Source organism: Crinia signifera, chromosome 8 (genome assembly GCF_055691185.1).
Source record: "Crinia signifera chromosome 8, ASM5569118v1, whole genome shotgun sequence".
Taxonomy (NCBI): Eukaryota; Metazoa; Chordata; class Amphibia; order Anura; family Myobatrachidae; genus Crinia; species Crinia signifera.
The window spans coordinates 17,034,837-17,106,758 of record NC_139224.1 but is presented as its reverse complement, the minus strand read 5'-3'; the positions used below and the strand labels follow the sequence as shown (position 1 = coordinate 17,106,758).

The following is a 71,922-nucleotide window of genomic DNA, read 5'->3' as shown; positions in this document are numbered from 1 at the left end:
ATTGAACCCTATGGGAAATCGCGGTGATCGCGGGCATCGCGTCGCGGCCGTTAATGTACTGCCCGCGATCACCGCCCTTCTAGGTAAAGAGTACCTAGTGATAATACCATCATACTTAAAAGCATACCAAAAAGAGAGACAACAAAGAGTTCAAGGGTCTATTGTCACAAACAATACCTACCAAAGGATGCCATATCTGAAAAACAATTGTATATAGTGTAACCTCCATTGTTTTTATTTTTATCCCAAAATTGTACATTATCCTTCGTCACCCTGAGTAGATTGTTCGATAAATGCGGCCCATCGTTTATCCATGATCCTGGATCGGCCAAAGAGCAGATGGTTTACTCCCCTTATATGTTCAATTCATGGATCCCAATTTCTCTGTTAGGATTATGAATTTCTGTATTGTAATGTAAAATGTTTGTATTGTAACAGTTTTAGATTTACTGTTAAAGGGTGGACTGTTAAAGTCGAGTTGTACACACGCCATTTTAGGATAGTATGGCCGCCATTTTGGTTCGCGGAGTTGCGCTAATAAAGTTTCCATACCCGAGTCTGTGTGACAAAGTGGACCAGAAGCGTAGCCATACTATTACACATAAATTCATAAGAACATACTGACACTAAATAAAATATAGTTAAAGGTTTAGAACGCCACACATCGCTTAGTTAGCATTTTGCATACATCTGTCTGTATAGTGTTTAGTACCGTTCCGTTCCGTTTCTTATGCGCAGAATTCCGGTCATTGCGAATATTTCGCAATACACACGGCCCGATAGTTATAGACATAATCCATATTCCCAAGACCGTTTCTGTTGAAAAGTATATAACAAAGGAACCTACTAAAACCGGTTTTGACTGCTATTTACAACTCCTGACGACGATACCGACAAACAAAGGACTCCTAAAGTCACTCCCCTGCACCTATTCAAACCAGGTGCATCACCTAACCCCCCAATCACAGTGGACCTGACATACGATCTCTGACTAATAGGAATGGCCTTTGACCTCCCCCTTCTGACCCTATAAGATAGGTGACCCAGGGCGGCCTCGGTCACTTCGGCACATCTTCCTTTCCCTGACCATTGACCGGACTATGTTCAAGCCTGAACATAGTGAGCTCCGACCGGACTGCGCTGCGCTATTTCCCCTGAAGGTAACATTCGTATTCCCCTTTTATGTGATGTGGCTGATTATGATTGTATCCTGTATCTGTTTTTCTTCCCCTAGTAGAGCCTGTTTATTATACTCATTGTTAGACTATTGTATCACTTGTTATACCTGTATTTTCTATTTCTGTAACCCCCTTTTGTCCATTAGGGACTTAAATACATCTTTTTACGGAGTTCTTATCTCCTTACTTTAATACAGTGGTTGTGTCTGTTTATTCGTACATAGCGACAAGGTATATTACGGACACTGTCCTTGAAGGTATATTCGCAGATTAGAGTCAGATTACTGCGAAAGGATCTCTTATTAAGGTATTAGTTCTTTGGTGTAAAATACACAATAAAGGTACGCTACGCTGCACTACGTTTTGTTCGCACGTAGCTAGGTATAAAGGGTACGCAGGTTACGGACATATTACGTAAACTGCACTTTTCACTTATTGTTTCTTTGGTCATATTTAATAGCCTTTTACAGTACTTTATTTTGGTAGTGTCTGGTAGGCTTACTTAGTTTTAGTAGGGAATTTCTGACAGATGGCAATTTGCTGCTTACTCATTCTGAACGTTGAGTCTGAAGTACACTTTCAAATATCACAACTATACAAATGTGCTCCTATATCTCCTGGTATCTGGGTTGTCTGGATGGCGCCTTTGGGCAACCATGCTATATTCATATATAAGGAAGGAGTCAGTACTGTTTACTTTATTTGATGCAACCTTAGTACTCTGTGTATATGCATATTATTGCCTGTGATCATATGTTATACACTCATTTTGCCTATGTCAGAACCCTAATGTTGGATGTTTTTTTATTTTTATGTTTGGAAAAATCAATAAAAATTACTCAATAAAAAAAAAAACTGATGCCGCATCTTGCTATATAAATAACCGGAGACCCCATACTCCAAATGCCATTTATATGGACAGATGATATCTAGAGAAATTATTGTTATCTACTTATTTTTATTTGTTTGTCTAATTGTTTTTTATATGTGATCTAATTTTAATGCTATAAAGTTGTTATAATCTAAAGCAGTGTGTCCGATTTCATCTTTGTTCAGCAGATATATTCAGCAATTTATTTATCCAGCAGCGCAAAGCATCATAAACTTTGTACTTTTCTGGATATCCAGGATGCCTACCTTCATGTTCCCATTCCCCCAGACCATCAGAGGTTCATGCGCTTTGCACTACTGGGCGAGCACTTTCAGTTTGTGGCACTGCCTTTTGGTCTTTCGACTGCACCTCGTGTTCACGAAAATCATGGTGGTCATGGCAGCAGATCTTAGGCGTCAGGGGATCAGGATCCTTCCCTACCTTCATCCTATATGCTGCCCACAAGCCGGGTTGGCCGGCGTCTAAACAGACGCCTCATTTCTGTTTGGGAGAAATCTACCCCACAGGATCGCCAGTTTGTGGAAATTTGTTCGATCCCCAGAAATTTACCAGTTTACATGGGTCAGAATTATGATGGGTTTTAAAGTGAGCGGACACTGTATGGTTTAACATACCCTTTTTAATATATGTGTGCTCTGCGAGCCGGATTTTCAACTGTCGTGATGTCTTGCCGACATAAATCAATCCGCACTCGCATTGCAACACATAGATAACGTTCTTAGAATGACAGGTAATAAACTGTTTTATTTAATAAGTTTTATCATTTATTACAAATTCAGTGAATTTCCTGCTAGTGTTTAACAGTTTTACACATAGTGCAAGTTCTACAACGGTGGAAACCGATTGTTCTTATACTTTTTCGTGTCATTAATTCAGAAGAACTTTTAACCAAGTGGTTGCGGAGAGAAGGTGACCTTCTGTGAATGAATTTGGGCTCAATTGGCAATAAATTGCCGATCACTGGGTCTTTTACAAGGAGTTTCCAGTTTGACCGGAAGACCCCTTTTATTTCCTTATGTCTTGAATTAAATTTGCTGATGAAAGCCCATTTTAGGTCATTATTTTCAGATGTTTTTATTTTTAAGAGGTCATTTCTGTGAATAACCTTTGGCACTCAGACGTTCTGTTAATTCATCTAATTGGGCATCGCAAACTTCATTGTCTGTGCAATTCCGCTTGATACGAGAAAATTGGCCAAACGGAATTGCATTCAACCAATTATGATGGTGCTCACTTGTAACATCGATAAAGCGGTTTGAATCCGTTGTTTTACGGTAAGTTTTTGTTTTCAAAGTGTTATTTTGAACATAGATTACTAAATGCAAAAATGAAACTGATGATATACTCCAACAAAAACTAAGTTTAATTGAAAGTAAATTAATGTTTAAATCAGTGGTAAATTAACTCAAATCAAATTCACTCCCACGCCAAATAATAAAAATATCATCGATAAATCAATGCCAGGACACCAGGTTCGCCGCCAGCCGTCCCTCAGGCCAGATCTTATGTTCCCTCCCAGTACGCCATGAAAAGATTGGCGTAGCTGGGGGCGAACCTGGTGCCCATAGCGGTGCCGACACACTGTAAATAATAATCCCCTTCGTGATAAAAGAAATTATTTATTAAAATAAATGAAATACTGGATAGAATGAACTCTTTCAGTTGTTTACTTAAATCACTCTTATTTAAGAAATAGGACACTGCTTCAAGTCCATTTTCCTTGGTGATAACCGTGTAGAGTACTAACGTCTGCTGTACACAATATATCTGTACTTTGCCATGTAGCCTCTGACAATTTCCTTAAAATGTCAGCCGTATCTTTTAGATACGCTCTAGTTTGATGAACGGGGGGTTGTAGAAAATAATCGACCATGGCTGACAGATTACTTGTGATACTGTTACACCCCGGAATAATCGGGCGACCCGGTGGATTTAACGAGTCCTTGTGAATTTTTGGTAGCACATATATACAAGGAGTGGATGGATTTTGAATATTAAGGAAACTGTGTTCTTTTTCATTAATAACCTTGTTTTTTAATGCTTCTTTAGTTAAATCAAGTAATGCTTTTTTTACTTTTGTTGAGGGATCAGTTTTTAATTTCCTGTAGGTGTTACCAGTACTAAGTTGTTTATTTATTTCACCTAGGTAAGCGTCTCTTGTCATAATTACAACCCCCCCCCCCTTTATCCGCAGGTTTTATGACCAGCGAAGTGTCTTCCTTTAACGTTTTAAGAGCTAAGAATTCTTTTTTATTTAAATTCAATCTTTTTTTATTATGAGTATTACTTTTTTCAAAAAAAAAATCTCTCTTCACATACTACTTTATTGAAGACATCTAGGTGTAACCTGAGGGGTCTGGAGGATATAAAAACTCGTCCTTGGACCTATGGAATTATACACTCCTGAAGAAGGTATTCGAAACGCGTTGAGTGTTTATGAGGACTCCCCAGGAAGAAGAGGCTGATCGGCGATCCTGTCTGACATACAACTGCAGACTCCATTCCCTAGTTCCGGACTGGTATATGGACCTGTACTGTGTGTGCCTTATCCCTCTGATTGCATAGCAGCTTTGCCTTGGGGTTGTTATCTCATGCTGTTTTAAAAGTCTACTTTTTGTAAGTGTTGACAAATATTAAATTCTCGTTTTATCAAAAGATAATTTGCACTATATTGTTCCTTCTATTCCACACACTCACATGAATTGTGAGATTTGGTGGATATCATTTCAGGTCACCAAGTCTGCCTGTTGAATTCTTCAATTAAGAGATCAGTTGGAAATAAATGGTGATCTGTTTTGATTTATTCCACTGCTTTGTGAGGTTATACACTGAGCGCTGTATGTTAAACACCTTCTTTTGTATCAGTTGCTGAAGAGTAGGCAGGGCATCTACCATGTTGATTTACTGCAAGTTTTGCGGAGTAAAAATAATATGTGGACAGCTGGACCAGGGGGATTTGTGCCCTGCATGCAAAGCTGTTCCTAGTGAGGCTCAGGTACAGAGAGCACAGCATTCTTAACCTGCGTGGGCAGCATCCCTGGGCAGATCTGTAGCAGACAGTGCAGGCTCTGAATAGACAGATGGATGACCTTAGCAGTTCTCATAGGCCCTGGATGGCTAACCTTGACACTCCAGCTGTTGTTAAACTACACATCCCAGATTTAGCATGTCCAAATAGCAAAAGTGAAGCAGAGCATGCTGGGATGTGTAGTTCAACAACAGATGGAGTGTCAAGGTATGCCATCAAGGTAAGGGGGGGGGGGGGGGAGGGGGGGACATTTAAGGACCCAGTCGATAAAAAGATAGAGAGCTGCCTAAAAGCCACCTTTGAAGGGGTGGGGTTGGTCTTACAACCCATAATTGCTTCTACCTGGGTCTGAAAGGCAATGATTGTATGGGCGGATGCATTGTGTGCCAGATACAATAAATTGTTTGGCTTGACTGAGAAATTGAAATGTGCGGCAGAATATATATGTGAGGCAGGACAGGAAGGAGCAATAATGGCGTCCAAAGTGTCAGCCACCACTGTCGCTACTAGAAGATCATAAGGGCTCAGGGCTGGGGAGGCAGATAATGAATCTAAGAAGTCACTGGAGGTCTTAGCTTTTAAAGGTGAATTTCTTTTTGGCCAAAGTTGGAGTCTCTGACTAAACAGGCTACGGGAGGGAAAACAAAAAGTACCTTCCTTCCTGTACTAGTGGCGAAGCAAGGTCCTTTAAAGCAGGGATGGGGAACCACCAGCACTCCAGCATGCTTTGCAACATATTTAGCATGGCAAATAGCAAAACTGTAGCAGGGCATTCTGGGATGTGTAGTTCAACAACATGTGGAGGACCAAAGATTCCCCATTCTTGCTTTAAAATATAGGGCCATTCGTTCCTCCTTTCGGGTGGGGGGGGGGGGGGGGTGTCTAGGCAAATTTCTCTCTGGAAGAAAAAAAATATCAGATTCTTACCTGATAATATGTTTTCCTCTACTCCACCATGGCAGCCGTTACATATGGGTTCTTCCCTGATTGGGTAGCTTTGAAAAGAAAAAAAAAGACTCCTCCTGCATAAAAGGCTCCTCCTCCTTCCTTCTTGTGTCTTTGTTTCTAGCTCTCAAACACAAACAGTTAATTGCATACATAACACAGGGTTGGGAACTATGCTGCCATGGTGGAGTAGAGGAAAACATTATCAGGTAAGAATCTGATATTTCCTCTACCTCCCCCATGGCAGCCGTTACATTATATGGGTAATACCCTAGCAGTTAATATCACTGGGTCGGGCCAAATCATAACGCAATTACCTTTTTTTTTACATGCATATATACATAAAAAAAAAAATTAACTTTTTTTTTCTTTTTTAACGTACATATATATCAATATACCTTTTTTTTTTTTATATACCAATGCAGACAATACCTTACGTCCAAACTTGGCGTCTGCTGAAGCCATAACATACAACCTGTAATGTTTGGCGAAGGTGTGTACCGAGGCCCATCCTGCGGCCTTGCATAACTCCAATATAGAAGCCTCACCCTTTTCTGCCCAGGAAGTTGCCATCGCCCTGGTCGAATGCGCCTTCAACCCTTTTGGCGGTTCTTGCTTACTTGCTTTATAGGCCTCTATAATACAACTCCTTATCCATCGAGCAATAGTTATCTTTGATGCCTTCTGCCCTTTGTTCTTGCCCTCTGTAAGTATAAACAAGTTCTTAGCTTTCCTCAGCTCTAAGGTCCTTTGCTTATAAATGCTGAGTGCTCTAACCACATCCAATGTGTTCAATCGTGCCTCTTTACTATTCTTAGGACTAGCACAGAACGATGGTAGAATAATTTCCTGATTCACATGGAAATTCGACACTACTTTGGGCAAAAACTGTGGGTTCGTACGCATTACCACTTTATCCTCAAATATATTCATAAAGGGTTCTTCCGACCATAATGCTTGCATTTCCGATACCCTTCGGGCTGACGTTATCGCCACCAGAAAAGATACTTTCCAGGTAAGTATTTTGAGCGGAACTTCCTGCAGTGGTTCGAACGGCCCTTCAGTAAGTGCATTCAGCACCAAATTCAAGTCCCAAGGCACCAATGGCTGGTGAAACCTGGGCCTTATATTTTTTAACTGCTTGAAAGAATCTCTTAATGTAGCGATTATCGGTACTTATGTAGTATCTGGGCGTCCGATTTAGAAATCGTATCGCATCGCATCGCATGCGACCAAATCGTATGCGATGCGATGGTCAAGATTTTTCCATAGGATTCAATGTTAAAATGGTCTGAGTCCATTTTAACATAGAATTCAATGGGAAAAAGGGGTCCTTTTCCTTTCCCCACTATCCAAGTGGGCATGGAGTTGGATATAAACCTGTGGCGAGCGTAGCGAGCCACCGAGCCCGAAGCGTGGCGAGCGTAGCGAGCCCCGCGAGGGGACACAGAATACTTTTTAAGAAATATGCGTCCGCTCGCCACGCTTCGGGCTCGGTGGCTCGCTGCGCTCGCCACGCTATATAAAATCAACTCTATGCCCACTTGGATAGTGGGGAAATGAACAGGACCTTCTTAACATTGAATCCTATGCAAAATCGCATCGAATCGCATCGCATCTGATTGTATGCCTTAAGGTAAGGCATACAATCACAAAATCGGCAGCCCAGATACTACATAAGTACCCGATTATCTGCTATATCCTTATCTAGCATGGCCGCCAGCGCCGACACCTGAACCTTCAAAGTACTGACTACCAGCCTTCTATCCAGACCCCCCTGCAAGAAGTCCAATATTACTGATATTTGTTCGGGTCTTCGGTTCTTTTCTTTGCACCATGACTTTAACCAGACCTTATAATATGTTTTTGACGTATTAGGTTTCCTCGCCTTAAGCAATGTATCTATTACTTGACTAGAAAAAAAAACTTTATTTAGGAGTGTCCTGGTTTCAATAGCCACGCCATTAGATTCCAGGCTAACGGCTGAGGTTGTTGCACTTTGCCTTGTATCAGTAGGTCCGGTCTCTCCGGAAGTTTCCACGGTCCCTCTACTGTCATGTAAAGTAGCTGGGGAAACCAAGGCCTTCTCGGCCAACACGGTAAAATTGCAATCACTGTCGCCTTTTCTCGTCGCACCTTCCTTAAGAACCTCGGAATTATCGGGAACGGCGGGAATGCATAAAGCAGTTGTCTTGGCCAAACTGCTGTTAACGCGTCCCACTGTTCGGCCTGAGGATCTTGGAACCTTGAAAAGTACCTTTGTATTTTACTGTTTTGTCTTGATGCCATGAGATCCACATGAGGGCTGCCCCATTTCTTTGTCAGCTCTGTGAACACTTCCTTGTTCAGCCCTTATTCGCCCGGCACGCACAAGGTCCTGCTCAGACCGTCCGCCACACAGTTCTCCTTGCCTGCCAAGTATACAGCTTTCAGGCCTTGCACTTGTCCTTCTGCCCAGATAAACAGACTTTCGGTTTCCTGCATCATACTTATGCTTTGCGTGCCTCCTTGTTTGTTTATGTATGAAACAACGGCCTGATTGTCTGACCTGATTATCAGCTCCTTGCTTTTTACTTTTTTCCTGAAAGACTCTGCATGCATACACCACCGCCCTCATCTCCTTGAGGTTCGAATGCATTCTCTTTTCTTGTTCTGACTAGATCCCCTGGGTTGTTTGATCCTTGCACACTGCCCCCCAACCGGCTCCGCTGGCATCTGCGGTGACTACCACCTGCTCTACTGGGGCGAACGACCTTCCTGCTTGCAACCTGATTTTGTTCGACCACTATTTCAGGTCCTCCTTGGCCCTTTGCTTCAGCTTAATTTTTTGCGTCAGATCCTTGTTGTTGCCATTCCATTGGGTCAAGAAGCACCTTTGCAGTTTCCTTGTATGAAACCTCGCCCACTGCAATGTCTCTAGTGCCGAGGCCATGAGCCCCAACACTCTCATACACATCTCTGCTGACACCACCGACTTCTCTAGCAAGGATCTTATCGACTGAATTATCTTTGCTTGTCTCTCCGGTGTCAGGACGACTCTTAGACCCTGAGTGTCTAATATAACCCCTAGGTACTTTACCCTGGTCGAGGGTTCTAGCTGACTCTTTTTCCTGTTTATCAGCCAGCCGTGCATCGCCAGATATTGTAAGACCTCCTCGGTGTGTTTTGTTGCCAGCTCTCTGGTCTCTGCCATAATTAGTAAATCGTCTAAGTACGGCCATATCACTATTCCCTTTTGCCTTAATTTTGCGACTATAACGACCAGCACCTTGGTGAAAGTTCTTGGTGATGTCGCTAGGCCGAACGGAAGTGCTGTAAATTGGTAACTTACTCCTTGAAGCGAGAACCTCAGCTATTTTTGGTAACTGGAACATATGTGTACGTGAAGATAGGCATCCTTGAGGTCTATAGAGGTCATGTAGGCATTTTCTTTGAGATCTGGTAATATGCTTCTTACCGACTCCATCCTGAACGATTTTACTTCGACCAACTGATTCAACTTTCGAAGGTCTAGTATCGTCCTGAATCCCCCCGATGGTTTTTGGAGCACGAAAAACGGCGAATACCATCCGTCTCCTATTTGTAACTGTGGTGTCTACACCACTACTTTTTGTTGTATCATTTCTTTCAGACTGGATAGTAACGCTTCCTTCTCTACTGGGACCCTTGGTATCGGAGACTCTGTGAAAAATGCCCCTGGACGCCTTTTGAACTCTATTTTGTAACTGTGTCGTATGATCTCTAGCACCCACCTGTCTGAGGTGGATACTTCCCAGGCGCTCCGGAATTTCAGCAGCCTGGCCCCGACCGCCTGGGGTTCGGCGTCATTGCGGATTCTGCTTTGTGGTGAATTTGTTCTCTCTACCCCTTTGGGTCCGAAAATTCACCCTTGACAACCAGGTACCTCTTCTGTATCCCCTACCTGGCCTATAACTTCTTGCCTCTCTGAATTCTTGAGACTGAAATTTGAAGTTTCTATTTCCTGACACTTTCCTGTTCTGTTTCTCTTGAGGCAACCACACGGAATTGCCTCCTGAAATCTTCATTATAATCTGGTCCAGCTGGGTGCCAAACAAGTAATCCCCCTGAAAAGGAAGGGTTAATAACTTGTTTTTTGATTGTACATCAGCCGCCCACGGTTTCAGTCGCACCGGCTCTAGCCGCCAGCCTCATGGCATCTAACGAAGCCTCGCACAGAAATTCGATAGCCAACTGTACATTCTGCACTGTCTTCAGCAAGTCGGACCTCCTTATGCCATCCAGCATATCCGCCTCTAGCTGGTTGCACCACTCTCTCGTCACCCTTGATGTGATGGCCATAGCTGCCGCCGGCCTCAATGCTGCTCCCGTTATCAGGTGCTGTTTTCTTAAACCTAGCTCGATTCGGCGCTCCATTGGGTCCTTAAAATTATTTGCGTCCTCCAATGGGAGGGTTGTCTTTTTTGAAAGTCTAGCAATTGCTGCGTCTACTTTCGGCAGCTCATCCCATGTGGATATCAGATCCTTCTGGAACGGATACATCTTCCCCATCTTTACTGGGACTACCGTCCTCTTATCCGGATATTTCCACTCATCCAGAACCATATCCTTCAACCACTGTGATAAGGGAAATGTTTTACTTCTCTTCTTTTTGTCTCTAAATAGCAACTCTATTTTAACTCCTCCGGCGCATCCTCTATGTTAAGTGCCTTGTGTATCAAGGCTAGCAAATTCTCAACCATATCCGTGCTGAATTCACTCCTCTGGTTCATCCATGGCCTCTGCCGTAGAAACTCCAGCCTCATCTCCAGACTCTGCTGACCCTTCGCTCATCCTGGAGCGGCTTCTTTTCCCCGTTGCCTTTACCAGGTCCTCTGTCACAAAAGTGCCAGTGAGGGCCGTTTTAAGCATGTCCACCAATCCAGACATTTGTGACAACGGTATCCGTGGGACTCTACAGGCATCACAGACGCTGCCCACATGTTTGTCTGGCAAAGCCTTGTTACACATTAAGCAACATGCTGCTTCTTATGCTTGGCTTTTCCTTCTCCTTTATCCTTACTGTTGTCAGACCTGCATAATACATATGTATTTTTGTTTCACTATTCCATCCAACAGTATCAAATAACAAACTTATCTTCATGGTGGCTTACCCTGACTTTTGCGAGGCCTGCCTCTTTTCCTTCTTCATCTTTGGTACTTAAAGTCTAAAAAGACATGATACCTTAGTGCCAGACATAACAACCATAACCCTAAGTAACCAGTGGTAACCAGCGCTGCTTCCAGACAAAAATGGATCTGCAGCTTTCCGGCAATCCTGCCCTCACAGCCTGGGAGCAATATAAGTCCTCCTCCGTTGGTGGCATAGTGCACACTGCAGCTGTCTTCATATACCCGCGCGCCGGCCACCCTCCAAATCGTGGCCGGCCGCGTCACGTGCACGCGCCCTCCACAGCAGACGCTGCTGCGCCTGACGTCATCCTCCGGCGCCGCGCGTGCACGCCACCTCACTAGTGGCTCCAGCTTCCTTGCCGCGAGTGTAGACGCCCGCCCGGCTTCACCTGCTGATGCACCCGGGCAGATGGCCGCTCCCGCCAGCCACCTAGGACGCCACCGCCTGTAGCCGCCCACACCTGAGGACGGCATGCGGCCTGTAGAGGCTAGTACTGGGACCCAGCACCTTGTCTTCCCCCTGGAACCCCGGAAGGTAAGGGGGAAGAACGGCCAACACTTCACAGGGTAAGCCACCACCTCTCTGCTACCCGTTTTAGGGAAAGGAAAAAAAGACACAAGAAGGAAGGCGGAGGAGCCTTTTATACAGGAGGAGTCTTTTTTTCCTTTCCAAAGCTACCCAATCAGGGAAGAACCCATATGCAACGGCTGCCATGGGGGAGGTAGAGGAAATTGGGGTTTTCACTAAGAAGCCCTCCTCAAAGGCCAAGGATAAATCCTCAGCATGACAGAGTGGTATCAGACTCCTGCAATCCAGTCGACTCCTGCAATTTCAGACCAGCTGGTTACAGTCGACGCAGGATCCTTGGGTGCAGAATGCAATTTCTGAAGGTTACAGAATAAATCTCAGGGGTGGCCTCCCTGAGGCGTTTTCTTTTTTTTTTTCCAAATTATTTTTATTCAGGATTGAGCATTATAGTATTACAATCAAATACAATTAAATTTGTTACAACAAAAAGAAAGAATATGACAAATTCAGATTACAATAGAATACGATATAATTTCCGTTCTCGCTTTACCTTACCAACAGATATCAAAGATTCGGACGGATACGGCCCGAAGGCCACAAAAACTTTACAACAATCATTGGCATGTCGAAAGATCTATAGGAGCATCTCCCAAGAGATTTCTAGTTTCGTACCATTGTGTGGATCTAAAACATTTATCAATCTGTATTTTGAGATCACTTGATAGAGAATCAATAAAACCCTCCCATATTTGAAGAATTTCTCCGTGCGGTCTTCCTTCTGGAGGGATGTCTCTAACCATACCATACGAAAGATATGGAATAGTTATGCCCTGAATAATTGAATGGATGGAGGGTCCGCATGAATCCACTGATGCAAAACACATTTGCGGGCCGCTGCCTAGATTATAAGCATAATTTTTTTACTATCAGGTAATATCGGTGTGTTGAGGCACACCCAGCAAAGCCCACTCCGCCGTTAGGGGAAGGCTATATAATAGATAAGTTACAGAGAATCCCTGCACCTGTTTCCAAAAACGAAACATGAGAGGACAATCCCACATCCAGTCTTTGACTGTTGCACCCTAGCAACCACATTTTGGGCAAGTATCAGTGTCGGAGATGCCCATAACACAGCGTCTATGTGGGGAAAGATAACATATATATATATATAGAAGAAGGCAATGTCTTCCAGGAGTAGTGGAACGAGCGTAGCAAGTGTTTTATTGAATATTGAGGAAAAATTTGCAGCCACGTAGTATAGTGCCTAGGGCAATTGGGGTATGTAATATTTGATAGTAGGTTGAAATGGCTCTTCTGCCTGAAGTTGGTGTAAATAGGAGCGTGTCTAGGGCATTAGTCTTGCCAGTAGGTGAGAGACATTTCAAGACTAAGCTTGCATAATGTTGAGCTTGGTACATGGCCAGAGCCTCAGAGCCTGCGACCGGGGAAGGGTGTATTTGTCTGCTATGTGAAGAACTTTCAAGGGAACTGATGCGGCTTTGTTTACAAGGGCCTTAATATGTATAATCCCTTTATTTTTCCACGACTGGAAGGGTTATAGTGCCTGACCATCTTGGAATTCTGGGTTCGCCATTAGAGGTAAAAACAAGGAGTGGTGGCTGTTCAGGTTATTTTTATGTCTCGTATCATGCCAGACCTTCCAAGGCGTTAAGGGGATTTTGAGCTATTAAGGGTATTACCTCCTGTTTATGACAATGTAAAAATGATATTACATGTAGGTGAAGTAGGAAAGATTGATCTATGACTATCTGTGTGGTTAGAGGTTTAGTGTATCCAGTCCCTAATGTATCTGAGGATGCAGGCATGGTTATAAATGTGAAAATTGGGAAGATTCGTGCCTCCATTGGCCACGGGTTGCTGTAGTTTCAATAGACTTATCCTTGGTCGTTTGTTTTGAATATAAACTCACGGAATACCTTATTAACGTATAATAATAATGGCAACATTTGTAGGGGGTACAACCTGAGGCGTTTTCTTCCAACTACCTTGCCACGGGATGCCTGTATGAAGCAAGCCCTTTTGGGCGCAGTAGCATCTCTCACTCAGAACAGAGTGGTGATCCCAGTGCTTCTGGGAGTGAGAGAAGGGATTCTATTCGATTCTCTTTCAGGCCTATTCTAAACCTGAAGTCCCTAAACAAAAATTTATGGGTGGATCACTTCAGGATGGAGTCCCTACGGTCGGTTCTACAGAGTATGGAGCCGGTGAGGTTACTTCATCTTCAGTTCCAGGCCCTTCCCTTTGGACTGGCAATGGCGCCAGTGTTGACAAAGTTTATGGCTGTCATGACAGCAGCATTCAGTCACAGGTGACTCAGACGCTACAGTTTCTAGAAACTCATTTACATCAGTATTTCCACTGAAGGAGAAAGCCGAAGGAATACGGCAGCTTGTGATACTGGTCCTCCAGAACATCAGTTTGGACGTGTTTAAAGCTGTTGGGGCAAGATGGTGACTGCCTTTAAGATCTTACATTATGCTCGATTCAATTTCTGGTTAATTCAGTGGAACATTCTGAACTGTTTCTCTGGCGACCCAAAAGCCATGAAGCAAGAGAGGATTCTTTTGTCACAAGAGACAAGGGTTTCCCTGCAATGGTACATCTGGAAAACCTTCAGTTGGGTTGATCTCTACAGACCTGGTCCTATATTGTGGTTACAACAGATGTGAATCTCAGGGGTTGGGAAGCGGTCACTCTGCACCTCAGGCTTCAGGAACTCGGACGGAATCATCTCTCCCGATAAATGTGTTGGTGCTCAGAGCCATATTGAAGGCTCTTCAATGGGCCAAGGAGGTCTTAACTGGGTTTCCAGTTAAAATCCAAAATCGGACAATGCCTTGGCTGTGGCCTATGTAAACCTCGAGGGCGGCACTCGCATCCAAATGGCTATGTTGGAAGTGTCAGATTTTCCAGTGGGTGGAACTTCATGTTCTGGCTCTATCTGCAATTTTGATTCCGGGGATCTGGAATGTAGAGGCAGATTTCCTCAGCAGAACACAGCTACAGGAGGGAGAGTGGGCCCTACATCTGGAGGTATTCCGGACTCTGGGGCTCCCGAAGGTGGATTTGATGGCCTCCTGGCACAATTGTCAAGTCCCTCAGTTTTGTTCCAGGAGCAGGGATACGTTGGCGTGGGCTGTGGATGCCATGACAGTGCCTTGGGACTTCAGGCTGGCATATGTCTTCCCTCTATTTCCCATGATAGCTTGAGTACTCAAGAGGATAAAGGATTAAAAGACCTGGGTCATTCTGGTAGCACTAGTTTGGCCCAGAAGGGCTTGTTATTCAGACATTCTCCAACTGTTGGCAGCACCACCCTGGCATCTTCCTCTTCATCCAGATTTGTTAAGACAAGGACCTTTCTTCCATCAGGACCTAGCTCGGATAAATTTGATGGCCTAATAGCATAAAATGGTGAAGTACGTTTTTAAAAATGCATTCCATTTAATGACAGCATAAAAACACATTTCTTAAAAAAAACACAAATGAAAAGCACTGGATTCCTTAGTGTATGAATCCTTAATGAACAGAGACTGGCAATTACCGGATAATATGGAACGGTCAGCTAAGCAGTTCCAAAAGAGCATAATGTCACTCCACAGGCGGATCAATGTGCTGGGCTATTGGTGTGAATCCTCTAGTTCCACGCTCTCCCTTCTGGCAGTAGTGCAGTCCACCAATGCATTTCTTCCTCTATGAGGACTTTTTCAAGACCTTGAAAAGTCCTGAAAGAGGAAGAAACTCCAGAAGGGAGAGAGTGGAACCAGAGGATTTACACCAATAGCCCAGCAAATTGATCTGGCTGTGGAGTGACATTTATGCTCTTTTGGAACTGCTTAGCTGACGGTTCCATATTAGCCAGTAATTGCCAGTCTCTGTTCATTAAAGATTCATAAGGCCCCCATACATTATGCGATTTGGTCCCGATTTTACCCGATTCAGATGGAACGGGCAGTGAAATCGGGCCAAATCGCAAGTCCAGACACCCGGTCCAACCCGATGCGCATCGGAGTCGGGAGGTCGGACCGGCTGCACATAAGATTTGCTAAATCTTATGTGCAGCCGGGCAGAGGACGCAGGAGCAGGAAGCTGTGCTCCGTGAAGGGAGCAGGGTGGCTGGGATGCTGCAGGGCGGATGTCGGAGGACGCTGCTAGTAGGGCAGAGGCAGCAGACGCTGCAGTGGACAGTAACAGAGGCGGCAGTAATGGAGAGCAGGGCAGGGGGAGCCGGGAGCTGTCAGTGCTGGAAAAAAAAAAAAAACATACAATGAATGGGCAGCCCTATGATTGGCTGAGTGCTCTCTTAGCCAGTCTGCAATTGGCTAAGAGAGCGCTTAGCCAATCACAGGCTGCCCATTCATTGTATTGGTGTTTTTTTTCAGCACTGACAGCTCCCGCTTCCCCCTGCCCGGCTCTCTGTCACTGTCCCCCGCAGCATCCCCTGCATGCTGCCTCTGCCCTTCTAGCAGCATTCCCCACCAGCAGCGTCCCCGCAGCTCAACATTTTAAATAGGATTTCTCCCGCCGCTACACCGGACCCTGCGGCGAGCGGGAGAATAGAAAAAAATCCTATTCAAAAGACTGGGTGGCTGCTGATTGGCTGGAAGCTCAGGGGGTCACCCTGTGCAGGACCAGTCAGACAATGCGACGACGGTGGCTTATATCAACCACCTGGGCGGCACTCGCATTTGGGCTGCCATAGCAGAAACCTGCCACATTTTCAATGGGCAGGGAAGACTGACTTACTGAGCCCTCAGACTCTGGATTCTGGCAAATGGGACATTCATCCGGAGGTACCGTTTGAGCCCTTGCGGTCAGTGGACTTTTGTTGGCTCACCTGAAAGACTATTTTCCTGTTGGCAATTGCTTCAGCCAGGAGAGTGTCTAATCTGTCACCTCTGTCTTGTAGGTCCCCATATATGATCTTCCATTCTGATCGGGCAGTCCTTAGAATGTTCCCTCTCACCTCCCTAAGATGGTCCCAGCCTTTCAGGGGCCTGATGTTCTCCTGCACAGTCTTCCTTGGATGTTGTCCGTGCCTTACGCATCTATGTGTCCTTCCAGAAATCAGACTCTCTCTTTGTGCTCCATGGGTTTCAAAAGAGAGGTTGCCCGCTGGATACGCTCTGTCGTCAGGCAGGCATACTTGGACACTTCCCTCCAGGTTCCTGCAGGGGTCCAGGCTCATTCCACTAGGTCTGTGGGTGCGGCTTGGGCTGTTCGGTGCAACAGCTGAGCAGATTTGCAAGCAGTCAACTTATTCGTCCGCAAATACTTTCTTGCGCTTTTATGCATTCGATATGTTTGCCTCCCAGGACTCGTCTTTTGGCCAGAGTGTACTTACTGCAGCACAGGCTCATCCCCACCCTTTGGCTGCTTTAGGACGTCCCAGCGTTAGCCTGTGGCCCCTGACGTGTCCAGAATACTAAAAGGAGATTTATGTCTTACCGGTAAATGTCTTTCTTCGAGGACATCAGCTATTTATTTTATAGTTACCTAGTTCCTCTGTTGTGCAAACTAGAATGTGTTCAGAATGTGTTTCTGTATGATGCTTCTCTTTTGTCTCCTGCCTTGGCTTGTTGAAAAAAAAAAAAAACTGAATTGCCTGGCCTGGAGGTGGGGATGATCTTGGTCTGCCTGGGAGGCAGAAGTAGTTTAACCTCTTAGGTACTGGTAGCCATCTCTCCCACTCCACTACCCAGTGTTGGCCTATGGCCCCTGACAACCTCGAATAAAGATTTTACAGGTAATACATAAATCTCCTTATCAACAGGTATAGTCTTTGCAGAAAGGAATGCTGCCGAGTTGTGCTCAGAACCCTACATCCAAAAGTAACCTCTGCAGAAGTCAAAGAAATAGAAACATGGGGCCGGAGGACTATGTAGCCACCTTGCACAGCTGCTCAGCAGCACCATGGCAAGCTACCCACCAAGACACTGCCATGGCTGAAGAAGCAAAATCCACGACAGCATATGCATGGCAGACGGTTAAGCAAATCAACCTAGCCAAGGTCTGCTTAATAGTCTGTCATGCCAGTTTGTAAAACCTATAAAAGCACAAAAAGGAATCAGACTTACAAATGTCCAAAGTGCAGTATACATAGACTGAGGGCCCAGACAAGAACCAAAATAGGTCTCTGGCTAATCATCAAGAGAGTGAAAAGCTGGGACCATTATCTCCCAGTTGATATGGAACCGAGAAACCACCTTTCTTAGAACCTAGTCAAAAGAATGGCCCAGTTCTGGTGAAAAAAAATCAAAAACAGAACACTACATCACACTTCGGCCCAAAACCCTTTGGACTGATGCAATAGCCAAAAGGAAGACTATTTTCCACATGAGCCAGCGAAGGTCCGTCACAAGGAGTAGACTGAAGGATCCGAAGAACAAAAACACAAGTCCCATGGAGCTACCAGATGAACAAATGGATCCTGCAAATGTAGAGTCCCTTCAAAGAACATCAGGCATCAATGCAATCTGCCTCTGCAAGAGTACAGAAAGAACTGAAACCTGCACCTTCCAAGAAGAAAGGTGAAGGGCCAAATCCAGACCCACTTAAAGAAAGGATAGGAACTGGTATAAGGCAAAGACCTGGGGTTACGATCGCTGTCTGAACACCAAGAAAAGCAAGACCAACAAACCCAGTGATAAATCCTCACTGGAGGAGGGTTTACAGGTATTCACCCTCGTATGAATTTGAATATTCCTTAGTTCTCAGGACAATTATTTCAAGAGCCACTCAGTCAAAGCGAGCCACACTAGGTCCAGATGATAGCACTGACCCTGCAACAAAAGATCCAGTCACAGAGGGACATCAATAGACACGCCTAGAAGGTCTGGGTACCAAGCTCGGCCAGCCAAATCGGGAAGCCACCAGGATCAGTGCCTCTCTGTCTCCAGTAGCTCTGGATCGAGAGAGACCTGGGCAGGGAGGGGGGTAATGACCTACTAGAAGCACTACCAGGTACTTGGTGTGAGGCCAGTACATCGGTAGCACCAGATTGAACCTGAACTAAATGATGGACCGCCCAACATTCCAGAATGTTTTTTTTTTTTTATTGGAAGGCAGCTCTTAGTTTCCCACTGACCCTGAAAGGATATGGCCGGTTTCTACACTTCATCTGCGCAGACTGGAATTGGTGGTGAAGGGCAGCCCCAATACAAAAGGGTCTGCCCTTTTTCAATTAAAACCCCTGGAGCCATGGACCTAGAGGATCAGTGTTTGCATCAGGATGCATCAATGGGATTTGTGCCATTGAACCAGAACTTCCATCTGAAGTGGTCAGACGTAAAACAGAGCATACTCCACCATGTCGAAGGTTTAGATAAGAGAAGTCAGGACCCACATGTACACGGTGGAATGATTTAATACATGCAGTGACTTAAGAACTTACAAATGTACTTCTGAATTTGGCCCCCAGGTGGAAATCAAAAACTACTTCCACCAATTGAGAATCCATTCGTGAGATTGAAGTTGAGTTATAGCACGCTGAAGGTGATCTAGGGACTGGACCAGGAGAAGATAGTCTAGGTATGGGAAAATCCTGCCCCCCTACTCCTGCATCTTAAACATGCGGCCACAAATTTTGTGAAGCAACCCCGATGTGCTGCCTAAGATCAGGCCAAAGGTGCTGGTCCACTGACCAACATGAGTTGTTGGAGCAGCAGCACAGGTGACCTATAAATGCCATGCACTGGCTGCTTAATAAGAAATAAATCAAAAGTTGAGGCTGCTGACAGCAGCCCTCATTCTACGAGCACCTGCCAGCACCAAAAAAAATAATAATAATAATCAATAAATAGGCCCTTATTTCTCCTGCTGAAATCTGCACAAGCATCAGGAAACCTTAGGGACAGAATCTTCATCTACTCACAATAAGTGACACTTCCCAGGCCAGATGACTGCATCTGATGCTTCTCCGATCTAGCAGTGGAGGCAGATACCATAACCCTTACCAGAACACCCCCTGCATCAGCTTTGTCATCTCTGCAGTATACAGACAACTCCTGTCAGGCATTGGAAAGAACAGGAGGCTGAAGATGTTATGGGGGTAAAAGCTTAGCCAAATAACAGAGTTGAGACTGTATATACCCAGTGTTTGTTATTGTGTTAACCAGTTCCTGCAAATACTGTTGTTACATTGTCACTGTTTTTGGTCACTGGTGAGAGCTGATTTACAGCGACAAAGACAGACAGCACAAGAAATTGTCCAGGGACTCACAGAAGAGGTGGAATAAGGGTCATGTGAGGAAAGTGAAATATTATATATACGTACACCACAAATCCCTTGGCGGTCTTTATTAAAAAAAAGAAAAGAAACAAGTAGCAGCAACGCAGAATCTGTAATGGATATACAACAAATGGAGGAGTACAGGGGTGTACTGGGAGGGAGCAGGGTGCTTATTCCAACTTCTTGTTTCGAGCCAGAACCAGTCTCTTCTTGTGTTCCCAGTAGGACTCTGTTTTTCTCGGACCAGCAGGGGCCTTTGCTCTGGGTTGGGTCTCACTGCAACAAGACAAAGTTACGTCAAAGAGAATCTCGCTACAACATAAGAACATGGGGGAAGAGAAGCTCAGGAGCATCGCATTACAGCTACATAACATCATAGAGCACAGAGGAGCAGAATTCCCCAACCTGTCAGGGGAACTTTTATTTGTTGCACTTCAACAGCATCACATAGACTGGTGAATTGACAGTTAAAACCACCCCATCTTTTTAGGTGAAAAGCAAATTCACAGATACTGTACCGAATAAATATAAATGTGTATAACTGATATATCATATTGCTAGCATGTCACATCTCCAAGAAATGGTCGGATTTACTGTAAATCCCAACATCACTCATCTCTATAAAAGATGTGACAATAGCATATGAAGGCAATTCTTATTAAGTGCAACCTGCTCTGAGATCATCTCTGCAGCCCATGAGCAGGTAAAGTTAGGGAGTGTTGAAAGTAAATCGGTCCAAGGTCCCTAATTTGTAGCAGCTGCCATAGGCAGAACACAGTAAGCAGTATGAGGAGCGATTACTGACCTATAGACAAATACCACATAGCCACTAACTGCATTCGGTACATGTGGAACTAGTACAGTGACAAGAAGCTCCAGAAAACCAGGAATGTCAGGAAGACCAGGGAAGAGCAGACCACGTCCCTGGTGATTAGTGCAGGGCGCACCTAATGCTACTAAAAATGAGATTGGAACAAGGAGACAATCCTGTCAGGCGTTATATGGTCTATGCTAGATCTGTAGGAAGACGTGTGTTTGGTGAGCACAGCATGGACTGTTATTATGGAGAGGAGGTTGGTGGGGTATGCAATCATTAAGCCTCAACAAGGAGAGCTGGGTTAGTCAGGCAGTCAGCTGGGCTATGCCATCTCTAATTGGGCCATTAAACTGCATTACCTGCTGTTATCTGAGCCTGTTTGGGTCTGTGTTTCAGGACCATGGACACCTCTGTCCAGACCTTGTCCCGTCTCCTGTTGAGATCACAACAGAGGTCATTTGAAAGAGGATCAACTGACACTATGGCAATGCAGTCGATCACATAGATGGCCCATGGGTGATGGAGTGAAGGACATGCAGGGGCAGATAATGAGCATGCGACACAGAGCAGTGTGGCGGGGAACCAGATTACAGGTAAAATCACTGCACCTGTTGGGTTCCCTGCTCCTCCTCTTTTTCCAGTTTCTCCAGCTCTTTTTTGGCCTGTTGCAGTCTCCTCTGTATGGACTGATTCTCCTGTTAATAACAGTCAAATTCAATCTATGGCACCATGCAATAACCACACTCCCTACCTCGAAATAGAGAAATACAGACAAAGGGGCTTATTATAGATGTACAAATCACTGGAAGATTTAAGTCTCCAGTAATTTAATTTGGATTTCCATTACATTGGATTGTATATATAAAAGAAAAAACTATGGAATTTCTTCAAAAAAACACTCAAATTTACTTTGTTAGTGTAACTTTGAATTTCCTTGTAATTAAAGTTTTTTTTTTTTTTTTTTTAGAAGAGCACTTAACTTTTAGCTTTAGAGTCTGTAACAATCCCCCTAATGTGCTATCTCCTGGAAAATTTCTGTGCAGAACAATTAAAGACAATTTTTTTTTGTAAAGACTTATGCACCACCCCTGCAATATGTATACATGAATGTCTTATGAACTCAGAGAAAGGGATTTATCGTTAAGTACCAAAATACTGTTTTCTCTTTCCTCCATAGGATATGCTGCTAGTCATTACTAGAGCCTCCCATGTGGGTGGTAGAGCGCTGAGGATCCAGCAAAACAGCACGGCTAAACTTTCCACCACTGTAAAAGGGTCACATCTATAAAACTTCATAAAATGTGCGTTTAACTGCCGAAGTAGCAGTACGACAACTGCAATGCAAAGACTTCCCCCCAGGTGGCCACCCAGGAAGTACCCACCGAATGGGTAGAATGAGCACAAACTGAAGCTGGCACTGGAAGAGAAGCCGCAGTGTAAGCCTGGCAAATCGCAAACTTTAACCAATGAGCAATCGATTGACTTGAGCCAACTGAGCTGGTTTGCCTTGTACAGTACAGATAATCTGTCTACTGTAACTGAGCCATCCTGTCTACATAGAGAGCCCGTACCACATCCAATTACTTTGTAGAAGCCGAGAGACAACAGTGGTACCACAATAGGCTGATTTGTGTGGAAAGTAGACACCACCTTTGGCAGGAAATTCGGATAGGTACGGAGCTCTGTCCTCTTCTCATGAAAAGAGCTAAAGGGCAGAGCTCCCACCTCAGCGAACAAGCAACAAGGCAGTCTTCCAGGATAGAAACTTTAACTCCACAGACTCCAAAGGCTCAAACAAAAACGACTTCAAGAACTGCAGTATCAAAGTGAGGTCTCATGCAGCAGTTGGAGGGACAAAAAGGCAGCTGAAGCCAAATGACCCCTGGAGAAAAGTCTGCACATCAAGCAACGTCCCTAGAAAAAAAACTATCCGAGCAGAAACCTGCACTTTCAGGGAAGCAAGTGCAGACCCACCTTAAAGCCAAAATGCAGAAAACAGTGAAGATTACTCAGTTGATGCCTCTCACACCAAGGAATATGTGCCTTCCATATCCTGTAATAATGTGCAGAAGTCACTGGCTTATGGACACTGATCATGGCTGGAATAACCTCCGATAGAATACCTAGTCTCCTCAGGACTTGCGCCTCCAATAACCAACAGCCGCCTTAAGCCTTGATAGTTGAAACGATTATTGATCCTGAAGAAGACGTGTTAGCACGTCAAAATGCGTTGAGCCACCAGAGCCACTATTTGTTCCAGCTACCTATTGCACCTGCCATCTAACTACCCGGACCAGCTTGAAAAAATGAAAAGGATTGCACAGCCTCAGTCCATATACCAAGGCCCACTTGGGTGTATTGAAACCATCTCACCCGCAACATATTGCCTTTCCACTTAGTTAATCCGGATCCATATTGCTGGATAATTCTCCGGGACTCTTCGGATGCTATCAGGTGGTCTGCCACTGACTGGCAGGGTGCGGGGAGATAGAAGGCGCCTTCTATCTCCCCGCACCCTGCCAGTCAGCGGCAGACCACCTGATAGCATCCACCGGTCCGGCTCAACATCCCTTGGCTTACCACAGCACACCGCGGATACGCTGAGTCCCGCCATCAGCCGCTAACACAGGCAGCGGCAGCAGGTACACGGGCACATTCCCCATTGCACCCTGCATTTGGGAAGTGCTCATACATCACACTATTGCTTACCCAGCGCTACCTTGTGCACATCACACCTGGGGTCCCAAGTAATAGACAGTATTACCAGTCTACAATCTACATTAAAAAGGAACACTGTGTCGACACATGCTGTGTCAACAATCCAAACACAGCGTTTGCCACATATCCTTTCAGCAAGCCGGTAATTTTTCATCTACAGTATCTTTCTTTTGATTCATCAGGAGCAGTTTACTAACTTTGTATCTATTTGCAGAAAACAATTAACTATGTGTCTATTTATACTGCTCCAACAGTTCTAAATCAGTGTTTTCCACTTGCCATTAATTGACTCTATTTACAGAAAGCAAGTTATTCTAAACACTGGTTCTTCACCAGTGTGTTCCACCTGCCAATATTTGATTCTATCCTTAAAAAGCAATTTATTCTAAATACTGTTTTTTTCTATTACTGTACATTAATTATTTATCTCCTTTGACCCTGTAAATGGCCGACTGTTAAAACCCTTGGGTACTGACCCCCATATGCACCCCAAGACAACGGTCCTGAGCATAGACAGCTGACTTGTTTACCGTATATAAAATTATCAGACCAATAAAAAGGGTCTAGTGTGATGCGCCACTGCCATCTGCAGCCAAACAGTACCAATTTTGACATATTGCCACCATACCCCGCTGGTTTGCCCAAACCCTCTCCGAACTTGGAAGCCAAGCAGTGGAGGGCCGGGATAGTACCCAGGTGGGAGACCCCTGGGGAAGACCAGGTGTGGCAATATAAACATAAGGGAGGCAAGCCGCCACATCAATTTAACTACTGTATTCATGACTGCCAAGGAGAGCTGCTGTTATTAGAGACCATCGATTTATAAGGCTGTGACCTATCTTTGGTAAACCATTTTGTATACCTATCGTGCAATATCAGCACAGGATTATATCGATTCACAAAGGGAACCAAATCATTTCTCTGCCTATGTTCATTGGTAATTGTACCTTTGAAAAACTCAGTGCACAAATGATAAAGTAAAGTGTGAGATAATTATTATTCCTTAAACAATAATAGTTTGAGGACCACACTACATTTTTAATCAAATCAATTAATTGAATTCAGAGTGCCATTTATTTTAATAAAGTCTTTAATAAAAATTATGTCTTAAAACAATCATTAAATACATGTAAATTTAAAAAGGAGTGCGCCCAAAAAGCGTTTTTTCTTTCTTTGTCAGGCCTTCCTTGACAAAACCCCAGTGTATAATCATTGATCCTAAACACTGGGCGCACCGCCAACCCCATAACTACTAGAAAGTATATCTCAAAGTAGTTCTTATTTAGTTGGTTTCCAGATTAATAGATTAATTCTCAGTCTGTGCGGATCTACACCCTCTCTTTTGTACAATGAGAATGACCGCCAACTTCTCTTTAGGCACCCTTTTTCAGAAACCTCGGAAGGAGAGGGAAAGGAGGAAATGCAAATGTCAAGTGAAACAGCCATGGTGCTGTCAAAGCATCCACCGCCAGAACATCGTGGTCCTGGAGGTCTATTTGAGGAAGACCACAAAGAACCACCAACTGCTGAAGCACCTACTGGTGAAGGGATCATTCCCCTGGATGGAAATCCTGTTGGCTGAGATAATCCGCCTCACAGGTTTCCACCCCAGGAATGAACATTGTGGACTGATGATGGGTCTGACCTCTCTCATTGCAGCTCTGCTTTTTTTGTTCTGCCATGTTTGGTAAAATACACTGTGGCTTTGTCCGACTGAATTTGTATGGCCCTGCCCTTTAGAAGAGGGGGGGGGGGGGGGGGGAGAGACGGACATGGCACAAAGAGCTCTGTATATTTCTCTCAATTGAAGAAGCAGTGAGGATTCCAGAGGAGACCAAAGACCTTGGCATCAGTCATCAGGAGGACCCAATTTATAAGTCCAAATTGACACCACAAGAGATAGTTTCGACTGTGGCGATAGACTTGACCAGCTGTTGAAGACGCAGATGAGATCCCGACCATTGGGAATGTAGATCCAATTGAAAGGTTCTGGAAAGGAACCTTCCATTCTGCGTTGCCTTGAACATGGCAACCATCTTTCCTAACATCCTGATGGACAGTGACCCTCCTGGGATGCAAGACCTGGCAGACTAAGATCTGAATTGCCCACACCTTGTCCCCTGGGACATAAATTCTCTGACTGACAGTGTCCAAAATCATACCCAGGTAAATAATTATCTGGGTTGGAACCAATTGGGATTTGCTGAAATTAATTATCCAACCATGCGACACCAAGACCTGATGCGTCAAAAGAAAATGGATGAAAAGCTTTCAAGGTAGGAGTCTACAGGAGCAGGTCTTCCAGAGGGTATTATATTCACCCCTTGGAGTCGTAAGTGAGCTATTATCACTGCCATCACCTTGGTGAATACCCGAGGAGAGCCTGAAACTGGTAATGAGATTACTTCATCGGAAACCTGAGGTACTGTTGATGGGGCTTCCAAATGGGAACATGCAGATAGGTGTCCTTGATGCCCAATGACATCAGGAACTCTCCCTCATCCAGGTTTGCAATGATGGAGTGCAAAGACTCCATCTTGAAATCTCTGAATCCATAAAAGGATTTAGAGATTTCAAAAGTTGCCCAAAACTGAGCCGTCCGGCTTGGAAACCACAAAAAGACTTGCGTAAAACACTTTGTTTCGTTGATGAGATTGAACTAGGACCAACAATTTGTTTATTGCTCCTTGTACTACCGGGCATTTTTCCTCTGAAACTGGAAAACCCATCTTGAAGAACTGAGGTGTAGGCATGGACTCGAACTCTAACCTGTACCCTTCTGCAATGATGATGTTGACCTTCGCATCTGAACTTGTTTGCTCCCAAACCAACTTGAAATCCTTAAAGGTGCACTCCCACTCTGGGATCTCCCAGGTTAGATGGAAGGCAGTCATGCAGAGGGCTTAGAGACTGACGGAGTCAGATTGAGAAGCTGGGGTAGATGATTTCCCAAAAGGAATGAAATGAAGGTCCTGCAAACTGTCTCCAAGGAGGAGTAGGATTTGTGGGCAGAAAAGTGGATTTATCTCCTGTAGACTGGGAAATCCACCTGTCAAGTTCTTTACCAAATAAAGCCTCTCCTCTATCAGTAGGGGGCTTTCCACCCCCTTCACTTCTGCTCCATGTCTGCTTGCCACTAATTCAACCACAAAGCCCTCCTGGAGGAAATAGTTATAGCAGAAAATAAGAAGCAAACTGGCATCTCTAGATGAGTCACCTAGATAAGCTGCAGCTTCTCTAATGTTCTCTGCTAAAGTAATTCGTTGAGTGGTCAGAACTGTCCTGTAACCCTGCAGATAACTCATCAGACCAAATTTTAATAGCCTTATTCACCCAAGATGCTACCATGGTTGGGCATAAGGCGACCCTGTGAAGAAAATACTTTTGAAAATATTTTCCAACTTCCTATCAACTGGATCCTTTAACATTGTATATCTAGGCACTGGGAGGAATGATTTATTGGTCACTCTAGAAACTAAAGAGTCCACAATTGGCAGAGTGTCCCATGGGAAAAGGGTATGAAGCAAATATTCGCTTTGGAATAGTAATTTTGTCTGGGTGAGCCCAGACTGCAGCGAAGTGCTTAATCCAGTTCCTAAGAAGTTGAAAAAGTTAACGTGGATTTAATTTTCCCTCCAAAAAAGGAAGGCTGCATAGGAGTAGTTTCAAAATCTGCAAACTCTTTGTCTAACCACATGAATTAAACCGTCTATATCCTGAACAGAAGCCTTTGCAGAGATATTAGAGAAAATACAATTTATTACCTCTGGTGCTCCACGAGAATGTGACCGGGTCTCCTGGACACATTTCTAAAGCTGGCCTGGGAGTGGGACATAGAAGGAGAGTAGCCCGGCTTCACTAATCACCCATCTATACTCCAATAATGACTTCCAGCGTATCCTATGGATGAAAGACTGCATCTACACATTGCTTTTTAGTAGGATGCAGTCGAACAGGAGCTATTTAGCAGGATGCAGGTGCTATGCCATAGCCAGGAGACACGCGTCACTGGGTCCCGTGGCCAAAACATTGCACACCCTGACTAGTCAGCCCAGGCTGGGAGTTCTTGGGGAGGTAGGGACCCCCCTCCCTCTCCAGGGCACCCCAGGCCTGGGCTGAATCCTGGGGCTATCCTCTGCACCAGATAGCTGGTTTAAAGTAATATTGTCCTGTACAGTGAGACTACAGGCCTGCCCCACATACTGGTACTTGGGAGAACCACAGGAACCAGCATGTGGAGCATTAAACACCCGCTGGTATCTACAGCCTGCTGGAAAAGGAAATATTAAAATAAAAACACAAAAACCTGTTTATAAAATGTTTTATTAAACATTCTTCATTTTTCACCCAGGGCAGCTTGGGTGGCGTCTTCACTTGGGGGCAGCGGCTTTTTAAGCCCTTTTGCATGGCCGCCGCCTCCCAGTGTTTTCAGGAGCTTTTCTCCGCTCCTCCACCATTAGATATATAGCCAGCTCAAGGGGGCGGGCGATGATGCGGGGAGCCATGATTGGTTTGCCGTGGCCATTTTGAATTTTTTTTCACAATGCCACTGCAGACGATGGGTACCCGGAGTGCCGCCCTGTGTAAACACATACATTGAAATGTATGCGTTCACTTTGAGATCCGGCCATCCCGATCTGCCGCCACATATGTGTAGACGGCCACACAGGAGCCTGTGTGCAAGCTTCTTGCGACACAGCGGGTCCACGCAATGTGTGGCCGCAGCCAAATAAATATTTCAGCTATAGAGCACAATATGTGGACTATAATCTAAGACTACAGCAAGAAGCCACTCTGATAGTGGTCTATATAGTACTCCTGTAGTAATTATAATGATTATATTCCCTTAAATCTCTTCCCAGTCAGATCTGCACAAGAGAAGATGATCCTTGAATTTAACAGATACTTGTCCCTGATCTGGACTGAAAACATCTTATTGTTCTTTCTTCCATCAATGTTGGTAAAAATGAATCTTAAAGTGACAAAGCTTCAGCCACATTTACATAGACCGCAGGTCTGGAAGTGTTAAGACTCTGCCAATGACCCATCTTTATCTGAACTGCAGAACTATAAGTAAAGCGAAAACTCTCTGGGAAAAGTTGTAGCCATGTTTGATAAAGTCGTAAAATTACATTTAGCAGCCGTGAATGATCCACAAGTATAAAAAGTTATTATAGATTTGTTCAATTACTAGGGTTATAAAGTGTAAAGATAGAAAAAGCATTCAGTTTCAGAGAGAAAAGTCTAGAGATGCCAGCTAGCCTATCTTCAGATGGGCCTCACATTATCTACAATGCACGCAACAGTGGTCACGGGACGCACAACAGCCTGCCCAGCAAAAGCAGGTACAAGCTATTTCTGGAACCTAATTACTTGGGATACTCAGTGTGGCTGTAATTATGCTTTAACCCCTCTTCACTGGTACTCCAGAGAATATTCCTGGCTGTGCTCCTGTGATCAGACTGGCAAACCCAGAAAATTCTCGAGAGTACCAGGGTCTACCCCAACTCCGGCTGGCCGCCCCTGTCTCTTATTCCCTGGCTGTGTGCGAAGTGACCTGGTAACGTCGCGCCGCAAACTGCCAGGGGGCAGGGCTGGGCAGCGGCTGATGTAGTGCTCAGTGGCGCTGCCTGGCCCCAGGAGAGGCAATGGTGGTTTTTATTTAAGGGAGCGCTCCCCCCAAAAAACAATCACACCACTGAAGGGGTTAAAGCAGCGTGTAAGTGTTTGGGCTAGTATATGGAAGGAGAGGAGGCAGTAATATTACTGTACATAGGAGGACACCAACCTTCATCTCCTTCTGCTGGAGTAGCATCAGATCCCTTTGGGACTTCTTGATCTTCTCATGTAGAGCCAAATTTTGCTGTCAGAGAGAAGCAGTTTAAGCACATAGCGCAGGCTGTAGATAAAGTACAACACAGGTGCAGGGATTCCATGTTCCTCAGTACATACAGCGTGACACACGTGGGCAGGAATCTCACGTTTCTCAGTACATACAGCACGACATATGTGGGCAGGGATCTCACGTTCCTCAGTACATACAGCACGATACACGTGGGCAGGGGATCTCATGTTCCTCAGTACATACAGCATGACCTGAAGGTGCAGGAATCTCACATTCCTCAGTACATACAGCACAACACACGTGGGCAGGGATCTCATGTTCATCTGTACATACAGCATGACATGAGGGAGCAGGAATCTCACGTTCCTCAGTACATACATCACGACACATGTGGGCAGGAATCTCACGTTCCTCAGTACATACAGCACAACACCTGTAGGCAGGGACCTCATATTCCTCAGTACATACAGCATGACATGAGGGTGCAGGAATCTCATGTTCATCTGTACATAACACGCATGGTGGATGTGATTACCTTGTGCAGTAATGACAGCGTCTGATGCCGGATTAGCGTATCCTTACAGGAGAACTGCCGGCGGCACAGCAGACACGCCATTTTCTTCCAATCCGTTAATTTATCATCTTTGCCGCTACTGGCGATAGGGGCGATAGGGGCAACTGGTTTAGGAATCGGCTTTGGGGCAGGAGGTGGGGGAGGGGGCTTCCTGCGCAACGGGGGCAGCAGCACTTCTTCCTGCTCTTCCTCTTCATCACTGTCGCCATATTCTCCAATCAGCTTGATCAGAGGGTTCTCCTTTAGCTTCATAGAAACACACAGAAAGGATGAGACAGGGAGATGGGACAGAGTTTGCTGCTTGACACACTGAGCACTATGTGCACGTCACAGGATGCGTGGGGAACCCTGGCCAGATGGGAACCATTAGCAGAGGACTGCTCTGACACTAGGCCACCTGGAGCCTAGTGTCACACAAGCGGCCTCTAAAATCCTACTGCAGCTAAGGACCAGTTTGCTGGCAGTCAGGTGGCTCAGATCTCACACATGGGTGTGGCTAAAAAAGTGGCTCTTAATGAGTAGGTGTGGTATACATAAGGATACAGATTATGAGTGAAACTATGTCATTTATCCCTATGGATCTCGCCGCCACCTATAGGGTATAACTGGTAGTAATTACCTCGGGTGCTGGCTCTTCCTTCTTTGTCAGTTTGGGAGGTAACGGCCTTTTAAATGGATTTTCATTACTATCCTCCTAAATATGAAAGTTCTGTTTACTACACAGTAATATAGGAAACACAGAAAAGGTGACTTCAACATGCACAATCCCGCGAGTATGGCCTCTATAGAACATCTGTAGGGATAGGAAATCATGTCACGACATACAGCAATCTCCTGGACACAACCAAATCATCGCCGGGTATCTCATCTGCCCAGACTTGATGGGTTCCACAAGTTCATATAGAACACTGGGGCCTAAGTACAACGCTCAGAGAAACCCTGTAGGAGAAGAAAGAAGCCTTGGCTTTGCATCACTGTCCCACCTTGTCCTCTGTGAAGCCTCTTCGTGTCTGTGTCACTGGTTCCTTCACAGGAGAGCGGAGGCGCTGCTGGCCCTTTGCATGCTGAAACACAGGAGACATCCAATGTAACCATTATAGGGATCCAAGCCTGACAGTCATCTCACCAGACACCTCCTGTATGTTCTCAGTCTAAGGGAGATCTTGCTCGCCTCCCAAGTTTTCAACATTTCAGGTCCTACCAGTAATGATCCTAACCCCAATGATTGCAGTGAGTGGATTACACAGCAGTGAGCCTCAGTGGCTGGCTAATGAATGGTGAGCCCTCTGTAATAATTCCTTACCCTACAGTACACAATCACACACCTGCAGATCTAAGGACCCGCAATGTTACACACAGTATAATGAAAGAATTACCTGTGCTTTCGAAGAATCAACACTTGCATTTTTCAAAGGGTCCGTGTACTCGCCAGTTTTGGGATTAAATATATAACGTGGATATGCACTGCCAGCTGTAAAACAAAACGTTGACATTAATGGTCTTTGCAGTGGACATACCGAGGATGTGTCGCCAAGATATAGCATTTAGAGCAGAATCCTGAGCCTCTATACCTCACTGCTCCCTGCTGTGTGGGCTGGAGGATGCTGCTCCAGGAGAGCACAGCATACACTGCGCTCTCCTAGACAGGCTGCCTCTATACCTTACTGCTGTATGGCTGGAGGATACTGCTCCGGGAGAGAGCACAGGGTACACTGTGCTCTCCTGGACAGGCTGCCTCTATACCTTACTGCTGTACGGCTGGAGGATGCTGCTCCGGGAGAGAGAGCACAGGGTACACTCTGCTCTCCTGGGCAGGTTGCCTCTATACCGCACTGCTATACAGCTGGAGAATGCTGCTCAGGGAGAGAGAGCACAGGGTACACTGTGCTCTCCTGGACAGGTTGCCTCTTTACCTCACTGCTATACGGCTGGAGGATGCTGCTCCGGGAGAGCAAGCACAGGATACACTACGCTCTCCTGGGCAGGTTGCCTCTATACCGCACTGCTATACAGCTGGAGAATGCTGCTCAGGGAGAGAGCACAGCATACACTGTGCTCTCCTGGACAGGCTGCCTCTATACCGCACTACTATACGGCTGGAGAATGCTGCTCCGTGAGAGAGAGCTACAAGGTACACTACGCTCTCCTGGACAGGCTGCCTCTATACCTCACTGCTATACGGCTGGAGGATGCTGCTCCAGTAGAGAGAGCACAGGGTACACTGCGCTCTCCTGGGCAGACTGCCTCTATACCTCACTGCTATACAGCTGGAGGATGCTGCTCCAGGAGAGAGAGCACACAGGCTACACTGTGCTCTCCTGGACAGGCTGCCTCTATACCGCACTACTATACAGCTGCAGGATACTGGACCGGGAGAGAGCTACAAGGTACAATGTGCTCTCCTGGACAGGCTGCCTCTATACCTCACTGCTATACGGCTGAAGGATGCTGCTCCGGGAGAGAGAGCACAGGGTACACTGCGCTCTCCTGGACAGGCTGCCTCTATACCTCACTGCTATACGGCTGGAGGATGCTGCTCTGGGAGAGAGCACAGGATACACTACGCTCTCCTGGGCAGGCTGCCTCTATACCTCACTGCTATACGGCTGGAGGATGCTGCTCCGGGAGAGAGAGCACAGGGTACACTACGCTCTCCTGGGCAGGCTGCCTCTATACCTCACTGCTATACGGCTGGAGGATGCTGCTCTGGGAGATAGCACAGGATACGATGCAGTAAAATCTGTATTCTACTATGGTTGCATGTCTGGCTATAGTAACATATGGAGGCGTACACACACTGGCCGGCACATTCTTAACTTCTTACCATTTCCTCTCAAACCCCGGAATTTTCTGCGTAGGCGTCTGCCCCTCCTCCGGCCCTGTGAGCAGAAACAGCGCATGTTATATTGATATACAACTTCTGCTTATTATACATCTGTGTATACAGTACAGGGTTATTCCACAGCAAATCAACACAGGCATCAGATTGACCATTTCAGACCAATGACATGGGGTGCAATAAATGTCATGGGTGTACAGAACACCCCAATCTTAGGCTGATAGGACACTGCTTGTGACGTCATGTCTATAAAGCTGTAATGGTAATATAAAACCGCCATTATCCTTTTTTTTTTTTTACAAATTGCATTTGCATCTCATCAAATTGAGCTGGAGACTTGGACGAGATCTCAATGTAAACCTCTTTATGGGCTTTTTATGCTGTTTCTCAATAAAAATGAAAAAATTTCAAAATCATTATTTGACATTTTCCACAAAAGAAACAGAACAATCTCAATGGTTGATATGGTTTCTAAATCCTGCATATTTTATTCTGGGATCACAATGTGATCTGCGAAAAGCTTTGGACCGTTTGTTAAATAATGAAAACGAGGACAATCTAACCCTGTTCATTACCTTTATTTACCTCCTTACCCCATCCCTTTGATGTAGATTATGTACAATGACACAGTGAGTTAATACTACAATATTTAAGGGTTTCACGGCGCCGGAAGTGCAGAGGCTCGCGTGCCGCTCTAGCTATGAAACTTGGCAGCCTGCCAGAGGCTCTGTTTCACTGTGCGCGTGCCGCTCTAGCTCTGTCTGACTGAGCTCGTGCCGCTCTAGCTGTACGTAAACAGCGTAGCGGCCGGCCAGCAGCAGCGCTGCCCAGGCGCTGACAGGTCAATGTCACTGTGGCACTTGTAGTTCCACAGTGAAATAGGTAGCGCCTGGGCACCGCTGACAACGGGGGGTTTGTTAAAGTGGACACCCCGGCACAGCGATGCCGGGGCTTCTTAACTGTACGCGAGATTCAGACGCAACTGCGTCTGAATCTCGAGTCACATAGATAGCCGCTAAGAAGCCTGAAACCCACCCTCAGTGCCACTAGTGGACGCCACAGCTGTGGACGTGTAAATCCCACTATCCACGCTCACCCGAAGCGTGGCGAGCGCCGCGAGGGGCGGCGGTACGCGTCCTACGGCCTTTTCATACCCCCACTATCCACGTCAGCGTGGAGTTGAGAATAGATTAGTGTGGCGAGCGCAGCGAGGGGACGCGGATACCTTCACAGCTATCCGCGTCCCCTGGCGGGCTTCACAGGTGTCAGCGTCCGCTCGCCACGCTTTGGGCTCGGTGAGGTACACTAATCTATTCTCAACTCCATGCTGACGTGTATAGTGGGGGTATGAAAAGGCTTCGGTTGGGCGTGGATAGTAGGATTTACACGGTCCACAGCTGTGGCGTCCACTAGTGGCACTGAGGGTGGGTTTCAATAGTGTTCCCCTAGGGCCACGTCTGAATCCAGGCTTTCCGGCTTCTTAGCGGCTATCTATGTGACTCGAGATTCAGAAGCAGTTGCGTCTGAATCTCGCGTACGGTTTAGAAGCCCCGGCATCGCTGTGTTGGGGTGTCCACTTTAACATACCCCCGTTGTCAGCGGTGCCCAGGTGCTTACTATTTCACTGTGGAACTACAAGTGCCACAGTGACATTGACCTGTCAGCGCCTGGGCAGCGCTGCTGCTGCTGGCCGGCCGCTACGCTGTTTATGTACAGCTAGAGCAGCACGAGCTCAGTCAGACAGAGCTAGAGCGGCACGCGCACAGTGAAACAGAGCCTCTGGCAGGCTGCCAAGTTTCATAGCTAGAGCGGCACGCGAGCCTCTGCACTTCCGGCGCCGTGAAACTACACAAGTACCTATTTAAGACTTTTGTGATCATTTTAGGCCTCACATATTGTAAGAAATCTTCCTACAGATCATTGCCCCTCAGTGCTGCTACGTGATGGGTTGGAAATGGCCGAAAGATTCAAATATTTTTAGCCAGATGAGGCCCAGAGCTATCACTGGCCCAGGGGCCCTCACCCGTCATGCAGGACGAGGCCCAGAGTTATGACTGGACCAGTTCTCCCATTGGTGGAGCGTTCTAGAGGAGGGACCAGACTGATCATCTTATCTATGCCATTGTTTCACACTGAATGACAGGATCCTCACCTTTCCTGGAATCCCTTTACCCTCTATCTGAGGCTCTGGCTGTTCGTTCCTATGGGGAAGCAGAGAAGATGCTTAGATCTACTATACAATATAACAATGCACTGATGTCCCAGAACACAGTATGGAGAACAAGAAAGGTTCTAGGCTCCCAAACTGCAACTGGGAATGGGTTCAGGAGGACATTTCACCTGCTTGTGACCAATAATCTTTACACCAGCCCATGGAAACACACCACATGACTGTACTTGCACACCCCAGCGTGGCCCCCATCACCCCCGGCACAGACCCCAGTGTGGCCCCTGGCACAAACCCCCAGCAGGGCCCCCCCCAGCTTTACACTCAGTTCACATCTTCTCTCTCCAATGTCCAACAAGATACAACATATATTGTGCGGCACACGTACTTCTTCCGCCCAACTGCCAGATCCACAATGATTGGCTTCCCATCTATCGTGAGCGGTGGTTTCAGTTCACGCACCAGCACGGTCAGCCGTATCGCCTCCTGGTGTGAAGAGAACATCAATTTGTTAGCAGTGATCACATTGCCAATAAGAATTCAGTAAGGTAATAACCAAAACTCTGGCGCAGATGTACTAAGCCTTGCAAAGAGATAAACGCGAGAGTGATAAACATCCAGCCAATCAGCTCCTAACTGTCATGTTAGACAGTCTGAAAAATAGCAGTTAGGAGCTGATTGGCTGGACATTTAGCACTCTCGTGTTTATCTCTTTTTAAGGGTTAATGCATCTGCCCCAGCGTAAAATAAAGGCCCAGAGCCTAAAATGACAGCAACACCTCAGCCCTCCAAGAGCCGAATCCATTGTTACTATTAATATACTATTACTCATATTCCAAATAAATATCCTTCACAAAGCAGATTGCTCCTGATTCCTCAGTCAGCCAGACCCATCGCATCCGCCTGTACTGCTGCTCTCCATGGATCCCAAGCCCAATCCACACTAGATATAGTTTATGAATATTGTCAACGATTCCCCTTAAACTCCCGGTAGAACAATACACGCTGAACAATACCATTAATGTTATCGTTCCGTGAAGTTCCCCGCGCAGATATTTAGCGTACACTAGATGACATCATCCTCAAAATGGGGCCATTAAGCCTTAACAAGAGATAAATGCAAGGGTGATAAAGAGAGATAAACGTCCAGCCAATCACCTGCCAACTGCCATGTTACAGGCTGTGTTTGAAAAAAGTCAGTAAGGAGCTGATTGGCTGGACGTTTATCTCTCCTTATCACACTTGCATTTAGCTCTTGCTAAGGCTTAATACATCTGCCCCATTGTTTGTAATATCGCTTAGTGTGTACTGAGCTTTACACCTAGCCCCAGGAATATATACCCTGGTAATGCCAGGAGAATGATGGCAAATCAGGACTCAGTATAGAGCAGCCACAACATGGCTGCATGAATCGTGCTTTACAGTAAACGGACATAGTCCAGATTGGTAACAGAGGAGCCATATATACTGTATGCATACAGGTGCACTGCCTAGGTAGCAATGCCATCTGAATGATATGGACTACTGTCAGTAATTGTTCTATTATAATATATATATATATATATATATATATATATATATATATATATATATATATATATATATATATATATATATATATATATATATATATATATATATTATATACACACACACACACACACACACACACACAAACCCCTATAGACACAACACCTGATCTATGGCTTGTTCGTTACATAGAGTCCCATTGTACAATTCCAGAGACTGTTTCTGCAGAGTTCTTACCTGGTCCCTGTTCTAGGTTTGTGCTAAGCTCCAGTGACCCATAACCAGTGTCCATACTACAAGTATACATACACACTAAGTATTGGTATACAACAAGTCATATGGAGTGACCGGACCACCATCCTTTCTCCCACCTTGTGACTCTTCAGATCTATGAAGCCAAAGCCACGACGATCGGTTTTGCGGTTTCTCATGATGCGGACATTGCTTGCCGATATCTGCACGTAAGGTTTCAGCACTTTCACCAAGCTCTGCGCAGATGTGTTTAAGCCGATTCCCCTAACGATGACAGCTGTGTAACGGAGATGAGAAGAGTCAGAGGAGAACAATGCACACGGATGTATAAATGACACACTGGGGTCAGAGGTTAGGACATAATTAACTTTACAAGTCTCCGCCTTTAGTATCCAATAGCCAGCTGGGATCAGTATTTTCAGCATCTTCCCTACAAATCCTTGGCCGCCACATTGAAATGTGGTTCATATGTGGGCCAGAGAACCGATAAGACCCGGTGCCAAACCACAGAGAAGAAGGACGGCAGGAAATGCCATCTTTGTAGAGAACAGGCTTTCCTGGCCTAATGGAAACATGACAAACTCCCTTGCTTGGGGACGCATATCAACTATACCATAGGAATCACATCAGACAGTGGTTCCCAACCCTGGGCCTCAAGTATCCCAAAATGCAAAAAAGTTAGAAACCAACTAACAGGTCATAGAGGAGAGGAGAGAGGAGTACAGAGCCAAGATTCTTCTTCGACTTAGTACCTTACGGACCATCGCATGAACAGGACACTCAGATTTGTGGCAGACAATTTGAAGAAACTGAAGATCTCAACCAGAATGTAACGTTCCCAAATTCCACAGCCAATATTACTCTTCAAATGTCCACATCATATGAAAGAGAACCTGTCATACTGTAGAGATCACCACAGGAACTACGGCTAAATTGTTATCCCTGCCAGTGTTCCATGCGATTATCCATACAAACCTGATCGAAGAAACACTGCAGGGAGCTGGGAACTACCAGTGGGCAACAGTAGACGTGGTAATGAAGCCTCTTCATAACTGAGGTAGGCTAAGAACACTTAACCCAAAGGGTAAGATTTAATCTCTTTGCTACACACGGGTTCCCTTGCTTACTTGCACTCTCCGACAGCCCTGGCTTTGTGCCTTTTTTGGTCCTCAAAGGACTTCTTTCCCTCGGCGGGGTCTTTTCCTTAGACTTGTCTGGGCTGCGGGCAGTGGAATTTTGCTTAGCCTTGCGCTTCCTGCCACGCGGAGACGAAAAGCTGTATGACGTTGTGGGAGCCTTCTGGGTATCTCTGATGAGCAGGTGATCGGATCCTGCACAGTAGTAAAAAACAAAAAAAAAAAGGGAATGTGAGTGATGGGAAACAGGATTTTAGGGGGCAAGAAGAAGGAAAGGTCTCAGGTCACAGAAGGTCGGAGATTGGAAGTGGGTTAGGAGAGAAGGTAGTTTTAGGGGGAATGCTGGAGGACAGACAGGAGAATGCAGTTGCAGAGTACGCTGGAGTTTAGGTCTAGGACATGGTATCATAGATGGAGAATGTAGTGAGTGCTGGAAGAAGGAGGAGTAGAAGGAAGGTCTGGGACACTTGATCATAGATGGGAGGAGAATGTAGTGAGTACTGGAGGAAGGAGGAGTAGAAGGAAGGTCTGGGACACTTGATCATAGATGGAGGATAATGTAGTGAGTACTGGAGGAAGGAGGAGTAGAAGGAAGGTCTGGGACACTTGATCATAGATGGAGGAGAATGTAGTGAGTGCTGGAGAAGGGAGGAGTAGAGGGTAGAGGTCTAGGACACAGCATCACAGATGGAGGAGAATGTAGTGAGCGCTGGAGAAGGAGTAGGTCTAGGACACAGCATCATAGATGGAGGAGAATGTAGTGAGCGCTGGAGAAGGAGTAGGTCTAGGACACAGCATCATAGATGGAGGAGAATGTAGTGAGTACTGGAGAAGGGAGGAGTAGAGGGTAGGTCTAGGACACAGCATCACAGATGGAGGAGAATGTAGTGAGCGCTGGAGGAGTAGACATAGTTGGAGACTGCTGCTCAGAACTAGAAGCATACCAGGAAGAGTTACAGGGTAGACACTTACCTGCCCGCAGAGCACTGCACTGCCAGCACCTCTCTTTAGACAACACATTTATGGTCTTACACTACAGGAATACAAAGACATGAAATGCATTAATATATAATCTTCCCCAAAAAGCAGGTTTTAGGGTTCAGTTATATCACTTCACCTGCTGACAGTTCCACCGGTCTGAATTGGGAATATATTTTAGGCTGATCTTCTTTCCTTTAAAATGCACAGTCCCCTGAAAAATAATGGACAATAATTACAGTGATCAGCAAACAGAACTCTGGGGTGTAGTCTGTAACTGGCTGTAGCTGGGAATACGAGGTCTCGGCAGGAGAACGCAAGTGCCCCTAGGGACATGGCCTGAACGTTATTGGAGGGGGGAAATGGGTGCAACATTTGAATTCACTACACAATACCCAGTAAAGGGTCAGTATTTCAGATGGCTAAAGGCTTTATACACTAATTATCACCACAATTTGCTTAGATCAGGCATGTCCAACGTTGGCCCTCCAGATGTTGTGAAACTACACATCCCAGCATGCTTTGCCACAGTTTTGCTATTAGAGAATGCCAAAACCATTGCAAAGCATGCTGGGATGTGTAGCTTCACAACATCTGGAGGGCCAACGTTGGACATCAATGTTAAAAAAAAAAAAAAAAAAAAAAATTGGCAATATTTTAATACTATTAACATTGTATTTCCACCATCGCATATATACACACACAAGCAAAAGAGACTGGTCATTTACATGTAATTGTTCCCTGTTTAGGTGGATGAGAATATTACCTGCTCAGCACTGAGAACATGTCAAACCCGGTAGTATTCCCATAACCACCATCCGACTGCATATATGCCCGCTCCCACATTCATTAGCCCAGCTTCCTCTCTAACAAAATAATAAACCTCAATGCCAGAACGGTGTCTCTGTACTTACTGTCAATAGCCATACATGTTGAAGCTGCGTCATGTCCACTAAGCGATAGAGAAAGCTGCACCTGCAGGGAACTCCAGGCCTGCTCTTTTCTCAAGGTCTCATGGAGGACGCTCCATGTACACTAAGCCATAGACAAAGATGCACCTGCAGGGAATTCGGGGCTTGCTCTATTCTCAGGGTCTCATGGAGGACGCTCCATGTCCACTAAGCCATAGAGAAAGCTGCACCTGCAGGGGAACTCCAGGCCTGCTCTCTTCTCAGGGTCTTATGGAGAACGCTCCATGTCCACTGTGCGATAGAGAAAGCTGCACCTGCAGGGGAACTCCAGGCCTGCTCTCTTCTCAGGGTCTTATGGAGAACGCTCCATGTCCACTATACGATAGAGAAAGCTGCACCTGCAGGGAACTCCGGGCCTGCTCTATTCTCGGGGTCTTATGGAGGATGCTCCATGTCCACTAAGCCATAGAGGAACCGCACCTGAAGGAACTCGATTCTCAGGGTCTCATGGAGGACGCTTCATGTCCACTAAGCCATAGAGAAAGCTGCACCTGCAGGGAACTCCAGGCCTGCTCTCTTCTCAGTGTCTTATGGAGAACGCTCCATGTCCACTAAGCGATAGAGAAAGCTGCACCTGCAGGGATCTCCAAGCCTGCTCTTTTCTCAAGGTCTCATGGAGGACGCTCCATGTACACTAAGCCATAGACAAAGATGCACCTGCAGGAAATTCGGGGCTTGCTCTATTCTCAGGGTCTCATGGAGGACGCTCCATGTCCACTAAGCCATAGAGAAAGCTGCACCTGCAGGGGAACTCCAGGCCTGCTCTCTTCTCAGGGTCTTATGGAGAACGCTCCATGTCCACTGTGCGATAGAGAAAGCTGCACCTGCAGGGGAACTCCAGGCCTGCTCTCTTCTCAGGGTCTTATGGAGAACGCTCCATGTCCACTATACGATAGAGAAAGCTGCACCTGCAGGGAACTCCGGGCCTGCTCTATTCTCGGGGTCTTCTGGAGGATGATAAATTTATACATTTTATTAGAACCGTCGAGTATATCTTATTGAAGCAGCTAGCGCTGGCACATACTTTTCCATATTTCTACATATTGCTTTGGCCCTGACAACCCAGTGCCGGCTGCTATTGATAGCGCACCACTCAAACTGGTCTTTTTTTCTTATGGATGTCCACTAAGCCATAAACAAAGATACACCTTCAGACCTGACCTGCTTTCTTCTCAGGGTCTCATGGAGGACACTCCATGTCCACTAAGCAATAGAGAAAGCTGCACCTGCAGGGAACTCTGGGCCTACTCTATTCTCAGGGTCTTATGGAGGACGCTCCATGTCCACTAAGCCATAGAGAAAGCTGCACCTGCAGGGAACCCCGGGCCGGCTCTCTTCTCAGTGTCTTATGGAGGACGCTCCATGTCCACTAAGCAATAGAGAAAGCTGCACCTGCAGGGAACTCTGGGCCTACTCTATTCTCAGGGTCTTATGGAGGACGCTCCATGTCCACTAAGCCATAGAGAAAGCTGCACCTGCAGGGAACTCCGGGCCGGCTCTCTTCTCAGGGTCTCATGGAGGACGCTCCATGTCCACTAAGCGAAAGCTGCACCAGCAGGGAACTCCGGGCCTACTCTATTCTCGGAACCTTCTGGAGGACGCTCCATGTCCACTAAGCCATAGAGAAAGCTGCACCAGCAGGGAACTCCGGGCCTACTCTATTCTCGGAACCTTCTGGAGGACGCTCCATGTCCACTAAGCCATAGAGAAAGCTGCACCTGCAGGGAACTCCGGGCCTGCTCTATTCTCAGGGTCTTATGGAGGATGCTCCATGTCCACTAAGCCATAGAGAAAGATGCACCTGCAGTGAACAAGATTCTCAGGGTCTCATGGAGGACACTCCATGTCCACTAAGCCATAGACAAAGATGCACCTTCAGAGAACTCCGGGCCTGCTTTCTTCTCAGGATCTCATGGAGTACGCTCCATGTCCACTAAGCGACAGAGAAAGCTGCACCTGCAGGGAACTCTGGGCCTACTCTATTCTCAGGGTCTCATGGAGGACGCTCCATGTCCACTAAGCAAAAGCTGCACCTGCAGGGAACTCCGGGCCTACTCTATTCTCAGAACCTTCTGGAGGATGCTCCATGTCCACTAAGCCATAGAGAAAGATGCACCTGCAGGGTACTCTGGGCCTGCTCTATTCTCAGGGTCTTATGGAGGATGCTCCATGTCCACTAAGCCATAGACAAAGATGCACCTGCAGGGAACTCTGGGCCTGCTCCCTTCTCAGGGTCTCATATAAGACACTCCATGTCTACTAAGCCATAGGGAAAGCTGTATCTACAGGGAACTCTGGGCTAACTCTTCTCAGGATATTATGGAAGAGAAAAAGGAAACAAGTGTGGGGGGAAGGAATGAAACTTCCACTCCATATTATCCTCTCTAGTTGTGACTGAAAGAGGATTCTGCCACTGACCAATGCGCCATCCACTATGCAGGCCGACAGGGAACCGGTAAAGCATCTGGCTGCTAATCTATCAATGCAAACCCGGTCCTCACTAATTCCATAGCATCCTATTAAGGAGGAGAATGGGGTAAAGGTGTGGGCCTTATGTTGTGGGGCACAAGGCACCAATAGTCATTCAACGTTTCACGTGAACTGGGAACAACAGTTATACACAGGCCCTTCACCACAAGACTGGACATAAGCATCCAGTGTCACATGTAAGGATAGCTAGAGGGCAACACACAAGGAAAAAAAAACAATCGTATAAGCTTCTCTGACAAGATGACTCACGATTGGAGGCAGAGCAAAACAAAAACGTGCAGGACCCTACACTGGCATTACAATCGATGTTGCTGGGAGCCACAACATTCCTAGTTCATCTGACCTTGGAACTAGAAAACGGCGAAGACCATGGAAGAAAGAGGTGGTGACCTCAAGAGGACACGGCCAGGCAGGGGAGCTAAAGAACACCCTCCCGCCATGCTACAACATTCCTTCAAATTTGGGGTACCAAATATATCCCAATGCCTGGCTACTAGGGGTGAAACATATCCTACCCCCTACGTACCCCTACAAGAGGTAGAACGGTTGCAGTAAATGTTTAGTGATTGTAATCCACTCAGTGCATGGGGCCCTCACTTAAAAAACGGGAAGGAGGCAAAAGACATGCAATCTGTAACCGATGAGAAAAGCTGATCTCACACGGTGGAAATCCAAGTCAATGACAGTTATTACGTTCAGCCCATTCCTCATATCAGGGACTCGGAGACAAGTGGCAACAAGCCAGGAAGAGAACAGTCACCCATTAGGGATGGAATGCACATGAGGTGATTGTAGCACCGTTGTAGATATAAAGCAAGAACCACTCCGTGGTTTAGGCATCCCAGCGACATGCGTGCTACCACGTGCCGGACTAGATTTATACCGCATGCAGTTTAACTCTAGTCATCGCAAGGGTTCTCTCACCAGAAAACACTGGCCATGCCAGATCACTCAGCACACATCCCTGGTGCATTGCTGTGTGCTGAGCGATCTGCATTACACTACATTGCTCAGCATGGAGACTCAGTTACCCCATGTGTATGGGGAATAAGAAGCTCATAATGAATATTCTTTGTATCAGTCCCCCTAACGACACTAGACACATGGTCAGAGGTCATCACAGATGGGTGGCAATCAACGGCTATAAGAACTGCCTAAGGTTTGATCTTAGTTTCAGATCACTCATGAAACTTAAAGCCTGGAAACGGCCAAGAGACCAGTCTTCACTGTATCTGGTCAGCGCAATCAGTGTGTGCGTGTGATTCTAGAGGGGTCACCGAAAGTTCCAAGTGGGCGAATAGAAATCAGACCGGTGCAGAAGAGAAATGGACCCAATGCAGCAGAAACACGGAGGGCACAACCTGGTGCGGGCTCACGTTACCAGAATGGTGGCAGCCTCTTGCGTAGGTGTAATGGGCTCTGGGGCAGGTCACGTAGATCCAGAGTTTCCACAGCTGGGGGGGTGATAATCCTCTGTTGGCTCTCAGCTTGGGAGACACTTCTATAATGTGTGGTTCGGAGCAGAATGCGATAGATCATGGTTCCATCTTACAGTCAGGGCGGCAATGGTATAGTAATAGATAAAAGCCAACAATTCCTCCTCTCGGGAACACACGGCATCCCAGGTCTCCCGGCCGCTTTGTACTAGATGTCTTGTGAAAGAACTGCTGTATCTACCATCCAAAAGGGATACTTTTTAGATGGGACACTAGGTTGACATGGGGTTAGAACGACGGCGTCATTAGGGGTCAGTCAAAAGTTCAACGTGGTGTTTTTCACTTTTTTTTTGAGCAGACAACAGGTGGTGGGAGAATAAAATAGTGTGCCAAGCGTAGCGAGCTACCGTCCCCGAAGCATGACGAGTGCACCTTTTTTTACTGACAACATTTGGGTAAAAAAAGTGAGAACCCCCTCACCTGACCCAGTCAACCTTCATGCATGTCGACCTAGTGGCTTTGACCTTATGCGTTTCTATCCAATGAGCCAAACCTTTCTATCTCGCTGTAAGGTCTGCCCAGGAGCACTACAAAGGCCAGGAATGATCGGCGGCCACCTGTTTTCTGCACAATATCCACACGCTGGACACATTGCCCCCCATCTAATGAGACTAGGAACTCCCCTTCTTTTAGCCACCAAATAGAAAGGTGACCACTGGGGTACTGGATTGGAAGGCTTGCGCTGGTCGAGGAATGGAGGAGGGGTGCAGAAGTCTGTGTCTTCTGGAAGGTAACTTACATAGGGAGCTGAAAATAGAGAAACTACTGTACTCCATCAACTCCCTACACCAAGCAGCCGCAGAATCGGAGACTGTGCCGGCTGAACAGAACCCGGAAGCTGCAATTCCGTTGTGACACGGAGAAACGGAGCCGTGGGGGAACATCATCTGACCGCCGCTGAGCTGCACCGCCGGCTAACTGGAAGGTAGGGAAAGATAGGTACCAACTGGGGACTCTCTATTTACTCCAAAAGGAGTGTAAACATTGTTTTTTAACAAAAAAAAATTTCAGGTGTCACTCATACTGTTAATTAGCATAATCGGAGTACTCAGACCCTATAGCACTTAACTTACATATGGCGCCAAATTGATGATATTTAAAGGAGTAAACCGCGGACAAAGTGAAAGACGCTTCGGTATTATTTATGCGCCGTTGCTTCTGCAGGTAGACCGGATCGATCCTCCCCAATTGTGCCGATGCCTCCCAGTCTTGCCTCGCAACGCTGCGCACCTCTCCATCACAGGTTCACTCATCGCAGTGATCAGTCACCGGCAGGGAGGAAGAGATCTATGTAGCTGCTGATATTTGTGCACCCAGTCACTGCATGCGCCTCTGCACTTAACTCCCCGCAGGGGCGAGATGTATGATACATTGGGTCTAATACTAAACTTGCAGCCGATTGCGAGTAGATAGCCGCCACCCAGACAGAGAGAATACGCCCCGTGCAATTCTGCCAAAGAAATGTAAACCGATAGCAGATCACTGTCCACTTGCAGAACCATACGCAATGGCCATAAATAAAATATATAAAGGACTTTAGCGCCTGTGCTCTGAGGATTCTGCTGATCTGCGACTTAGACCGTCTTACCGAGGCCGGTGCGGATGTCCGAAACCTACCCCTAAAACTCCTGTTATTGTCCGACACACACACAGAAAGTGGCATTACGATCCATACGCATTTTCTTTCGCTATTTACTCACGCGTACGCAGTCATTCCATAATCGGCTGATTTGTGAATTTGCTGATTAGCGATCCAAGCTGAATTAGGCCCCTGGTACCTATACTACAGATGGAGGAGCACGGAAAGAAAGAAAATAATGGAACAGCCACTTCATCCCCATATACCGGAACAGAATTAAATCGTCCTTGTTAACATGCTACCAATGTCTAGCGCTGTTCCTCCACAGAAGACAGGGTGGCATCTCTATAAGACAACCCCAGATGTGCTCCCTAGGGACAGAGACAGGTTCTTTACTGGCCGCGCAGTAATGCTATTCGTCAGCTGCTGCTGCGGCCTCCTTAAATGATAGGACCACGAGCATGGGCAGGTCCCGGCCACGCGGGTGTAGAACGTAATTTACGAGTCTGGAGGTAGATCATAGATGTTCCAGTATGTACGGTGACTGCTTATATTCATTGTAAAGCACTGTGAGGATTACTGGCGCTTCATAGATAAAGTTCATGGTTACCATCACCCAACCCTGTGCCATTCCATGTCCTAACGTCCATACAGAAACTGCCAGGAGCTTTAGGATATGTAGTCGACACAGTGTCAACAGATCTTTGTTAAGTTTATGGTGCCTAGATAAGAAATGCAGACAATGCTCTAGAACTGGGGTAGCCAAACCTAGTCCTCGAGAGCTACCAACAGTGCATGTTTTGCAGGTCTCCTCACAGAATCACAAGTGAGCTAATTAGCTCCATCTGTGGATCTTTTAAAATGTGTCAGTGATTAATGAGTGCAGCTGCGCAGCAGCTAGGTTGTCTGGAATATGTGAACTGTTGGTAGCTCTCGAGGGCTAGGGTTGGCTACAACTGCACTAGGACTCCCTAGCCGCTGCTGCCCGAAATACTTATTAAGCAAAAAATGAGGCACATTATCAGTGAGGATGACCAGGAGCTCTGCGCAGCCTTGGCAAAGATGCATACTACCATGTGCAAAAATTATGCCTGGGAAATAAAGTTCTAACAAATTGTTAAGCGCAAAGGAATATGCTGGCGGAAGTACATAAGAAAACGTTATCTGACCGGAGAAAGTGGGCGCTGAGCGATATTCTATAGAACGTGTCATCTGTACCAGCAGCGATATTACAATGTGACCTGGGACTCGATGTGAAAGGGCCGAACGCTGTAAGGGGTAAATCAGTGGGGGGGTCTCTCCCCTGGTACCTTCCCATTACCCCATAAAGACCACAGATCTCTAGGAACTGGGTCAGACACTGTACACCCGATACCGCAACGGTGGCCAGAACAATGGGCTACTTCCGCTGTCAAACAGAGCAGTAATCCGGTAACTATGGAGGTTTAAAGGGGAGAGACCCCACATAAAATATTACAGGGTTTTGCAGGAGGTGTTAACCCACAGAGGACATCCCCCTAGGACAGTGGTTCCCAACCCTGGTCCTCAAGTACCCCCAACAGTGCACGTTTTCCAAGTCACCCGGCAGGTGCACTCATTATTCAGGCACATTTTAAAAGATCCACAGGTGGAGCTAATTATAGCACTTGTGATTCTGTGTGGAGACCTGGAAAACATGCACTGTTGGGGGTACTTGAGGACCAGGGTTGGGAACCACTGCCCTAGGATCTTACATTGCTGCCAGTTACAATGACTGGATCCCTGTTAGCTTTGGCGGGACAGGCAGTTTGTGTGTGTGAAAATAAATGACCACTAGCGGCAGCGGGTAAGCAGGGCACAGTGAATGACATTTCAGTTTGTCGTCATAGAGGACAATGATTCCTACTATCGGTGAGTCTTCCAGACCCTCTACTATGAAGAAGTGTCAGCTGTATCCTGTTTGTCACTGTATACAGCACACTTGGAGAATCCCTATAACTAGCGCGTGCGCTTGGACACACAGGCCCTAAACGCCAGGACCCTACTCAGATGGCGATAAATGTAGTCATTGTTTGTACCACATCTGCATCCCTATTGGTCGCTGCATATTTACCTAGATCCTGGACAGTTTGGCTGGAATGCAGTAACTGGACTGACTGGAGAAGGCATACAGCAGCGCCACCCTGAGGTAACCGTGTACTATTACACTGGAGCCGGGACCTCACGCCATCTGTGCGTGGCAGTGTGTGGCATCTCGCTCACGTCTCACACACACAATGTATGGCACGCAGAGGACACCAGGTCTGTCCGTCACAGGTACTGAACAAGCTAGTGACTCCCCCCTGCAAGTGCCATAGGAAAAACCCCCACATTTCCCCCTGAACCCCTCCTCTCCATCCTTCCACAGCAGAGCTGAACCGGTGGACAAAGCAACCTTGTTGGCTTCCATGCATCCGACGGCCTCTTCCACGAGGGAAAACTCCACGCAGACAGAGCCGAGGCTGTAACCTGGGGACAGCATGTGATATAGATGGGAGGCCAGTTAGTACTACATTAGGAGAACAGAGACATCATATATGCACTGTAATATCATCACAATAATCCAGGTACAGTCAATGCACAGACCATCCGCAGTAACATTACACCAGAGTCCCGTGGCCTACACGAGTCCATAATCATTTGGCAGTGGCATGCACTATACTGTAACCTGCGCATGTATTCAAGCAACAAAGGCCGGCCAATGGGAATACCCCCCCCCATCGCTAGCTCATCTATCTAGTGTATGATTGGTGACCATAGAACGCTAGCTGTGGTTCCAGGAGAACTCTGAACGCCCACTGTTTACAGACTCCCATCTGTATAGAGGACCTGCATTTGCGCTGGTGCCAGGTACGAGGGCAGACTCCCAGCTGTATAGAGGACCTGCCTGTGCGCTGGTGCCAGGTACGAGGGCAGACTCCCAGCTGTATAGAGGACCTGCATTTGCGCTGGTGCCAGGTACGAGGACAGACTCCCAGCTGTATAGAGGTCCTGCCTGTGCGCTGGTGCCAGGTACGAGGACAGACTCCAAGCTGTATAGAGGACCTGCCTGTGCGCTGGCGCCAGGTACGAGGGCAGACTCCCAGCTGTATAGAGGTCCTGCCTGTGCGCTGGTGCCAGGTACGAGGGCAGACTCCCAGCTGTATAGAGGTCCTGCCTGTGCGCTGGTGCCAGGTACGAGGGCAGACTCTCAGCTGTATAGAGGACCTGCCTGTGCGCTGGTGCCAGGTTCGAGGGCAGACTCCCAGCTGTATAGAGGACCTGCCTGTGCGCTGGTGCCAGGTACGAGGGCAGACTCCCAGCTGTATAGAGGACCTGCCTGTGCGCTGGTGCCAGGTACGAGGGCAGACTCCCAGCTGTATAGGGGACCTGCCTGTGCGCTGGTGCCAGGTACGAGGGCAGACTCCCAACTATATAGAGAACTTGCCTTTGGCTTTTTATAATTTCCCAAAATATGGAGGTGCTGAATGACCACATTGAGCCGTTCCAATAAGAGAACATTTTACTGTACATGGCATTATGCGTTCCAAATTTATTGCAAGGGGAATGACTCTTACAATGTCTTTTGCACATATGGAATATGCATTAAAAACAATTTAATCCACTTTAACACAAAACAAAACATTTTACCATCATTAAAAGGAATTTGTAAAAAAAAAAATAATAATAATAATAAACATTTATATTTCCCCCTAAACGGGGAGCAGAGGAGAAACACAAGCACGCCTCTTCTGATCACAGCACATTCTCCCAACAGTGCACCAGGCAGCGTCTGCACCGGGACCTACAGTTTCCGGCCTGCTCTACCTAGGTCTCCGCTGACAAGAGTGTTCCGGCCAGTCCCAGCTAGGCCGCATTTCTTCTATGTCACGACAAGCTCTCATGCGCATAATTGTTGCGGCCTGCTGGAATTATTGTTGCGGTGGTCTTACAGACAGATCATCCATAACGTCCGGTCACAGGCGTGTGTGAGGAAATGTCTATTACACCATGAGGAATGGAGCTCCGGTAGTCATGGAAGACTCGCCATTCTGCGTCACTTCTGATCTTGTAAGTTACAGGACTTCACTACTGTGCTCAGAGGGTGGTGTGACCCTGGAACTATGGCATGGCACAGCATGTAGGGGAGAGGCGGCAGACTCTCCCGCCATACAAACAATCCTCCTCACTCGGCAATATACTGCCCTGTGTCACTAATTTATCACAGTAACTGAGAAGCAGCAAACGGGTTGGACTTAAGTCTGATACAGTTCCTGCATTTTGGGCCAAGCTGTGACAACCAATGTTCACGTTGTAGTATCTGACAGGCCAACATTAACACTCACCTGGGATATATCCAATCAGATTCACACCACTAACGGGCAGCTTGTGGGAACCACTCAGTGTGGACAGGATCTGCGGAAGAGAGAGCGTCTGAGAACACAGCAGTGCAGACAGATACGCGTGTAACCTGCTGGACACAACCTCTTCCCAATACTGACGTCACTAAACAATGCACTGATACACAGTGCCCCAATACAACACATACACCAATACAACACATACCCTGCACACTCAGATACACAGTGCCCCAATACAACACATACCGCCACAATCAGATACACAGTGCCCCAATACAACACATACCGCCACAATCACAGATACACAGTACCCCAATACAACACACACCCCACACACCAATACAACACACACCCGCACACTCACAGATACACTTTAGCCCAATACAACACACACCCGCACACTCACAGATACACAGTAGCCCAATACAACACACACCCGAATACTCAGATACACAGTAGCCCAATACAACACACACCCGCATACTCAGATACACAGTACCCCAATACAACACACACCCGCATACTCACAGATACACAGTAGCCCAATACAACACACCCCCCCGCACACTCACAGATACACAGTAGCCCAATACACCCACACACTCAGATACACAGTACCCCAATGCAAAAGACACCCACACACTCACAGATAAACAGTACAACAATAAACACCTGATACACAGTACCCGACAACACACCCAACGATACAACACAACAACACACACCAGCACCATGTACACAACTGACTTATATACAGGACTGCACCACAATACAAACAGAGCCACACCACCCCAATACAACACACCTGCATAACGCACACTCACAGATACACAGAACCCCAATCCAACACACCCGCATAACGCACCCACACAGATACGCAGCACCCCAATACAACACATGCCGGTACACTCTCCAATAGTACCCCAACACAACACACCCGCACACTGACCAATACACAGCACCACAATACAACACACATTTGCTCACAGATACACAGTACCCCAATAAAACGCCAACCGGAACATGCACATTCACTAACCGTACACTGTATTGTGCCCCAGTAGCCATGTACTCACTATATAAATAACAGTAATGGTATATAAATTACTGAGGCCTGAATGACGTTGGAAAGGTCCACATTACAGCGATGATCAGCGCCATCTGCGGCAGCATGCAGTCACTTACTTCTTCTCTAGACGCTCCTGTTGGCAGTCCATCCAGCCATATTATTCTAGTGGCCCCATCAGGTATGGCCACCCTCCTATAGTCTTTATCCTAAGGAGGAAATCACATATAAAGCATGCTACACCAACTCCCTGTGTGGTCCTGCACACCACCACCCCAACGCGCACAACAACCCCCCACACCAACCGCCCCGCCCACCAGGGCCCTCACACGCACAATACTGAGGAGCAGATGTAACAGTCTGGTCTCCCATAACTGAACAGTGACCTGTAATCATCTCTTCTCCCTGTCAATATTCTCCTTTCACACTCGTCTCCAGTTCCCTCTAATTGAGGCCTTAGCCCTATACTCTCCTCTCCTAGTTCCCCTAATGAATACCCCATGTGTAGCCAAATCCGAGCATTCCAACATCCGCGTACCCCAGCCCCAGTCAACCCTAAGGCTGTGTACACACTATGCCGACATAGCGGCTGATTTGGTAAGCATACACAATTTGCCATATGACTGTCAGCCCATGTAGCCCCGTGTACAGAGAAACACGCCTGTACACAAAGCCAGATACACCCACGTATCTGCACATCTGTATGGGGAAAGCGCAATAAGTATGAACAACGTCATCTTGGGTCTTGATAACAGGAAGAGGAATTTGTCCACTAGGTTTGCCCACCAACAGCAATGATACAGTACTGACCTAAGTAGGATAGATAACCCCCCCGTGCTAATAAAAGCCCCCTACACATCGGTGTAAGCAATATAAATACCTTACTCCCAGGCTGAGGTCCCTCCTGCGATCGCTTGTCCAAACCCTTCGCTTGTTGTCCAACTCTAAAATCAATGTCTCCTCTCAGGTCTACGTCATTGAACTCTATTTTCCTATAATCCGTGTCCTCACTACCTATAAATCTCACTGCAGGAGCTACGCTCTCTGGTGCAGCGGGCTTGGCAGATGCTGTATCCTGGGCTGGAGGAGGCAACACATTGGAGGCTGGAGGAGGCAACACATTGGAGGCTGGAGGAGGCAACACATTGGAGGCTGGAGGAGGCAACACATTGGAGGCTGGAGGAGGCAACACATTGGAGGCTGGAGTCTCGGATGTATGGGGGACAGATGGTCCTCCAGGCTCTTGCCGGACGCTCACTTTCTCTCTCTGCTGTTTTAGTTCCTTAGCTGCCATTTTTAGAAAGTCAAAAAGCAAGGCGCTCTGATTAAGGAGATCCGCTGGGGATTGCACCTTTCCCACTCGGAGGTCCTCGTCCTTTTGTCGCTTGTATTCTCCTGATCGGAAGTCTTGATCAACTTTCAATACTTTGGATTCCTTACTGAGGTTTTCTTTCTGGCGTAAATCTTGGTCACTGGGGCAAGTCTCCTTGCTGGAGCTGTCTGTATACCCCGCCGCCTTCTCTGCCACCACTTTGGGAACAGGTTTAGGATCTGGTTTTGATGGCTCCCTGAAGTCCGTGTCTAGTTTCCCAGGACAGCTAGATGCTTTAGGCTTGGTCTGTCCTTCGGTCTTTGTGGTAGCAGTGCTCTTCGCACCATTCTGGTGAGGGGCTTCAGATTTTACATCAGGCAAAGCAGACAGAAATGGGATTCCGCCATCAACTGCCTTAGGGACGGGCTCTTTGAAGACAGGGGGGGATTCTTTTGGCGCTGGGACACAAGTTGGCACTTTAGTATAATCGGTTGCCACTTTGCTCTCAGTCGGAGCAGATGCCATGGAATGTGAATCCTTGCTGTCTGCCGCCACTGGGTGACCTCCGCGGTAATCTGAATCGGCACTCTGCCTTTCCTGGTAATATGACTTCGTTTGCTCTTTATCCCGGTAATCTGAATCCACAGACTCCATGTCTCTGTAACCTAAACCTGTATTCACTCGGTTTCGATAGTCGGAGTCTCTGATTTCATTATCCCGGTAATCAGCGTTGACGGTCTCTTTACCGCGGTAGTCTATGTCTGTACATTTTTGGAAGCTGAACCCTTGAACCTCCATATTTTCGTACTGAGCAAGCAATGTTTCTGGTCTGTACCCCAACCCGGCAGGCTCCTCTGGACCTCCATCTTTTTTGTACTCTACCCCCATATAATCCAAGCCTGCAGTCTCTTTCTCCCTATACTGCGATGCTCTGTTGTCACTGCCGGAGTAATCTATGATCACCCTCTCCCTGTAATCTAGTCCTCTATCTCGGTCTAACACGTGAGTCTCCATATTAGACTCCTTCATCCTTTTAGCGTCACTCTCTGTAGCTCTTACATTGTGATCTGCAGACTCTCTGTAATGTCCAGCACCGGCCCTTTCTCTGTAGTTCATTGCCATTCTTTCCCGCAGTTCCATAACCTCCCTCTCCCTCAAGGCCATGGCCACCGCCTCCCTCTCCCTGAGTGCCAGAGCCTCCCGCTCCCTGAGTGCTATTGCCGCAGCCTCCCGCTCCCTGATTAGGTCTGATGACCCTCTGTCTAACAGCAGTATCTCTGCCGCATCCCTCTCTCTCATCTCCAACAAGGCAGTCTCTCTTTCTCTTCGTTCTAACAAGATATTTAATCTCCGCTTATATTCTAATTCGGTGACTTCCCTGTCTCTGTAATCCATCGCTGTAGCCAACCTATCCCTATGCTCCAGTTCTAACGCTGCTCTCTCCCGGAGCTCCGCCTCCGCAGCCATCCGCTTCCTGTATTCCAAACTTTCTCGCTCTCGAAATATTGAAGGGGGTGGAAGTCTCTCTCTGTAGGCAATGGCTGGTTCCTCTTCATGCCTATAATCCACATCAGGTCTTCCCCTCTCTCTGTGGTCCACATAGGATGCTTCCTTCTTTCTATAATCCATATCAGGGGCCAGCCGGTTCCTAAACTCATTTCCCAGCATGTTCGGTTCTCGATAGTGCATGTCTCGCATCTCTTCTTCCTCTTGGAGACCTACTGCCCTGTAATTCACTGGAGGGCGCCCCCTTCTGGAGAGGTAATTCACCGGCTCTTCTGTTGGTATTCGGCCCTCCTCCCACGCTGCATGCTGGCCTGTCCCAACCTCCCTGCGGTTATAAGGAAGACTTCCATCGCTGCCAAAGTGAGAACTCTGGGCACCCGCTCCACCCCGAAATGGAAAAGAAGGCCGGCCCCTCATTCGTGGTTGAAAAGAATCTGTCCATTTCCTGGAATGGAACACACTCGGGTTACAGCCTGCTTTATATTGATGACAAATTGCATTTAGAACAAGGGATACTCTAGAAATATACGGTCTTACACCACGCGCAATAAATGCCCTCTCCTTTCATGTTACTGTCACAGCACAGAGGAAAATGTTACCGATCCCTATAAAAGTCTAGTGAGGTCACTTAGAAAACGTCCTGAAATCGCCCAGTGTGTAGTAGTACATAGATGACAAAGCAACCAAAAGCAGCTACATACAAAGGCTCATTAATGTGCCCATCTCTTTTGCTCGTTATGCTGGTTACAGAACACAGAGGGTAATGCAGGTGAAACTCAGAACGTTGGTGATGAATTTTAATATGGACTTGGGTCATTTTAAAATGACCCAACCTACAAGTCATTAACAAGGGACGGTGCTGTCCATCTGGTTCCTTAGGTGTATGAAACCAGGGTGAACGCACCAATCATTCACATCTCAGGAGTGAGCAGGCGAGGGGGGCTGGGGAAGCAGACTGCTTGCCAATGTGAGATCCAGTAACAGCGGGAGAGGGGTTGGTGGCCATACTGTATACACACAAGAACGCATCACCAGTCAAAGCCACTATACACCACGGCCCTTATTCTGGTTCACTCGCAAAAGCAAATTACTTCTCAAATGGATAAAACCATGGCCCTTATTCAGATCTGATTGCAGTACAAATTTGTTTGGAAAATGGGCAAAACCATGTGCACTGCAGGTGGGGCAGATGTAACATGTGCAGAGAGAGTTAGATTTGTGTGAGTTATTGGGTACATACTGGCTGCATAATTATTACACTGCAATTTCAGTTTCAACACACCCCACCCAAATTTTATTCTCTCTGCACATGTTACATCTGCCCCACCTGCAGTGCACATGGTTTTGTCCATTTGAGAAGGAATTTGCCTTTGCGAGTGAACCAGAATAAGGGCCCACGTACAGCAGAGAGAACGGCGATGTTGCTGGTGGCTGACTTCCAACATAGAATCCGTACACACACGTGCGATTCTGCTTTCTAACCTTGGGTATTCTGCAAGAGCAATAAAAGGCAATACTTACCGGAAACCAGGGTTTTGTGGCTGGGTGTCATCCCACATCTTTCCAGCCTTTATAGAGGGGTCTTCCCACAGCAAGCAGATAAGCCTGCAGGGTAAAGTAATAATAAAATAAAAACATTAGAAGACAAATCTAATTCATTTATTAAGAAGTAATTTTGTAGTGCTCATTCTAGCAGCCTGCACCTTTCATAACCCGTGCAGTTCCTCCTCCCTGCCTGGGGTGTCACTCGGATGTGGTGCTTCTAGTACAGTGTGGTCTGCATATCAGTGCTTAAATACAGACTTTTAGTGACAATGCAGGAAACGCTGTTACACGTTACGCACCACGGTCACCTCCATGTACAGCACTGTATAGTAGCAGCTGGTTACCATATATGCGTGTCTTATTGTAACAGCATCGCTGCCTCCTAAAATTATATCAACCGCTGTGGCCTTAATGTATTTATATAGACATGCAACAAATTATATGTAGGACTAATATTGAAGAAAGGATTTTAAAATGATCTATTCCAAAGTTATTACAGTGCCAAAACGTGTTACATTATTAAATAGAAACACAATGATTTTGAAAATGGTAAAAAAGCAGGGTCCTACCCGTTTCAGACCCGTTTTTTTGCTGTCTGAACGGGTCTGAAACGGTACCCAGGCAGCAGTGACTACTATTGGTCCGCAGTGCATATTTAATGAGCCTGCCGCTCATTACATATGTGCATAGGTAATGAGTGGCTGGCTCATTAAATATGCACTGTGCTGGCTTAGAGTGGACCAGCTAATGCTCAGTGTCAGACCGCCTGCCCTTACCCTTCCAGCGTTCTACAGCTCTCCTCCCGGCCTGCAGTGCGGGAGCTCCTGCTGGCAGTCTAGGTGCGGGCTCTGGTGCCTGATCCCCCTCCAAGAGGTCACAGCCAAGCGCATCTCCGGGATGTCTCATGCTGCTTTCACAACGCAAACCTGCTTTAGACCCTTTCACATGCGATGTGAAAGGGGTTAAACTTGCGCTGACCCGTTTTAAATACCTGGTCAAAGCAGGTTTGGCGGTGTGAAAGCAGAAGTGTTCTATGGCCACAATTAAAAATGGTATACCCGGACTAAAGGGGTGTACACATGGTGAGATTTTGACTACATAGCCAAATTCTCCTAGGTGGTTAGCCAAAACTTCCCAATTTTTCTCATGCTTAAGGGGTGTACACAATGGCTGGAGGCTTACTCATTTTGACTAAGCGATTTTGCTTAGTCAAGTGTCTAAACCAGTGGTTCCCAAACGGTGTGCCTAGGCACTCTGCGGTGCCTCAGGACACTTGCGGGGGTGCCTTGGATTGGTGGTCCAGGACCAACTAAAAATTATTTATGTGGACAAACAGAAAGGAATTCTATCACTTACCACAAAATCTAACCTAGGAATGACATAAAACACAAATTACCTTATTTAATATTTTTTTATTGTCAAGAAACTTTTGGCCTAGGGGTGCCGTAAAAAAAATTCTGATTAAGGTGCAGTGATTCACAAAAGTTTGGGAACCACTGGTCTAGACAAAATATTACTGCCTGCTGTTTCTATTCGGTCGGACGATAACGACGCTGTTGGGCCACGCATCAGTATCGCCCATTGTGTACACACAGGCCAATTCAGGCAAACCTTCTAAACAATTTTGATGATGTAGTCAAAAATCGCTTAGAAGATTCGCCCTGTGTACATGGCTTTACATACAGACGATAAAGGTCAATACACACTGTGAGATACTGGAGATTTTGACCAAGTGATTTTTGACTAACTAATAATAGTCTATGATCTAATCAAAATTACCTAGCCTGTCTATCTAAAGACATGAACACACCGGACTCAGCCCCAGGCGATTTCAGCTGAGACCCCTTCTATATAAAAATGTAGTTAAGCCGTCGGAGAGACTGCTAACTATGTCCTGCCAGCCCCGGGAGCCTCGGCCAAATACACAGTGGAGCAAGATTACTCTTGCCTGCACTGACTATTTGGCCAGGTGATAGCGATGCGTTGCACCGCAGCTATCACCTGCTACGCACACACGGGGCGATTCAGACAAACCTACATATTGATTTTGTAAAAAAAAAAAAAAATAATCCCATTGTGTGGATGTCGGGAATTGAATTCACCTCTTGTGGTCGCTCAGTTGCCTGGAGGCCAAATCATCTGCTCATACTAGGTAAAATCTGCTTTATTCTTTCCAAAGCAGCTGAAAGGTTTACTGAGCAGAGAGATAGAGGTGGGAAGAAAGACTTGTCATATCGACACTATTGTTACTGTATGATAAGCACACAGCCGAGCACCAGCATACCATGCAGGACTGAATTCCCCATTAGAGTGATAAAGCACAGGGCAACACATAACACCAGCGAAACCACACATCCAAGCCCTCTATGCCATACAGCTGATGTAGGCATGATTTGGGAGCGAGTGGACCTGTGCAGGAGACTGAACCACATATGTCAGCATGCACAGCTGTATCAGGCTGATGGATAAGGTGAATGCAGATAGAACCACAAATCCCAGGATGCCGTCGGCCTAGCAACACCGACAACCCTGGATGAAGTAGAACCACAAGTCCCAGGATACCATCGGCCTAGTAATGCACAGACACCCCTGGATGAAGTAGAACCACAAGTCTAAGGATGCCGTCGGCCTAGCAGCACACTGACACCCCTGGAAAAGGAAGAACAACAAGTACCAGGATTCCCTGCTGGCCTAGCAACACACCAACACCCCTGGATGAAATGGAACCACAAGTCCCAGCAAGCCCTGTCAGACAGACAGCTGATGTAGGGATCCTTTGGCCCTAAAGATGTAACCAGTCCCTGCCTGCACTGTAAGCCCGAGACTGAACTACAAGTCGCAGAATGTTACAGCAGCCCTAGGCATCTTCTGTGCTCTGCAAGGGGTAGGGCTAAATGTCCCATCATTACGTCTAGGCTACATGTATTATAAGCCGGCCAATGACTACCCAGAAGCCCCGGCCAATGACTACCCAGAAGCCCCCATCCAACCCCCAGCTACGGAAACTCACCTGCTTACCTTGGTTCACAGGGCTCCCCGTCCCGGTCACACCGCTCCCAGTCCCGCCCGCCGTCCTCAGTCTCGCCCGCCGTCCTCCTCAGTCTTCCTCAGAGATGAAGCATACACAGACTTCCGCTGCACGCCGGAAGTGCGTCTGAGGGAGCCCGCGCAAGGCACGCCGGGAATTGCAGTCTTCTCTCCTCACTGACGCTGAGGCTGCATCCCGTCAGCCACCGCGCAAGAGACATAGCGATAGCATAGAGGTGCAGGGGCTGCTGGGAAGTGGGGTCCTAACGCAACATAGGACACGGGGGCGATCGATGTAAGGTCGGTGCATGCTGGGAGTTGTTGTTCTTTCTTCAATCAGTGCCTAGCACAGGTGTAATTCCTCACAGAGCCCACTCATCCCTACTGTGTCTCCGTACTGCTCCCTGCTATGACTCTACTCACCTAAACTGTGTCTCCTCATCCTGATGCTTACTAATGTGTCTTATTTCATCCATACTGCTCCCTACTGTGTCTCTACTCACTACTGTGTCTCTACTCACTACTGTGTCTCTACTCATCCATACTGTGTCTCTACTCATCCCTACTGTGTCTTTTCTCATCCCTACTGTGTCTCCACTCATCCATACTGCACCCTACTGTGTGTTTACTCACCCCTACTGTGTCTCCTCATCCCTGCTGCTCCCTACTGTGCCTCTACTCATCCCTACTGTGTCTACACTCATCCATACTGCACCCTACTGTGTGTTTACTCACCCCTACTTTGTCTCCTCATCCCTGCTGCTCTCTAATGTGTCTCCACTCATCCCTACTGTGTCTCTACTCTTCCCTACTGTGTCTCTACTCTTCCCTACTGTGTCTCTACTCTTCCCTACTGTGTCTCTACTCTTCCCTACTGTGTCTCCACTCTTCCCTGCTGCTCCCTATAGTGTATTCTCATCCCTGCTGCTCCCTAATGTGTCCTCTCTCTCCTCCCTAGTGTGTCTCCACTCATCCCTGTTGCTCCCTACAGTTTCTGTGCTCATCCCTACTGTGTCTCCAATTATCCGTACTGTGTCTGTACTCATCCCTGCTGCTCCCTACAGTGTCTCCCCTGTAATATACCCCCTGTAATATAATGTTATATACCCGCTGTAATATACCTCTGTATTAGGGGCCTTATTCTGGTTGGCTCGGAAAACTGTGAAGATCGCAGCTTACTGAGTCCCAGAGTGCCCACCCTGCCGATAAAACGCCATGGAATGATTTCTCCAGGGCTCATAAGTCTGTGGAGACTGACTTATATTTGTGGGCTCCGGGATAAAGACGGGGCAGGTGGCTGACGTCATGTCACGTCATCCGCCTGCCCCTGGCACACTGCCTCACAGCCATGAAAAGCTGGACGTTCCCATGGCCTGCCGCCGTCCCGCCCCCTCCTACTGTGCGAGCCCCACCCCGACTGCCCGAACAGAAGCCCTGCACATGCGCATATGAGAATATGCGCAGTACTTCACCAAATTAGCATTATTAGAATTAGAATCAGGGCCTATATCTGATGTGCCTATACTATGGGCCCGATTCAGACTCACTGGGCTGTGAATTCGCAGCCCGAGTGATTATTGAACGACCGGGCTTGCACTCGGTTAGCAGTGCACATGCGCAAGCCGTTCTTACGATCACAGCCATTGATGCCCATTTGCAAGTTGATTGATAGTTGCCGGGCATTTGGAGGGCATAACGCCAGCGTTTTCTGAGCGTGCCCTGGAAAACTCAGTTGATGTCCGGCCGATGGGAGGGACGGCCGCTGACGTCATCTCCTCACAGCCATTACAGCGCCGATATGTCTTGGTTTACTCGGCGCCGTGAACGGGGGAATCCATTTGGTGTTGAGTGATTGCGGATGATATTCGCAGCCAAACACTTGGGCGGGATTTTGTGTGTGTGTGTGGGGGGGGGGGGGGGGCGTTTACCTGACTGCTGGGTTCTGAACACTCACAGCCCAGCGAGCAGGTCTGAATTGGGCTCAGTATTCCTGTAGTAATGACCTCTTACCATAATCCCAGGTCTTACTACAGTGACTGAAGCTGAGGACTACAATCCCCACAATGCATCAGACACACGTCCCTGACCTCACTGAGTTCTGTGTATATGGGATCAGAGGCAGAACGTGCTGTCCGGAATGTCACTAATGTGAGCTGCCAGGTAAGGGGGTGATTGTTATTCACCCCACAGTGTGTATGTGTGTGTTATGTGATTTCCCACTGGTCTGACACACAAAGTTGCACTGTGTCTGTGTGATCAGAGGAACGCTGCATTTACCTGGGAGGGAGGAAGGGTGCGCTGCCTTGTGTAACCAGCTTGCCTGGAAATAGCAGGTACATAATGTATCTCAGTCACTGACTTTCCTCCGCTCAGGACTCTGTGGAGAGATATAAAGCACCAACCAACAAGCTCATAATTGTCATTATGCCTATAATATGGCAGTCGTATAATATATGTCTAATATGACATGTATTACACGTAGACCAGGTAACACTCTGTGTCCATCACAACCCTATTGAGCACTTAACATTTCCTAGTAGCAAGTAAGTCTGCTCAAAGCAAATGCTTTGAAAGCTAATAGATGTAGTTTCACTAGCTGCCAACAGATGGCAGTGTAAGCAAGCTCGAAGCAAATGCTTCAAAATCTAGATGGCAGTGTTTCAGAGCCACGCGGACACTAAACATCTCTTATATATTTAGCCAGAACTGTCAGTCTGTGACTGTGTGTATAACGCTGGGCGGAGTTATACACACAGTCACAGACTCCAGTCCTCACAAACACTATAGCTCAGCTGCTGCAGGGAACCGAAAAAGTTCCCCATCATGTGCACACATCCCCACAGCCCACACACATGCAGTGATGGGGGAGGCACCGGCACAGCCACATACCTCCCAACTTCTTCAGTGTATGAAGTGGGACCCGCGTGCCGAAAAGGGGGCGTGGAATATGCAAATGAGGGCGGACCACATGCAAATTACCCCCATCGGGCCACGCCCCCTTTTCGTCCTCTGCGTCGCTGAATAGACACTGTGCGTCTATTCCTTCGTGCTAGGGGGTATGACGGTTGGGATGTAGAGGAGAGCGCGGGGTAAGACGGTTGAAATGTAGAGAAGAGCGCAGTGTATGACAGTTGGAATGTAGTGGAGAGCACGGGGTATAATGGTTGGAATGTAGCGGAGAGCGTGGGTATGACGGTTGGGATGTAGAGGAGAGCGCGGGGTATGACGGTTGGAATGTAGAGGAGAGCGGAGTGTATGACGGTTAGAATATAGAGGAGAGCGCGGTGTATGACGGTTGGAATGTAGAGGAGAGCGTGGGTATGTTGGTTGGGATGTAAAGGAGAGCACGGGGTATGACGGTTGGAATGTAGAGGAGAGCACAGTGTATGACAGTTGGACTGTAGTGGAGAGCACGGGGTATAATGGTTGGAATGTAGCGGAGAGCGTGGGTATGACGGTTGGGATGTAGAGGAGAGCGCAGGGTATGACGGATGGAATGTAGAGGAAAGCGGAGTGTATGACGGTTAGAATGTAGAGGAGAGCGCGGTGTATGACGGTTGGAATGTAGAGGAGCATGCCGGGGTATGCCGTTGGCATGTACAGGAGAGCGCGGTGGATGATGGTTGTAATGTAGAGGAGAGCGCGGTGTATGACGGTTGGAATGTAGAGGTGAGCGCGGGGTATGACGGTTGGAATGTAAAGGAGAGCGCGGTGTATGACGGTTGGCATGTAGAGGAGAGCGTGGGGTATGACGGTTGGAATGTAGAGGTGAGCGCGGGGTATGACGGTTGGAATGTAGAGGAGAGCGCGGGGTATGACGGTTGGCATGTAGAGGAGAGCGCAGGGTATGACGGTTGGAATGTAGAGGTGAGTGCGGGGTATGACGGTTGGAATGTAGAGGAGAGCGCGGGGTATGACGGTTGGAATGTAGAGGAGAGCGCGGGGTATGACGGTTGGCATGTAGAGGAGAGCGTGGGGTATGACGGTTGGAATGTAGAGGTGAGCGCGGGGTATGACGGTTGGAATGTAGAGGAGAGCGCGGGGTATGACGGTTGGCATGTAGAGGAGAGCGCGGGGTATGACGGTTGGAATGTAGAGGTGAGTGCGGGGTATGACGGTTAGAATGTAGAGGAGAGTGTGGGGTATGACGGTTGGAATGTAGAGGAGAGCGCGGGGTATGACGGTTGGAATGTAGAGGAGAGCGCGGGGTATGACGGTTGGAATGTAGAGGAGAGCGCGGGGTATGACAGTTGGAATGTGGAGGAGAGTGTGGGGTATGACGGTTGGAATGTAGAGGAGAGCGCGGGGTATGACGGTTGGCATGTAGAGGAGAGCGCGGGGTACAGTATGACAATGACACATTTTTACTGTTGATTCCTGCAGGGTTCATGGCTTCTGATGTACATAAGATTACACAATGGGAGATGGGATCACCAGCAGCCGCATCGCAGGAGAATGAGCGGTGTGGTAGCCCGGCCCCTGCGCTTACACAAGGAAAAGAACCAGGTGAGAGGCGCTGTCTTCCTCCATGCCGCTACATGGCACTAGCCGCTGATTGTGCTGCTCTCAAATCTGATTTGTTTTCCACAGGAGCCATCCAGGATGATGCCATGTTTGTCCATGCTCAGTCCTATGAAGATCTCACAGGGGAGGTGGAGGCTCCTGTCCCTGCGAGTCCTGGACCAGAGGGCAACGTGGAGATCAGCAGCATGGAGCAGATAAGTGAGGACTTCAGCAAACTCAGTACTCAGCTGAGTGTAAGCTCCTTGCAGAGTGATGAACAGAGCCGGGAAGGGACGCCTGAGCATGGGCAAAAGGACGTCCCGCGAACCTTGAGCCAAGATTCAGATGGCGATGCGGTATTCAGGACTCTGGAAGACTGGTACCAGCACCAAAAGCATGTCTTTGTTCTGAGCGAAGCTGGAAAGCCGGTCTATTCCCGCTATCGGTCAGAGGAGGCGCTCTCAAGCACAGCTGGAGTGATGATGGCGCTTGTATCGTTTCTGGAGTCAGACAAGAATGCTATCCGGTCAATCCACGCAGGTGCCACAAATAGAAGTCATGTTTCCATTGGCTGGTTTTAAGGGTTCCATTAGACTGTTTTTTGGGATATTTCGGTGCATAGCCATTACACAGCATCATCTCCCCCTTTAAAACAAATAATAATCATATATTGTGCTGTGTACTGTGTGCTGTATCTATATTAAGTATTAGTGTATATATATATATATATATATATATATATATATATATGTACATATTTAGTAAAATATTTTAGCCTTTCTCATCTATTGTGGCTTAAAGGGTTTGTCCGCCTGGTGCCACCGGCCTTGTTACTAAGTAGTCTGTCACCGTAGCAGCTCTCCCCCTCTTACCCATAGCAGCTCTCACTGCCGGCTGTCTCCAGGGAAAGCAGAGGCTGAACTTAATTCTTGTATCTAAGGTTCACCATGAGTGGTTGTTCTCCGCTTCCTCTACTGATATTAGGACGTGATCAGTGGCAGCTGGTCTCAAGTGGCCTCGAGGATTGCAGCCTTTCTAATCGCTCCCCAATTTCCTTTACATCCTAACCAACTCATTTCAGTCCCAGGCTTTCTTATTAATAGGGTTCTCATTTATATACTGTAATATCGCCCACTTCAGTAGATACCTCCTGTATTAAATAACAACCCAGTATATAGAAAACCGGTATCCATGGCTTGTCCTTCTACATGTAATTATGCATATTTCTAGTGCATTGCAAAGCCACGCTTAGTGCCTCCAGGGCCAGGGGCCGTGACGCTGGCCACTGAACACTATTACTATAGTGCACTAACGGGGATAAGGGAGCATCAATGTTCTCTTCTCTGGTACTGTATGATAACTTTCTCTCTTTCAGATGGGTATAAAGTGGTGTTTGTCCGTCGTTCCCCTCTGGTCGTAGTGTCCGTGTCTCACACTCGTCAGTCAGAGCAGGAGATCGCGCAGGAATTGCTCTACGTTTACTATCAGATTCTTAGCCTGGTCACCGGGGCTCAGCTCCACCACTTATTCCAGCAACGACCCAGCTTCGACCTCCGCCGGCTGCTCTCTGGTTCCGAGCGCATTACAGACAACCTGCTGGATTCTATGGATATTGACCCCAGCTTCCTTCTGGGTGCTGTACGCTGCCTGCCCCTGGTGTCAGGCCTTCGGGACTCTGCCGCAAACTGTCTCCAGCATGCAAAGGCCAAGAGCCTGGTCTTCTCTATCCTGATGTCAAGGAACCAACTGGTGACATTAGTAAGGAAGAAAGATCAGTATCTCCACCCAATTGATCTCCATCTTCTCTTCAACCTGGTGACATCATCCAGCTCCTTCAGGGAAGGTGAGGCATGGACCCCTGTATGTCTTCCCAAATTCAACCCATCTGGCTTCTTCCATGCTCATATCTCGTACCTGAGCCATAGCCCTGAATTGTGCCTCCTAATGGTGTCCACTGACCGGGAGGACTTCTTCACGGCCTCAGACTGCAAGAGAAAGATAGTAGAGAGACTGGAGAAGCGGGGGAGTTGGGGACCATTGATGGAAGCTCTGAGAAACCCCTTTTATGATGTTGCACAAGTTGGTATCCCAGAACTGAAACATTTTCTCTACAAATCAAAGAGTTCAGGTCTCTTTACTAGGTAAGGAGGATGGAAGGGTAACTAATAAGTGGGTCCACATAGGAGAAGGTGAAAACCAGTGGTCTCTGTCCACTACGTGGCCAAAAGTATGCTGATACCTAGCGCACAGCCCTGCTATCTCCAGTCACCCATTAGCAGTAGAATGGGGTCTTACTGAAGACATCAGTGATCGTGGCTTGTTACATCTCTGCCCTGGTACAGTTCTCTGGTCACTTATCAGATGCAGAGGCCACAGCTCAGCCACAAAGTGATTGGCCACACAATCTCCCAGGTGCAGGATCGCCGGCCGATGTAGAGTGTACATATCCTCTGTCCTCAGTCATTCACTACTTTCATAGGTCCACATGGCCTTGGAACAAGGGGCCCAACTTAGTCCTGATCACTGATGTGCGAATTCTCTCAGCGGCTGATTATCAATAGACTGCGCATGCGCCTGGGCCACAGTGTGCATGCAGCTTCCCCTCTGCAGTATGTCCTCATCCCTGCAGCTTCCCCTCTGCAGTCTGCCCTCTTCCCCACAGATTCCCCTCTGCAGTCTGCCCTCTTGCCCACAACTTCCCCTCTGCAGTCTGTCCTCCTCATCCCTGCTTCTTCCCCTCTGCAGTATGTCCTCCTCATCCCTGCAGCTTCCCCTCTGCAGTCTGTCCTCCTCATCCCTGCAGCTTCCCCTCTGCAGTCTGTCCTCCTCATCCCTGCAGCTTCCCCTCTGCAGTATGTCCTCCTCATCCCTGCAGCTTCCCCTCTGCAGTCTGTCCTCCTCTTCCCCACAGCTTCCCCTCTGCAGTCTGTACTCCTCTTCCCCACAACTTCCCCTCTGCAGTCTGTCCTCCTCATCCCCGCAGCTTCCCCTCTGCAGTCTGCCCTCTTCCCCGCAGCTTCCCCTCTGCTGTCTGTCCTCCTCATCCCTGCAGCTTCCCCTCTGCAGTCTGTCCTCCTCATCCCTGCAGCTTCCCCTCTGCAGTCTGTCCTCCTCATCCCTGCTTCTTCCCCCTCTGCAGTATGTCCTCCTCATCCCTGCAGCTTCCCCTCTGCAGTCTGTCCTCCTCATCCCTGCAGCTTCCCCTCTGCAGTCTGTCCTCCTCATCCCTGCAGCTTCCCCTCTGCAGTCTGTCCTCCTCATCCCTGCAGCTTCCCCTCTGCAGTCTGTCCTCCTCATCCCTGCAGCTTCCCCTCTGCAGTCTGTCCTCCTCATCCCTGCAGCTTCCCCTCTGCAGTCTGTCCTCCTCATCCCTGCAGCTTCCCCTCTGCAGTCTGTCCTCCTCATCCCCGCAGCTTCCCCTCTGCAGTCTGTCCTCCTCATCCCCGCAGCTTCCCCTCTGCAGTCTGTCCTCCTCATCCCCGCAGCTTCCCCTCTGCAGTCTGTCCTCCTCACCCCCGCAGCTTCCCCTCTGCAGTCTGTCCTCCTCACCCCTGCAGTTACCCCTCTGCAGTCTGTCCTCCTCACCCCCGCAGCTTCCCCTCTGCAGTCTGCCCTCATCCTCGCAGCTTCCTCTCTGCAGTCTGCCCTCCTCATCCCGCAGCTTCCTCTCTGCAGTCTGCCCTCCTCATCCCGCAGCTTCCCCTCTGCAGTCTTCCCTCCTCATCCCCGCAGCTTCCCCTCTGCAGTCTATCCTCCTCATCCCCTCAGTTTCCCCTCTGCAGTCTGTCCTCCTCATCACTGCAGCTTCCCCTCTGCAGTCTGTCCTCCTCATCCCTGCAGCTTCCCCTCTGCAGTCTGTCCTCCTCATCCCTGCAGCTTCCCTTCTGCAGTCTGTCCTCCTCTTCCTCGCAGCTTCCCCTCTGCAGTCTGTCCTCCTCATCCCTGCTTCTTCCCCTCTACAGTATGTCCTCCACATCCCTGCAGCTTCCCCTCTACAGTATGTCCTCCACATCCCTGCTTCTTCCCCTCTACAGTATGTCCTCCACATCCCTGCTTCTTCCCCTCTACAGTATGTCCTCCTCATCCCTGCTTCTTCCCCTCTACCGTATGTCCTCCTCATCCCCACAGCTTCCCCTCTGCAGTATGTCCTCCTCATCCCTGCTTCTTCCCCTCTACAGTATGTCCTCCTCATCCCTGCAGATTCCCCTCTGCAGTCTGTCCTCCTCTTCCCCGCAGCTTCCCCTCTGCAGTCTGTCCTCCTCATCCCTGCTTCTTCCCCTCTACAGTATGTCCTCCTCATCCCTGCTTCTTCCCCTCTACCGTATGTCCTCCTCATCCCCACAGCTTCCCCTCTGCAGTATGTCCTCCTCATCCCTGCTTCTTCCCCTCTACAGTATGTCCTCCTCATCCCTGCAGATTCCCCTCTGCAGTCTGTCCTCCTCATCCTCGCAGCTTCCCCTCTGCAGTCTGTCCTTCTCATCCCTGCAGATTCCCCTCTGCAGTCTGTCCTCCTCATCCCCGCAGCTTCCCCTCTGCAGTCTGCCCTCCTCATCCCGCAGCTTCCTCTCTGCAGTCTGCCCTCCTCATCCCGCAGCTTCCCCTCTGCAGTCTGCCCTCCTCATCCCCGCAGCTTCCCCTCTGCAGTCTGTCCTCCTCATCCTCGCAGCTTCCCCTCTGCAGTCTGTCCTCCTCATCCCTGCAGATTCCCCTCTGCAGTCTGTCCTCCTCATCCTCGCAGCTTCCCCTCTGCAGTCTGTCCTCCTCATCCCTGCAGATTCCCCTCTGCAGTCTGTCCTCCTCATCCCCGCAGCTTCCCCTCTGCAGTCTGCCCTCCTCATCCCGCAGCTTCCTCTCTGCAGTCTGCCCTCCTCATCCCGCAGCTTCCCCTCTGCAGTCTGCCCTCCTCATCCCCGCAGCTTCCCCTCTGCAGTCTGTCCTCCTCATCCTCGCAGCTTCCCCTCTGCAGATCTTTCCTGATTCTTCCCTGCATTCACCACTTTCTTTAGACCAGTTCCTCCTGAAGTATACAGAAATGTAATTTGTAGTTATGGTTATTATGGTTCTCCACAGTCCGGTGATGGCGGCTCCATATGACACAGAAGAAGAACGGCGACGGTTGGTGGCCCTGTACCAGTACCTGCATGGCAGAGCCCACTGCAGCTCTCACCCACTCACAACAATCTACCACATGGGATCCCATGAGAACATACTGGCCTGGGTGCGTACCGGTTATATGTTCCCTGTGATACCACTGAGGCACCACACTGGGTAGAACAGTCCACTTTAGCTTCTGTCCTGTTTATGGAGACCAGCAATAAGTACATATTGTAAGCAGCACTTACCTGGGAATATTAAGGGGACCGGCTGAGGATGGGGCGCGGGGGCATTGCTATGTATCACCACATACATTTATGTCAATCTATTTCAGTTTGTTGACTTTAGAGAAAAGTTTTCAGGTTGACCAATGACATTTTCTGTGTTCATGCTGGGAGACATTTTGTTAAAGCCTTCAGCTAGTTTGCAGACATAATGACAGACATGGCCCCTGGGCTCTGTTGGGTAATTGTGTGGGTCTGTGTTATGGGGAATGGTGCATTTTATTCTTATTACACTCTTGGCAGGTGACAGAGGCGTTTGAACTGTACGTGTGTTTCAGTCCGCTGGGGACAAAGTCATCGGCTGTAAGCGGCGTCTCCCGTCTGTTGCGCTGGATCCGCAAGGAAGAGGAGCGGCTGTTCATCCTGAGCTCTCCTACATACTGACACCGGGACAATGGCACCCAGACAATAACCAAAGATCAGAGCAAGAGATTAACAAGGGATTCCAAGTCCCAGAATCCTCTGCTGTGAGTTATGTAATGCTACCTCTGTCAGTGTATGCAGCACTGAGGTCCACAGTATACACCAATATACTCAGTGTATCAGTCACAGTACTAAGGTACACATTATATACTAATATACTCAGAGAATCAGCCACACAGCACTGAGGTACACAGTATATACCAATATACCCAGTGTATCAGCTACACAGCACTGAGGTACACAGTATATACTAATATACTCAGTGTGTCAGCCACACAGTACTGAGGTACACAGTATATACTAATATACCCAGTGTGTCAGCCACACAGTACTGATGTACACAGTATATACTAATATACCCAGTGTGTCAGCCACACAGTACTGATGTACACAGTATATACTAATATACTCAGAGAATCAGCCACACAGAACTGAGGTACACAGTATACACCAATATACTCAGTGTATCAGCCACACAGCACTGAGGTACACAGTATATACTAATATACCCAGTGTGTCAGCCACACAGTACTGATGTACACAGTATATACTAATATAGAGTATCAGCCACACAGTACTGAGGTACACAGTATATATCATAATATACCCAGTGTATCAGCCACACAGTACTGATGTACACAGTATATACTAATATACTCAGTGTGTCAGCCACACAGTACTGAGGTACACAGTATATACCAATATACCCAGTGTATCAGCCACACAGCACTGAGGTACACAGTATATACCAATATACTCAATGTATCAGCCACTCAGCACTGAGGTACACAGTATATACTAATATACTCAGAGTCAGCCACACAGCACTGAGGTACACAGTATATACTAAAATACTCAGAGAGTCAGCCACACAGCACTGAGGTACACAGTATATACCAATATACCCAGTGTGTCAGCCACACAGTACTGAGGTACACAGTATATACCAATATACCCAGTGTATCAGCCACACAGCACTGAGGTACACAGTATATACTAATATACTCAGAGAATCAGCCACACAGCACTGAGGTACACAGTATATACTAATATACTAAGTGTGTCAGCCATACATTACTGAGGTACGCAGTATACACCAGTGTATCAGCCACACCGTATTGAGGTATACAGTATATACTAATATACTCAGTGTATCAGCCACTGATTATAGCAGGGGGATATACCCGATATACAGGGCAGTTCCCGGTGACGCAGACACTACCCTACACAGGCTGAGACTACTGATTATAGCAGGGGGATATCCCGAAATACAGGGCAGTTCCCACCGACGCAGACACTACCCTACACAGGCTGAGGCTACTGATTATAGCAGGGGGATATACCCGATATACAGGGCAGTTCCCGGTGACGCAGACACTACCCTACACAGGCTGAGACTACTGATTATAGCAGGGGGATATCCCGAAATACAGGGCAGTTCCCAGTGACGCAGACACTACCCTACACAGGCTGAGGATGCTGATTATGCTGATTATAGCAGGGGGATATCTTGATATACAGGGCAGTTCCCAGTGACGCAGACACTACCCTACACAGGCTGAGGATGCTGATTATAGCAGGGGGATATCCCGATATACAGGGCAGTTCCCTGTGACGCAGACACTACCCTACACAGGCTGAGGCTACTGATTATAACAGGGGGATATCCCGATATACAGGGCAGTTCCCAGTGACGCGGACACTACCCTACACAGGCTGAGGATGCTGATTATAGCAGGGGAATATCTCGATATACAGGGCAGTTCCCAGTGACGCAGACACTACCCTACACAGGCTGAGGCTACTGATTATAACAGGGGGATATCCTGATATACAGGGCAGTTCCCTGTGACGGAGACACTACCCTACACAGGCTGAGGCTACTGATTATAACAGGGGGATATCCCGATATACAGGGCAGTTCCCTGTGACGGAGACACTACCCTACACAGGCTGAGGCTACTGATTATAACAGGGGGATATCCCGATATACTGGGCAGTTCCCTGTGACGCAGACACTACCCTACACAGGCTGAGGATGCTGATTATAGCAGGGGAATATCCCGATATACAGGGCAGTTACCGGTGACACAGACACTGCCGTACACAGGCTGAGGATGCTGATTATAGCAGGGGGATATCCCGATATACAGGGCAGTTACCGGTGACGCGGACACTACCCTACACAGGCTGAGGATGCTGATTATAACAGGGGGATATCCCGATATACAGGGCAGTTCCCTGTGACGCAGACACTACCCTACACAGGCTGAGGCTACTGATTATAGCAGGGGGATATCCCGATATACAGGGCAGTTCCCAGTGACGCAGACACTACCCTACACAGGCTGAGGATGCTGATTATAACAGGGGGATATCCCGATATACAGGGCAGTTCCTGGTGACGCGGACACTACCATACACAGGCTGAGGATGCTGATTGTAGCAGGGGGATATCTCGATGTACAGTAAGGGGCAGTTCCTGGTAACTTTAATAATAACATTGAATAAACATTTTGTACATATCCTCTGAGCGTCGTCTTACTGTTATGTTGCTGCATGTTGTATACGTTGTGCATGTGTGTGTGTCCCCGCACAGAATTGATTGTGATCACTGAGACTAATGGTTCATTCCCATCCACATGGTTGTCATATTTCAGGAAAATGATCCTTTATGAACTGATATTCTCTTGGTAAGGGAGGCACACCCAGGAATAGTGATTTGTGTTGTATAAGTTGGTAAGGACTTTCTGCCTGGGGGTGGAGTGGGCATTCTTATCTCTCTGATAGGTAAATATTGCCCCCCACACACACACACACACACACTGCAGACAAGGCAGTGGACCAATAAACAGGGACGGCTGGGGCGTGCAGGTGCTTAGTGATGGCACAAAGAGAGGAGGAAGTGCAGGATTATGGTGGATAAAATCACTGCATTCATACAATAAGTGAAAGCATATTAGCCTGGGATACATGGGATGATGGGATAGCCACTTCCCACTTCCTCACTCCGGGTGTGGTATAACACCCCGACAGTCTGGATTCCGACAGCAACGAAGCCGATTGTGGGTTGGCTGAGCTCGACACACAGCGGGCACAGTGGCTCGCTACACTCGCCACCTATTTTATTCTCCCTCTATGGGGGTCGTGGACCCCCACAAGGGAGAATAGCTGCTGCCCGTGTGTCAGGCTTTGAGCAGTCGGGGTAATGACTGTCGGAATCCCGACTGCCGGTGAGTCCTCCGGCACCCCTCACTCCACTCTCTGCTGTAACCACACTTCACTCCTACTGTAACCACTCCTCTCACTCCTGCTGTAACCACACGTAAAACCTGCTGTAACCACACTTCACTCCTGCTGTAACCACACGTAAAACCTGCTGTAACCACCCTTCACTCCTACTGTAACCACTCCTCTCACTTCTGCTGTAACCACACC

General features: G+C 47.5%; 2 protein-coding genes and 1 pseudogene across 8 annotated transcripts; 2 read left to right on the top strand and 1 right to left on the bottom strand.

The window, feature by feature from the left end:
• Positions 1-20,005: 20,005 nt before the first annotated feature.
• On the bottom strand, positions 20,006-58,330 carry RBM6 (RNA binding motif protein 6). Of its 4 annotated transcripts, none has more exons than XM_083155840.1 (21): positions 58,164-58,330; positions 55,130-55,213; positions 51,671-54,053; positions 50,910-50,999; positions 49,710-49,779; positions 47,780-47,853; positions 38,970-39,044; positions 38,825-38,885; positions 37,844-38,047; positions 36,836-36,993; positions 35,323-35,420; positions 34,920-34,968; positions 32,753-32,807; positions 31,305-31,399; positions 30,912-30,992; positions 30,548-30,622; positions 29,890-30,174; positions 29,298-29,372; positions 21,400-21,486; positions 21,151-21,224; positions 20,006-20,250 (listed from the first exon to the last, which is right to left on the bottom strand). In XM_083155840.1, the coding sequence occupies exons 2-21, from the start codon at positions 55,165-55,167 to the stop codon at positions 20,145-20,147; spliced, it is 4,233 nt and encodes a 1,410-aa protein (XP_083011966.1). In that variant the 5' UTR covers positions 55,168-55,213; positions 58,164-58,330; the 3' UTR covers positions 20,006-20,144. The 4 variants fall into 4 exon arrangements, with proteins under 4 accessions (XP_083011966.1, XP_083011967.1, XP_083011968.1 ...); XM_083155841.1 differs by having other exon boundaries at positions 58,172-58,330; XM_083155842.1 differs by lacking the exon at positions 21,151-21,224.
• LOC146029635 (5S ribosomal RNA) lies at positions 24,124-24,242 on the top strand (annotated as a pseudogene).
• Positions 58,331-58,351: 21 nt separating the features above from the next.
• On the top strand, positions 58,352-70,997 carry MON1A (MON1 vesicular trafficking associated A). 4 transcript variants are annotated; one of them, XR_014454296.1, is made up of 8 exons: positions 58,352-58,480; positions 60,202-60,340; positions 62,564-62,686; positions 62,771-63,223; positions 64,059-64,824; positions 67,754-67,901; positions 68,305-69,066; positions 69,367-70,997. XR_014454296.1 is itself a non-coding variant. In XM_083155847.1 (7 exons), exons 3-7 carry the CDS (start codon positions 62,569-62,571, stop codon positions 68,443-68,445), a joined length of 1,626 nt encoding a protein of 541 aa, XP_083011973.1. In that variant the 5' UTR covers positions 58,352-58,480; positions 60,202-60,328; positions 62,564-62,568; the 3' UTR covers positions 68,446-70,997. The 4 variants fall into 4 exon arrangements, 3 of the variants coding, with proteins under 3 accessions (XP_083011973.1, XP_083011972.1, XP_083011974.1); XM_083155847.1 differs by having other exon boundaries at positions 60,202-60,328; positions 68,305-70,997; XM_083155846.1 differs by having other exon boundaries at positions 68,305-70,997.
• The last annotated feature ends 925 nt before the right edge of the window (positions 70,998-71,922 follow it).

Coding starts and splice junctions, on each gene's coding strand:
- RBM6 (XM_083155840.1), bottom strand. CDS start 55,167: ATGTGGGATGACACCCAGCCACAAAACCCTGGTTTCCG. Junction 34,969..35,322: donor CTGGCAGTTGGGCGGAAGAA/GTACGTGTGCCG, acceptor GCTTCCCCATAG/GAACGAACAGCCAGAGCCTC. Junction 30,623..30,911: donor GAGGCTTCACAGAGGACAAG/GTGGGACAGTGA, acceptor TTTCATATTTAG/GAGGATAGTAATGAAAATCC.
- MON1A (XM_083155847.1), top strand. CDS start 62,569: ATGGCTTCTGATGTACATAAGATTACACAATGGGAGATGGGATCACCA. Junction 63,224..64,058: donor TATCCGGTCAATCCACGCAG/GTGCCACAAATA, acceptor TCTCTCTTTCAG/ATGGGTATAAAGTGGTGTTT. Junction 64,825..67,753: donor AGTTCAGGTCTCTTTACTAG/GTAAGGAGGATG, acceptor GGTTCTCCACAG/TCCGGTGATGGCGGCTCCAT.